The sequence below is a fragment of the Oreochromis niloticus genome, linkage group LG15 (genome assembly GCF_001858045.2).
Source record: "Oreochromis niloticus isolate F11D_XX linkage group LG15, O_niloticus_UMD_NMBU, whole genome shotgun sequence".
In the NCBI taxonomy this organism is placed as follows: Eukaryota; Metazoa; Chordata; class Actinopteri; order Cichliformes; family Cichlidae; genus Oreochromis; species Oreochromis niloticus.
In genome coordinates, this window is record NC_031980.2 from 20,770,327 (window position 1) to 20,842,415 (window position 72,089).

Below are 72,089 nucleotides of genomic sequence, written 5' to 3' on the forward strand. Positions count from 1 at the left end.
GTCTGGACAATTTTATATCATGAGTAATAATTCAAAAATCCATATACATAAAACACACACACGCACACACAGTGACATTTTAGACCTTCTTCAGAATACTGTACATACTGTGGGCACAAGTTTCCATCATGGTGCTGATCCAGAATCCTTCCCTTATTATTTATTACTAGAGCTACAATAATAAAGCAATGAGGGAAAAAAAAAGTAATAAATATGAAATAATGTATTTATGATGATTCCATTTGTTTCACTATCCACTCTGTGCAGGCAGAAAGCTTATTACATTTTTAAACTGTAGAGATACAATAATTTTGCTGCTGTAAAATCAGCATTTTGTCTTATTTAAAATATAAATCTAATATAATCTGTTTCTTAATGTATGTTCTTTAAAATACAGCATGTGTTTTTTTAAATATTATAATTATAATAATCCATAATTATGTGGACATGCATATTAGATCGTTTTTAGTGAAATATAAGCCCTCCAGAAAGGCAGGAAAAGCCCTGTAACTTACTTTAAAACTAAATATGTTCCCTAAAACGGTGACAGAGCTACAGACCCATGACAGCCTTACCCAGTCAGCCAGCAGCTATGACCAGCACTACTTGTGCAGTTAATAAAAGGACAGGTAAAGTTTGTCGCGCTGTTGCACACACAGCACGCTCATTTGTTTCAGTTCGTCAGTTGCCACAAGACAACTTACCAACGTGTACGTGATAAGCTAATACTGCTGTGTGCTGTAGACTACAGTGTGCGCTGTACACCTACTTACTGGTTTTGTCGCATCAGTCTGTGTCTCTGAGTTAATTTGTGTTTCTCCTACAGCTCCAGACCGCAAAAAATGCGCGTGCTCTTTGTGAGCTCGTTCCCGGCTCGTAACCAGGGCGTTCTGCCGTCAAGGGCGATCATTGGTTAATGGTGATCATGTGACAAATGCAAGCCAGATCCTTTTATTTAGCAAAAATGTGATTAATAGTTAAATATTATTGTTGAGGGGCACAGACAGGACTCCGCACACACACACACGTGCCTGCACGGCAGACCCGATGTTGTTTCCATGAACATGCTTTTCAGCATCTCTTTATTGACCACTTTTCACACACGGTTGCTGTACGCATACAGCCGGTGTTCCAGATTAACTGGCATTTAGATCAACTGGCGTTGGTCGAACAGATGTGTGGCAGACGTTTCAGGAGCTGCTACCGACAAACCAGCAAAAAAACCGCCAAATGTGTCATCTGTGACACTTGTGAGGTTATCCCAAACACACTCCGTCAGTATTGATGATGTTGAACAACAAAATGTTTGAAAATGTCGCGAGTTTACCTGGTGATATTCTCATGCGCGACGCGATCGCGAAAACAGCAAACAATTAACACCACGCCGGTGTTGTTCACGGGACAGCAAGAGTAAACGATCGGGAGACTCTTGTCGTCGTTATCGTTCCCCTCCTACGTTTTATTTCTCCGGTTTCAGCGTTTTTGCTTCACAACTAAAGCGTGCAGTTTACTTTGTGTGCACTAACATGGACTCGAATCAACCAGCGCCACCTCTGGCCAAGTGCCACAGCCTACAGCCAGATCAACTTGTGACACACATCTGCACCACGTTTGAATTCGTTTCATGCACAATACATTTGTACCTTTTAATTGTGTCTGTATGTGCGTCATGCAAATAAACCTTTGAAATGAATGAAATGAAATCATGTATCTATTTTTGGACCACATTTGTAAAAAATTCCAAATTATATACACAAAGTCATAGGAATCACCACCCCTGTTGGAAAGCTCACAGTTACATCCTGTCCATCATGTGGACAACATTGAAAATGTTGAACATTGGAAAACTGAGAACATCGGGCAAGTTATAAAGAAATGTGTTTGTAAGAACGAAAAACCTTTCCCAAATTGTTCCTAAAAATAGTTATGGAAAGTCAAACTGTTGTATGCCTGTGTTCTACATGTTTATCTAATGGAAAATAAAGTTGCTATTGTTTTAGTGCAGTTTTTTGACAATTCTGAGTGGATTTACACAGTACGGGTCAAAATGACCCGCAACAAAATCAATGTCATTTTTTTTTCAACATAATACAAGGGTTAATTTCCAAAACGTGCATATGATCTTCAATTTGTAGCAGATCCACTATCACATAGCAGCTGGAGCAGTCTCAAATGAGGTCAGTCCACTACTGCCACCTGTGGCTAAGTGCCATAGCCTACTACTAGATTAACTTGTGACACATCTGCACCTGCTGCTATGATCACATTGAGTAGAGGCTGAGTGGCTGCACTTACACCTGGTGCATTCAAATCCACCTACAAACATGTTGAAAGATGCCATGCCAGCAATGTGGATTGACAACACTAAAAACAATCAGTAAGCAAAGACAACAGGGATCTCTTTTTTTCATGTTTATTTGGCATGCACAACATTTGTAGTCGCCTTCTTTACAGGGGAAGTCCACGAACACTGTATGGTACCAATTTGCACAGAAGATACATTCAATCTGCAGGAAAAATTAGATTGTCAGAGTCATTCATCTGACATCAGGCTGTTGAGTGAAGCAATTAAACATGTTCAAATGTGCAGTAGCGGTTTTAGATACGGGCGACACGGGCGGTTGCCCGGGGCGGCATCGTGGTGGGGGGCGGCATCACGGGCATCGGCAAAAAAAAATAAAAAATTGCTCGTACTCATGCTGCCCCGACATCATGCCAGCGCATATTGGGGATGGCATAGGCACCGATCGGTTTTCTATCGCCCATTTGCTGGGAGTAAGGGCGCCCTCCGTTTGCGAGGTGCGCCTGCTGCTTGCGGCACAGGGAGGAGAGGGCGGGGCGGCGGGGGATTCTCTGGCTGGCTGGAGCAGCATCTAATAACCAACTCGCAAAATAAAACAAAATGAAAACAAACCAACAAACACGAAAACACCGGACATTATGATACAGACTTATAATTTGCACCGATGTTTTTCTATATTTCCCTCGGGATGAATAAAGCATAATCAGTCAATCAATCAATCAGTACACGAAAAGTGAGCGCGAGAGCCCTCGGTGCGCCTGCTCGCTGCTGAAGTCAAAGTAAACTTTATTGTCATCTCCGCTACATACAGTTCAGTATATAGAGAGACGAGACCCCCCCAGTTACAACAGTGCAAGTAAACGAACAATAAATATTTAAGAGTAAGAAAATAAATATACACTTTAGGACTCGGGGTAAAGGGATCAATAACAATTTAAAATGTATATTTTATATTTTGTTGATTTAAAGTCTCACACACAACCCGTTTTTAAAGTTTAAAAAAGAGAAAAGAAGAGGAGGAGTGCAGCGACTTCCACAGTCGCTAGAGGCCGGGGACTGAGCCTATTTGCCTGACGCGCTGTCAACTTTACGCAATAATGCGAGAGGTGGAATTGCTTGCTTGTTTATTAAAGTGCTTGAAAAGTTTACAGAGCAATGTGATCGGCTCGCGATTCAAACTCTTAAAACATCACAGGCTCTAATGCAACAAGAGGAAACTCGTTGTGCTGCGGTCAACAAAAACTACGGCTACCCAGCCCTCCTCTGTCAAAATCAAACCAGTGAATGACAGACTGACAACGCCCTCTTAATGTCACCGCTACCACCCACGTGACTCCTGTTACACATCACCATAGCAACCAAACAAATGAAAACCCAGTGATCATTAAAATTCAATATTTAATTATGGCTCCTACAAGGAGAAACGAGCAAAAGATACAGGTAAGCAGATGTGTCATTGGATAAAGGCAGGTCATGTATCCTAAAACATTAAGAATACTTTCTTAATTATGTGGGTTACAGCTCCTCCAAGAAGAAATGGTAAAAATAGTTACAGTAACAGACTAAACTCCAAACAATATATACAATAATATAATATTAATATAATATTAATTAGTCATTGTCAATTGTTGATTTGTCCTGTTCTCATTGTATGACGAATTATGATGTCTGTTTAGTAGCCGTTTGCATACTATATTTTCTCTGTCTTCATGTGTGTGTGTGTGTGTGGGTGGGGGGGGGTGTTCCCCCCTGGGCGCCAAATAGGCTAGGACCACCACTGCAAATGTGCAGGTACTGCAGATTTCTGTGCAAAAGCCTTATCTGTGAATCAGTCTATGTTTTCATGTGTCCTTTAGGTGCTCCAGTCTCTTTAAAATGCAAAGGCATGCAGGTTACCTGAACTATAAGTTTTCTGTTGGTGCATCAAAGTGACTTTTCACCCAGTAATGTTTAAGTAACCCATTCAAGGTGTTTCCGTCTTAGGTATCGATTTGGTTATCTTACATACTGATCAGTTTCTGCACCTGAGCTTCTCTCACCACAGGCACGGCATACCTGGGAAAGGTCATTGAAAATATATTCCACTGGGGATAGACATGAATGCTGACTGTGCTGACAGAATGTGTTGTGAGAACAGTAGTCAAACATTAATGTGTAATATATTTGTTGAATACATATGTCTTTGCTGTGAAATGATATAAACAAAAGGAGTGCTGATTTCGGAATCTTCAAGTATGATAAGCTCAAAATAAGCAAAACTGCATATCATGCAGTTGAACAGTTTTTTGGAAAGGATGGAAAACAATGACAGTTACAAATGTATTGTGCATGAAACGAATTCAAACGTGGTGATAGAGCCAGCTGCAGATGTGTGTCACAAGTTAATCTAGTAGTAGGCTATGGTACTTGGCCACAGGTGGCAGCAGTGGACTCACCTCCATTGGAGACTGCTCCAGCTGCTATGTGACAGTCAGTAGATGGGTTCCAAATTGAAGATCATATGCAAGTTTTGGAGACTGTTTATTACTAATCACTGTGTAACTGCTGTACATTCACAGTAACTGCCATCTCCTTACAAATGTTTTTTAGTATGACCACACTTATACAGACTGTATATAACAACCAACTCTAAAATGTTCGTTTGCAGAGAAAAGACACAGACAGACGATGCTTACAGGATGTGATGTGACAACACTAATGAAATATTGATGTGTCATATTTGTTCAAGACATTTTTCTTATGGGCAAAAATATTAAAATCATGATGAACAGGGGTGGTGATTCCTATGACTTTGTATATATAATTTGGAATTTTTTACAAATGTGGTCCAAAAATAGATACATGATTTCATTTCATTCATTTCAAAGGTTTATTTGCATGACGCACAAACAGACACAATTGAAAGGTACAAATGTATTGTGCATGAAACGAATTCAAACGTGGTGCAGATGTGTGTCACAAGTTGATCTGGCTGTAGGCTGTGGCACTTGGCCAGAGGTGGCGCTGGTTGATTCGAGTCCATGTTAGTGCACACAAAGTAAACTGCACGCTTTAGTTGTGAAGCAAAAACGCTGAAACCGGAGAAATAAAACGTGCGAGGGGAACGATAACGACGACAAGAGTCTCCCGATCGTTTACTCTTCCTGTCCCGTGAACAACACCGGCGTGGTATTAATTGTTTGCTGTTTTCACGATCGCGTCGCGCATGAGAATATCACCAGGTAAACTCGCGACATTTTCAAACATTTTGTTGTTCAACAGCATCAATACTGACGGAGTGTGTTTGAGATAACCTCACAAGTGTCACAGATGACACATTTGGCGGTTTTTTTGCTGGTTTGTCGGTAGCAGCTCCTGAAACGCAAGTCTGCCACACATCTGTTCGACCAACGCCAGTTGATCTAAACGCCAGTTAATCTGGAACACCGGCTGTAGCTTTGCAGCTCACAGCCCGACACACACCAACACAACAGCATAGATAGCACAGACGTTAAGGCAGCGAGGCGTGATTGCGGGTGCCGCTCAGGTGCGTCCACCTCCCCTGCACGCCCCGCCACACACATTAACCGGATAAAATACATATTTAGGCAGAATTTTGCAAATATCTACTTTCCTTTTTTTTTTTAGCAGCAGCATAGTGCTTTTTTTCCAATTATTCTTTAAAAGTCAGGTCAAGGCTCCAAAAGCCCACAGGCGATATAAGGGTGGTGGCTCACAACAGTTTTTGTTTGCTACATGGATCATTTTAGTTCAGCTGGGTGTCCTTTTGTTATATTTCTTTAAGAGTTCAAAATGTATTAATTACATAAATAAAATGTAATTTTCTCTGTAGCACTCCATGGATTTCATAAGCAACACACATTAGTTGTTCACACAAAGCATAAAGGTAAAACACAATATATACAGTGTTATCTTCATTTTAGATGTCAAAAAGTATTTGCGGCTCCCAGTGTTTTCTTTTGAGTGGAAACCGGGTCCAAATGGCTCTTTGGGTGTTAAAGGTTGCAGACCCCTGGCCTAGATCAATGTAAAAATGAAAAACACATAGTTGGAGCTTGAATGAGAGAGTAGTGCATTACGTCCACTGTGTACTTAACAAATAGCAGATTTAATAACACTCTGACAGGCTGGTGATGAGAACTGGACAGACTGACCACATCCTCATCACAGTCACCCAGTTAAGACTGAACCGTTCCTTAATGGAGACTGAGTGATTACTGATGAGGCACAGGTGTGCACATGATGGACGGGGTTCCTATTGTCAAAAGGTGCCCTTATCACTGTCTCTCCCTCTCTCCCTTGCTTGTTGAGCTGGGAGGAGGAGCCACATTTTGATGCTCCATGTTAAACCATTAACATTATTTGTTACACTTTAGCTGTGATGGCTCTCATTGTGTTTTGTAGTGCTGTCTCTCTCTGACACCTCACACACACCACAGCATTGCAGTGCTGACCACAGTACAAATGTGCTTCTATTATTCTCCCCAGTATAACTTCCTGTTCTTTCATCTCCATATAAAACATTGACTCTACTAGTTTAAGGAGTTCTGTTTGTACTGACTGCTGACATTTGTCTCAGTAACAAACAAATTCATCTCCTCTCACTGTTCCTATCAGATGATTCCAACTTATACTCACATAATATTAAAACGCCTTGAAATTAATGTAATGAATTTGTATTCTATAAACTGACTGATTTAAATCAACTTTCCACATGTTCACAATGACGGAAAAAATAAAGACAGTCACTCTCTCACCAGTGTGTTAACATTTTAGTTTGTGAACATTTAATCAGTCTAAGTAATTTAGCAAATTCCAAAAAAGTTCAAAGGTTTACTCGTGTGTGTCATATAATGTGTATTTTTGAATCCACTGATGAGGAAAAACAAAATGGTGAGGACTTAAAGACAGCTCTGTTAGTCCATCAGTGTGTGAACCATTTGTGTTTCTGATGTTTATGTGGTCAACATTAGAGGCTCACACCTCCAGAGCTTTGCTGCTGCTGTACCCACATTCTCACAGAAATACTTCCCCTTCACTTCTCAGAAAAAAATGACTTCATAGGTACAATGATGGCCAACAGGCCTCAGACTACTAACACATCTTCTCTGTGTCCTTATCCAGCTGCTAGCAGTGGTGTTTGCTGCAGTATCAACATGTTTCATTGTGAGCATCAACACACACATTCTTGTTAAAAGCTCAATTATTCAGTTTATGAATAAAGAGAGAGGGAGGATAAGAACATTTGAAGGCTGTAAACTAAATTAATTCAGAACAAGTGATGGAGAGTAAACCACTGATGAGGAAGTGAGCAGGAAGTTGAAGCTGTGTTCATCTCTGAGACTGTCTCATTTGTGAATGTGAGAGCAGAGAGTAGAGACTGACAGACAGAGAAGTACGATGGCTGCAGTCATGTGGATTCAAATGTCTTCATTCCTGCTGCTGATGCTTCAGATTACAGGTAAGGAAACACAGAACACACACACAATAGTATGTTCTTCCTTTAACTGAGAAAGACATGTTTGCTTTGTAACTTTGAGTTTTCTGGACTCTTGGAAACAAAAGATGAGAAATAAATGATCTAAAATAATCCTTAAACTAACTGTTAATCTAACTGCAGTGTTCATGTTATAGTTTGTCACATTTCACTCTCCTGTCCTCAGCAGAAACAACACCACAGACTTTGTCCTCCTTCAGAGCTGCCAGAGCTGGACATGACATCATTTTGTCTTGTGAAAATGTGATAGATGGTCAACATAACTGCAACTATACTACCTGGATGTTCACTGATTCAAGAAACCCAGCAGCAGTAGAGCTGGTTGTTCATGGACAGATTAATGAAAATGTTACAGCTGAATACACCAGACTGAGTGTTACAGCGAACTGTTCTCTGCTTATAAAGAAGGTCAAAGCTGAAGATGTTGGTGGTTACACCTGCAGACAGTACAAAACAAGAGGAGGACCACAAGAAGGTCCAGACTTTACAGTTTATTTGTCTGTAATTAACAGTGAGTATTTACATCATAAAGTTTTTAGTTCAAACTTGGCGGAAACTGAAATATTACAACAGTATTTATTACAGTGATGACGCCCTGTTGTTTTTCTCTTTCCATATCTCCATCTTCACCAGTGACTGAACATGAGAACAATGATAAAGTCATTGTGAACTGCTCTGTGCTGACACATGGACACTGTAGACACACAGTGGAGTGGTTGTAAACGTAGTTTGCAGGTTTTTTTCTTGAAATAATTTTGTTTTAATTTGTTATTTCATTTCTTTAGGTGAAAACACAAAATCAAAGACTGCAAATTTCGTCTCAACAACAACAACAACAACAACAACAACGAGAACAACAAAATCTTCTCTAGAATCAAGAAAAACCTCACAAGGTAGAGACATCTGAAATAATCTTTATAATTCATACCCTCAAATTCAAGTTGTTGAGTGAGAAAACAGTTGAATTTATGTTCATATCACCTCACAGTGATGAGCAGACTGATTTAACTGATTTCATTATAAAATTTTGCAGAACTCTACATTACAGTTGTTGTAAAAGCAGTTTGCAGGGGGGGGGGTTTCACATCATTTTCTGTTATTTTGTTGTTTCATTTCTTTAGGTGAAGAAAAGACAAACTCAGCAACTGCACAATTCACATCAACAACAACAAAATCTCCTTCAGAATTGGGAAACACCTCAGGTAGTGACATCTGAAATAACCTTTATAATTGAAACCCTTCATATGCTAAAATTCAAGTTGTTGGGTAATTAAACAGTTAAGAATGTGTTCAAATAACCTCACAGGGATGAGTTGACTGGTTTGATTGTTAGATATTGCACCACTCCACATTATCTATTGTTCTGAAGATAGTTTTTTTTTTTAATCATAATATTTTATTTTATTTTGGAATTTCATTTCTTTAGGTGAAGATGTCATATGGCCAAAATCAACAACAAACATCTGATTTTTCCTATATTCTATATATTCATTAATAAAAGAATAGGCTGCAAATTAAACACTAAAGCCTTAACTGTGAGTGTCCAGCGAGAATTCTTGACTGACATTCAAGACTGTCAAGAATGATTGGTTGCACAGAGGTCTGCGGTGCTGTACTGAAAACCTCTTTGTGATTGCTTTGGTCAAGCAGGTTAACACAGTCGGCCATAGTTTCCATAGAAGATGCAGACACGTCTGCAAATGCTTGCTTCTGTTTATCTTCATGAAAACTGTGAGTGACCAAAGAAATCACCAGGATGATTTTGGTGCAGCACTCTCTTTGCAAGTGATCTCACAAAGTTACCGCCAGAATCCACTGAGGCAGGGAAGACAGATTTTTCCCTACAAAAACACATTATCACTCTTTGTACTTTTTGTTTCATGACAAACAATTTGAGATAAATGAAAGCAAAAAACGAAATAAAAACTTTGAAAAAACTAAATGCAAAATAAAATGTATTTTCAGTGCTTTGTAAGCACATTTAACTTATTTATATATTTGATCATCATTATTACCAGCAGGCTTAATATTTTAATCTAATAACAAAAATATCAAAACTTTCATCACATTGGAAACATTTATTCTTTTCACAGAACAAAAAGCTGAAGTCTAAATGGTTTCATTGTTTTCAGGTTTTCTGCTCAGATGCATCATCGTGTCTGTGGGTTTCGCAGCACTCCTAATATCTGCTGTTACAGTCAACATGTGGACAAAAACCAAAGGTGAGAACTTCACAGATGAAACTTGTATACAAGAAAACCTTTGATAAACTTGCAGTTTTAATTATTTCAGCTCTCTTTTGTGACTTTTGTCTTTTCAGGAATAAAAACACAGATGGAAGGAAACACTGTGAGTTTTACTCTGTTATAACTTCACAGAGCAAACAACATGTTAGTGATATGTATTATTTTCAACTGTGGATGTACAAATGAAAGAAGACAGAATAGACAGTTTTAACCATGTTGCAGAAACACTTATAACCTTTATTGTTACTGTTATTGTTTATTGAGAAATGTGGAGAATTTTGAGACTAAATAATAAATGAATAATTAATAATAATAAGATAAACCACCAGAGAGCTCATCAAAAGTAGCATTTCAAATAGAGAATCTAAAGTTTGTAGTTTTGTTTTCCACAGGTGCATAACGATGAAGATGATGGTGCAGTGAACTACGAAAGCACTGCAGACTCTTCTGCTTCTGTCAGACTCCACTGACCAACAACTTCAACATCAACTGATCACAAAAATGAATCATAATATCATTGATATTTTCTGACATTTACTTTTTGATTTTATCTCATATGTAGGAGCAAAATTCTTTTCTTTGTGCACTGAGCTTCAACTAATAAGAAAAATAACTTCAAATAATCATTTGTTCCTTTTTTATAATAATTGTTGTATGAACACAGAGGATTCACAGAACAATCCACTCAGCCAATTAAGCCCTTTTAGCAAACTGCACAAGAGGTGACAAGTCAGACAAACAGATCAGGAGAAAAACAGGTGGCAGTGATGTCTAAATGAAGCTCTGAAGTTCACACAGTCCTCTTTGGTGACATCTGGTGGACAAAAGTATGAAGAGCAGCTTGAATCTACAACTGTCTCATCATGATTGTCCACTCTACAGAGCTCAGTTGACAGCTTTTGTGTGATATCAGGTTACAGCTGTGGTGCTTTGAATGTTTATTTTTAGGGGGTGAAAAAATTATGTTTAATCTAATTGAGTAATAAATAATATTGATGAATTAACTGTCCTGTTTAAATGCTTGTCACTTCTTGACATTTGTAAACACAATAAAGAAAGGAAAAAAAACATTCTTCAAATGAACATACAACACAATCTTATGACAGGTTGGGAATAAAGTTTGTGAGGTCCTACCTCCACGTGTTAAGGAAATAAACCGGTGCACAGGTACATTTATATATAAAATATTATAATGTATGTGTAGTGTATTTTTATGTATGTTTTTGACCTGAGAGGTAGAATAAATTTACTAATAAATGGTTAAAATAAAAAGATAACACACATAAGGTTGTTCTATTTGGTTTTTATTTGGGAATAAACAGAAGTCCTCTTTTCCTCGCAGGCTCCATGTCTCTCATTACGTCGCATAAAATCACCAAGACGTGAAATGGAGTCAAGAGAAAACAAGAAAATGGGAAAGTCAAACAAGGTTTTTTCTTTGTTTTTAAATGAATCTTCTTTTAATTGAAGAGAGAAAAGAATATTTGATTATCATCTTATAATTACAGCAACTTCCAGATCAATGTAAAAATGAAAACACATAGTTGGAGCTTGAATGAGAGAGTAGTGCATTACGTCCACTGTGTACTTAACAAATGGCAGGTTTAATAACACTCTGACAGGCTGGTGATGAGAACTGGACAGACTGACCACGTCCTCATCACAGTCACCCAGTTAAGACTGAACCGTTCCTTAATGGAGACTGAGTGATTACTGATGAGGCACAGGTGTGCACATGACCTACAGTGTTCCTACTATCAAAAGGTGCCCTTATCACTGTCTCTCTCTCTCTCCCTCGCTTGTTCAGCTGGGAGGAGGAGCCACGTTTTGATGCTCCATATTAAACCATTAACATTATCTGTTACACTTTATTTGTGATGCTCTCATTGTGTTTTGTAGTGCTGTCTCTCTCTGACACCTCACACACACCACAGCATTGCAGTGCTGACCACAGTACCAATGTGCTTCTATTATTCTCCCCAGTATAACTTCCTGTTCTTTCATCTCCATATAAAACATTGACTCTACTAGTTTAAGGAGTTCTGTTTGTACTGACTGCTGACATTTGTCTCAATAACAAACAAATTCATCTCCTCTCACTGTTCCTATCAGATGATTCCAACTTATACTCACATAATATTAAAACGCCTTGAAATTAATGTAATGAATTTGTATTCTATAAACTGACTGATTTAAATCAACTTTCCACATGTTCACAATGACGGAAAAAATAAAGACAGTCACTCTCTCACCAGTGTGTTAACATTTTAGTTTGTGAACATTTAATCAGTCTAAGTAATTTAGCAAATTCCAAAAAAGTTCAAAGGTTTACTCGTGTGTGTCATATAATGTGTATTTTTGAATCCACTGATGAGGAAAAACAAAATGGTGAGGACTTAAAGGCAGCTCTGTTAGTCCATCAGTGTGTGAACCATTTGTGTTTCTGATGTTTATGTGGTCAACATTAGAGGCTCACACCTCCAGAGCTTTGCTGCTGCTGTACCCACATTCTCACAGAAATACTTCCCCTTCACTTCTCAGAAAAAAAAAAAGACTTCATAGGTACAATGATGCACAACAGGCCTCAGACTACTAACACATCTTATCTGTGTCCTTATCCAGCTGCTAGCAGTGGTATTTGTTGCAGTATCAACATGTTTCATTGTGAGCATCAACACATAAATCCTTGTCAAAAGCTCAATTATTCAGTTTGTGAATAAAGAGAGAGGGAGGATAAGAACATTTGAAAGCTGTAGATTAAATTAATTCAGAACAAGTGATGGAGAGTAAACCACTGATGAGGAAGTGAGCAGGAAGTTGAAGCTGTGTTCATCTCTGTCTCATTTGTGAATGTGAGAGCAGAGAGTAGAGACTGACAGACAGAGAAGTACGATGACTGCAGTCATGTGGATTCAAATGTCTTCATTCCTGCTGCTGATGCTTCAGATTACAGGTAAGGAAACACAGAACACACACACAATAGTATGTTCTTCCTTTAACTGAGAAAGATGTGTTTTCTTTGTAACTTTGAGTTTTCTGGACTCTTGCAAACAAAAGATGAGAAAGAAATGATCTAAAATAATCCTTAAACTAACTGTTAATCTAACTGCAGTGTTCATGTTATAGTTTGTCACATTTCACTCTCCTGTCCTCAGCAGAAACAACACCACAGACTTTGTCGTTAAGAGCTGCCAGAGCTGGACATGACATCATTTTGTCTTGTGAAAATGTGATAGATGGTCAACATAACTGCAACTATACTACCTGGATATTCACTGATTCAAGAAACGCACCAGCAGTAGAGCTGGTTGTTCATGGACAGATTAAAGAAAATGTTACAGCTGAATACACCAGACTGAGTGTTACAGCGAACTGTTCTCTGCTTATAAAGAAGGTCAAAGCTGAAGATGTTGGTGGTTACACCTGCAGACAGTACAAAACAAGAGGATCACAAGAAGGTCAAGACTTTACAGTTTATCTGTCTGTTATTAACAGTGAGTATTTACATCTTAATGTTTTTAGTTCAAACTTGGAACAAACTGAAATATTCCAACAGTATTTATTACAGTGATGATGCCCTGTTGTTTTTCTCTTTCCATATCTCCATCTTCACCAGTGACTGAACATGAGAACAATGATAAAGTCATTGTGAACTGCTCTGTGCAGACACATGAACACTGTAGACACACAGTGGAGTGGCTGCATGAGGGTGAACAGAAAATATCAGACGTGGAGATAAAACCAGGTTCCTGCTCTGTGACTGTGACATTTAAAAGATCTCACCGTGATCAGAAGTCAACGTTTTATAATTCATTGAAGTGTAAAGTGACAGATTATTACACTAAAGAAGAACAACTGTTTCCCTTCAAACTCAAGTCCTCAGGTGAGAAAACAGGTGAGATTATCTTCAAATCACTTCACAGTGATGAGCAGACTGATGTAACTGATTTGATTATTAATTGTAGCAGCACTCTACATTATCTATTGTTGTAAATGTAGTTTGCAAGTTTTTTTCTTGAAATAATTTTGTTTTAATTTGTTATTTCATTTCTTTAGGTGAAAACACAAAATCAACGACTGCAAATTTCGTCTCAACAACAATGACAACAACAACAATGAGAACAACAAAATCTCCTTCAGAATTGGGAAACACCTCAGGTAGTGACATCTGAAATAACCTTTATAATTGAAACCCTTCATATGCTAAAATTCAAGTTGTTGGGTAATTAAACAGTTAAGAATGTGTTCAAATAACCTCACAGGGATGAGTTGACTGGTTTGATTGTTAGATATTGCACCACTCCACATTATCTATTGTTCTGAAGAGAGTTTGGTGTTTTTTTATCATAATATTTTATTTTATTTTGGAATTTCATTTCTTTAGGTGAAGATGTCATATGGCCAAAATCAACAACAAACATCTGATTTTTCCTATATTCTATATATTCATTAATAAAAGAATAGGCTGCAAATTAAACACTAAAGCCTTAACTGTGAGTGTCCAGCGAGAATTCGTGAATGACATTCAAGACTGTCAAGAATGATTGGTTGCACAGAGGTCTGCGGTGCTGTACTGAAAACCTCCTTGTGATTGCTTTGGTCACGAGCAGGTTTCCAAAGTTGGCCACAGTTTGCATGGAGGATGCAGACATGTCTGAAAATGTTTGCTTCTATTTGTTTTTCATGCAAAATATGATTGTGACCGCTGCAGCATGTGAGTGACCAAAGAAATCACCAGGAGTTTTTGGTGCAGCACTCTCTTTCACTCAGTGACAGCCAACAACCAGTCACTAACTAGTCATCAAATACACATTTTTCTCTAGTAACTAACGAGTGCCACAGGGTTGTTTGCTGGTCTCTAGTCCTTTAAAACTGAGGCCTTGGTATCACTCTCATTCTGTGAACACATATATCTCATTTATATGTCTTTGATGATCATTATTAAAAACAAACTTAATGATTCTAATTTTAGCTAGAATCTCAGACAGCACAAAATCACACTTACTGCTCAGTACAAATTACAAAGCTGACTGTATTTGTCACTTATAAATCATATAATTCTTCTGTTTGTTTGCCTGCAGGCTAATACTAAACTGACACTTCAGTGTGAGTGAGGACAATAATTGTCTTTAACATGTTTTAATCCTCTTTTCAGCTTTGTTATGGCTTATTGTCCTTCCCGTGGGTTCAGCAGGACTCTTAGTAACTGCTGTGATCATCAGATGGAAGAAAGTTAAAGGTGAGGGCATCCACAGATTAAAGTTTATCATGACGTTTGAAAAATGTGAATTAATATAAATATAGGCATTAATGCAAGTTTCTTATTTTTTAGACATTAAAAAAAAAGGCAGTAAACCTGGATTTTAAATGTGAAACTAATCTCAGTGTGTTTTTTTTCCCCTTTTCAGGAAATGAAACACAGCTGGATGGCAACACTGTGCGTTCAAATAGTCAAATAATCAAGTTTTTATTAAGTGATGTCTTTTTATCATCATCATCATTGCTTCAGACTAGACTGAGCTAATAAATAAAATGCCTTTAGAGGTGACTTCAGTTTATAATAGAAACAAAGAATAAACAAAAAAAAGGAATGACTAAATAAAATACAGGATTTACCATCAGAAACAGAACAGCTGACAAAGCTACAAGTGAGCTGAATCAGCTCATCGCTGACACTGTTTAATTATTGATTTATTAATTAGATCTTTACACAGTTACTCTTCTGTTTCTGAGCAGGGACTGAGCTTAAACCCTGCAGAGACTCAGTATGGACCAGGAACCAATCAAACCAGGGTGAGGTCACACACTAATCTCAGTATAAATTTGAACTACATATTTGTTTTATTTTAACAGAAAAGTGATGGTAATGATGATGATGATGAGGAACCAGACCTGAACTGTACTAATCAGGTGTGAAACTATCATTACTGAGCAGATGTTATTTTGTCTTCACTGTGTAGGCTGGAGCTGATGATGGCATTTCCTACGTCTCCATCAGCTTCACCAAGAGGCCCAAGAACAAAGCCCGGGTGAGATTTTTAATATTTGTTGGTGTTAGCAGCAATGTTCCCTCTAATTTTTTATGTGTCTGAGCGAACACACAAACTCCCTGAGTGATCCCGTGGACCACTGTGAGCGACATTAGACGTGTGCACTGTGGTCACACCAGCGTTGAATCCATCCAAGTTACATGGTTTATTAAAATAATAAAATTACAGCATTTACATTTATGTTAGACTACTTTTAATTAACTGCTTTAGCCCACTTACAATGAAAATGTAAAAAAAATCTTGTTCCTGACCTGTGTAGTATGTTAACACTATTTGAAGTAAAAATAACTTGAACTCCAATTTTGAAAACACAACTTTCTTTGTTTTTTTAAAATAAAACTCTGACTTGTATTATGAGTATGAGTCTGTGGTCTGGGAGAGAGTCCTGTAACTCTCTGTCTGCAAAATACAGTATATAATGACCAATGTTGGGCAATTAATTATATAGTTACTTCTTCAAAAAAGTTACTGAGTTTTGCAAACAACAAAGTTTTTTGCAGCTGTTTACCTAAAAATGCAGCCAAAGCGGTTTTTTTAAATAAACATTTCAAACTATTTACAGAACAATCAGCTGTTCTGCATCAAATCTGATGCCACACAAATTATTTGTGCCACTCCAAAAAATAATTTCTGTCCACTATGAGATAAAGGAGAACAACAGCCTGATACCTGCAGGCCTGACAACAGGAGATGTATCACTCCTGTAACACCTGTAACATTCAGCAGCCGCCTCATTGTTCTGACACACACAACAAAACTATTGACTACACTACACACTAACTACACAAGATTTGCGCTAAACGTTGCAAATCTCTCACATCTCAAAACACCATCGTCACTCCGAAAACTTCATCCCGTTTGTTAACAACTAAATGCCATGTTTTGATTGGTCGACATGGTACATTTTTCGACAAATGGGAAAGGGTGGGGTTTTTTGGTTTCATCTTTGCTCACAGGCGGAGAGTGCTTTCGAGCGTTTTCCTTATAAAACGCCGTTTTAACCGTTTCTTCCCGCAGTAAATACAAACAACGATAGTATTCAGGAAGAAAACCAAACATTGCATATATTTTTATCATAACTCTGGTTTTACGTGGCCTATCAACACAATTTAAAAGTCCACACTTTTTCCGTCAATTGTTCCGTCTGTCCTGCTCACATCTCCAATGGTTGTACACGTTGTCATTAAGGTGGCTTCACTCCACATCAGCCACGCCGCTTTGCTAGCTAAAACACCGGTGTCGGCACATATTTACTTTAATTTCAATTCAGGTTAGAATTTTTTGTGTGTGGGCAACGCAGATTTTTTTCTGCGCAGAGACCGTGCCAACAGTGCGCAATTGCGCACGTGCGCAGCTTAGAGGGAACATTGGTTAGCAGTAAGATCCTGTCAGCTTATGTCTTTAATAAAGTTTCGTAATGTTTTCCTATAGTCCCGTGGTTATGATGAAGGTGACACTGTGACCTACAGCACTGTGAAAGCTTTCTCCTCTTCTGCTGGAGTTGATCCCAACCACCTCTATTCCACCATCAATTATGTAAAGAAGTAGGATGTTGCTCATGAAAGGTGATATGTTAGATGCTGTTTCACTTTTTAGATGAGAGAGTGAATGTGAAAAGTCATGGGTTACTTTCATGTCTTACATGTGTTTTGTTTTGAACTAATAACATTAATTGTTCTCTTAAGCGAACACATATAGACCTCTTTTTTCTTCTTTTTCTTTTCTTTTTATAAGTTCACTGTGAAAACCACGAGGGCTACATGTATAATAAGCAAATTTAAAATATTAAAACAAGTGTTTTGTACAGTCACTGATAGAGCTGAGTCCATCTCTAGAGGTTGGAAATGTAAAATCTGACGCTTAAATAAATATTACTTTCTGTTCAATAAATTTGCCTCATGATTTCAACTTTACCGTATACTTTAAAACCTGTTCAATGAAATAGAAAGTAGCAAATGCACAAATCAAATATAAAACATCATGTGACCACAGGTTAAACCTGCTTAGTGAAGATAAAGAGAGAAAGCTTTCTGAAGGTCAACCGTTTTTGTAACAAGAACAACTAAATACTGTTTGACAGTCAAATTGACTTAAAATTTGACCTGACAGTCAAATTAAAAGGTCAAATTCTTCTAGAAATGTTCTTTTTCAGACTCAGACATGTCACCTTGGTTACATACAGTCCATCTCTATACAGATTGGAAATGTAAAATCTGATGCTTAAATAAATATTATTCTCTGTTCATTCAATTTGACTAATGATTTCAAAAGTACTACTAACATTTTTTCCACTGTGAATAAAAAATTTAAAAAGAGAATCCAGATACTTTATTCACTTTAAGAAGAAACCACTTTAGAGCCTGTGTCATTTTGTTATAACTGCACATATTGAAGTGTTCAATGAAAAAAAAAACATGTTGGATTTACTTAATTCAAAAGTGGACATTAGTTAAACACAGATGTTTTGCTTTGGCACCAATTTAAACAATTGAGTTAAAATTAACACTTAACTTTACAAAAGGAGATGTTAAATATGCCAAAGATGCTTACATAAATCCAACAGATGGCCAGTCTCCTTTTTTCATTGTTGGTTATGATAGTAAGAACACTAAAACTAATAAAAACAAAAATGTTTTTAGTCACTTTTCAGTCACATTAACCAGTTGTTGGACATTAAAGGCAGTGGTTAAGTATTGTTTGTCTCGATTCATTAAAAGTCGTGTAAAAAAAAAAAACCTGCTGGTTATCTGAATTTTGAACTGTAATGAACATTTATTCAGTTTGAGAAATTTAGTAAACTCCAGAAAAATGATGAGGGCCTAAAGACACTTCTTCTAGTTTATTGGATGTGTTAACCTATTGTTTTTTTTTTTTAAAGTTTATGTGGTTATCGTGAGAGGCTCAAACCTCCAGAGCTCTGCTGCTGTTGTACCCACATTCTCACCAAAACACTTCCCTGTCGCTTCTCAGAAAAAAGATTAAATTAAACTTCAGAAGTGCAACGAGGAAGCATCAGCCCACAGACCACTAACACATTTTATCTGTGCTCTCATCTAACTGCTAGCTGTGTCGACTGCTGCAGTATCGCAATGTTTGATAGTGAATAAGATACATTCTTGTGGGTAACGAAATGGACTTTTGATCTGATTTCATCTGTGCTCATAAAGCCTTTCTACAAAAGAGCTGCATTAATGGAAGCACTTAACTAAACTTCTTGAATTTTAATTTAAGACAGTTGAGTGCTTTAGCCCTGCAACAGACCGGAGACCTGTCCAGGGTGTACACCACTTCTCACCCTATGATAGCTGGGATACGCTCCAGCTCCCTCCCGAGACCCTGATAAGGATAAGCAGAAGAGGATGGATGGATGGATGGATGGATAATTAAATACTTTATTTGTAAGAGTTTTTGATTTGTTTCGTACATACATTAGGTAGGGGTGGGTGTTTGGATGACACAAAAGGGACAATGTGATGTGACTATGAGGAAGTGACCAGGAAGCTGATGCAGTGGACATGAGAACAAGAGTCCAGACACAACAGAGACAGATGGTTGCTTTCAGTTTAAAAAATGTCTTTGTAACAGATACAGCTTCAGTTTACAGTAAGAACTCATATAACACAAAACAAACAAATAAAGTGGTTTATTATTTGTAATGTTATATGGTTAAAGGTTGGGTAGACAGTTTACCCAGAAACATATCAGGAAAAATACTATACCTATGCCTACTCACCTATTCGCCTATACACCTACAGAAGCTGTATGTAATGCCATGAAGTTCCTCGTACACAGTTTTTTGTTGATGTTGGTCCCAGATAGAGTTTTGAAGCTCTTTTGTCACTAAGTCAGCACAATGTTGGCAATTCACTATACTCACTCTCTGCCCCGGCAGTCAGCAAGCCAGATCTGTATGTAGTCTGCCACTCCACACATCAGTTGCCAGTAAGTGATATTTCCACTTTGCAGTAATAACACTTAAAGCTGATTGTGGAATATTTAGTAGGGAAGAAATTTCGCTAACTGACTTGTTGCAACAGTAACATTGTATTCCAGTACCATGGTGGAACTGAGTGAGGCCTTTAAAGTGATCTATTCTTTCATAAATGTTTGTAAATGCAAGCTGAATGGCTGGACGCTTGATTTTATCCAGATGTGGGAATGCGTCTGAAAACCCCTGACTTCAAAGATTTAGAAGTGTGACCCAATACTTTTGTCTACATCAGTGGTTCTCAAACTTTTCACAATGAGTACCACCTCGTAAAATATATGGCTCTTGAAGTACCACCCTTATGGCCAACATTAAAGTACAGTAGTATAGGCCTATTTAACACCACATACAGTTTACACGAGACAGTTTTATTTCTTACATGAATGTTATTTATTTTAACTGTCATAAACAGGATGTGACAAGTGATAATAATAGCAACTGTACTGCATTAAAACATTCACAGCAGGTGGGATATCCGGTCTTTAAGTGATGACCTGACGAAACATGCCTTCAGGTCCAAACTACTCTGCATTTATTAAAGCTGTTGTGTTTTTAACATGTTTTAGAATACAATAGAATTAGAATTAAACTTTATTGTCATTGCACATGTCACAAGTACAAGGCAATGAAATGCAGTTTGCATCCATCCAGAAAGTGCTTTGGCAATAATATAGATATATTACAAAATATGGATCTATTATAGGTATGTTACAATATACACGGTATGAAGGTATGTTATGAATATGCTATAACTATAAGTATGTACAGGCTGTAGTGAGTATACAAGCTATGTACAGGCTATGGACAGGAAATAAATATCGTTATAACATGAAACTATACAGATTGTAGATATACAAATGTGAGTAATAATAAACAGTTATAAACAGTTGTAAACAGTTGTAGAACTATAATTATCATATTGTACAGAATGATTGTCTATACAGCATTTACAGTAGTGCAGTTTACATCAGTGAAATATGTGGATAATTTTTACAGTAGTTATATGAAGTGCCAAAGGTTGTAGGTAGTCTTTCAGTCTATGTTATTATTGTGTGTATGAGGGTACAGTTGGCCATGTGTTTGTTTTGTCCATTGTGTGTGAGTTCAGGTGGTTGTGGGTGTGTGTATGTTCAGTCCATGAGTCTAATGTGGGTCAGATGTCAGGAGGCAGAGTTCAGGAGTCTGACAGCTGTAGGGAAGAAGCTGTTCTGGTTCTGGTAACTGGTCGTCTTGTAATCGGAAGGTTGCCGGTTCGAGCCCCGGCTCGGACAGTCTCAGTCGTTGTATCCTTGGGCAAGACCCTTCACCCGTTGCCTACTGGTGGTGGTCAGAGGGCCCGGTGGCGCCAGTGCCCGGCAGCCTCGCCTCTGTCAGTGCTACAGTGTAGCTTGCCATCACCAGTGTGATGTGTGAATGGGTGGATGACTGAACGTGTAAAGCGCTTTGGGGTCCTTAGGGACTATGTAAAGCGCTATACAAATACAGGCCATTTACCTGGTGGTCTTAGTCGGGAGGCTCCTGTAGCGCCTCCCAGAGGGCAGGAGGGTGCGTTTTAATGCTTTGTATCTTGTTGTATTTAATCTGAACAAGCCCATAGGAAAAAAAAAAGGGATCACTGTTGGCCTCTCTCGGTTTTTGTCATCACTATTTGTTTTAAAGTTCAGTTTTTAAAACCTTACGATGTAACTACAGCCCAGCCCATCCAGCAGTATATTAATGACTAACCTCTTATTGCGGTTGTTCTCCTGACTGAAGTTTGGTCCATTTACATCATCCTGCCATTACATTTATCCCTAGCCATTGGGAACCCTCACGTTAACTTATCGAGTGGAAAAAAGTTAGCGTTCATCCTCCAGCTTCACTGTGTTTGTATTATGCTAACCATAGCTGTGTAGCTAGCCACCACGCAGTTCATTGGGGTGACTGTAGCTCAGGTGGTAGAGCAGGTCAGCTACTAACCGGAAGGTTGGCGGTTTGATCCCCGGCTCCACCAGTCTGCATGTATCCAAATATCCTTGGCAAGATACTAACCGCATGTTGCTCTCCGATGCATTCATCGGAGTGTGAATAACACTAAACAGTTTAAAATGAGTGTGATTGGGTGAATCAATTAGTTGATCCTGAGCTTTGAGTGCTCAGATAAAGTAGAAAAGCGCTATATAATACCAGACCATTTACATCATTATATACCAGTTAGCCCAAACGCCACTGCTGTTTAGTTTTCTGTCTTCATTTATGTCGGAAGTGATAGCAGAGCTGTATGTTTTAATTTTTGCTGTGGCGGTTAAGCTGCAAGATTTTTGGTTTCACAACCCTCCTGCATGATTCATGTACATCGAAGCTCAGTTTGCTCTTCGTGGCTTTGCTGTCTGCCACCTTTGCAGTTTTAAGGCCCAGGGAAACGAGCCCACCAGCTCTATGTATCGCCCGTGACCGCTGGCAATAAGGAAAGGCTGCTCTTCATAGAAGACTCGCGCCTGGGGAGACGTTTTCTGGTAGACCCCAGGCTCCCAGGAGAGCCTCAGGAACTCTCGTGTCGTCTTTGCATACCTCCACAATGGTATATTATTTAATGTTAAAAAAAATTGGAGATTTCCCGCGTACCACCAGAGAGAGCCCAAGTATCACTAGTGGTACAAGTACCACAGTTTGGGGATTAATCACTGGTCTACATCATCTATATAGAACACCTGGTGGTGCTACTTGGTAATGCATTAACTGCCATGTAATTTATGAATAGTTTTTCACCTTGTCTGCTTTGTTTTTGATAGTTACTCATGTCCTACATATAGCTATGAAAACACAAGTCATAATGTTACTTAATATACAGAGAGCTGTTATCCATATTTATAAGTAAACTAATGTCTCATTTACATTTCTTATAATGTCTGGCAGGTTTTGAGTTTTGTGAATATTTTTGGTTATGCTTTGTATACTGCTTTGGGAAGTGCATCAAATTTTCAGATGTTCAGGTGCTTGATGATGTAGACCAAAGATCTCCATATTTGTAGGCTGAAAAAAGGCTAAAAACAGTTTATAACACTGCATTTTGTATAAAACAAAGTGGCTGTGACATCTCTTAGATTTATAACAGACTGATCATTATAAAAATCCAGAAAATAATAATTTTGTAGGTCACATTTAAAATCATTTGGTTTCTCAGTCAGGAGCTCCTGCAATGTTCTTGGACAAATCTTTCACAGATTTCATTTAAATTTTTAAAATAATCATTGTTTCACTGTGTAGCAAGGTTCCAACACACACAGGGTTTGATGTGCTTGAAACTGAGTTTATTTTGCTTGTTCAGCAGCTTTTGGGTTACAGCACTGGTGACACAGGGAACAGCTCCTCTTGCAGCTCCTTCACTGACATTTGATCTCCTCTGCGTCTCCGCCGTCACTATATACAGGGGAAGAGAGAAAGTCATCAGTCACAGCACATAAACCTGTCTCCTCTGCCATCTCGATGCCGCCTGAGAGCTCACTGTATGCCCCTCCACTGCAGCAGGCCGGAGACCACAACCCTGCCATACACTGGTTAAACAGTTTAAACTCAGATGTGGCTGATTCAGTTTCTTTGCAGTTAGATTTTATGAGCTTTAGACCTACAATAACATCAGTGGACTACATAAAGTAAGTTGGAGCAGTGACCAAAAAACTTTTAGAGGTTTACTTGTGTGTGTCATATAATGTGTATTTTTGAATCCACTGATGAGGAAAAACAAAATAGTGAGGACCTAAAGTTCTATTAGACATCAGTGTGTGAACCATTTGTATTTCTAAAGTGTTTTTGTGGTCAACATTAGAGTCTCACACCTCCAGAGCTTTGCTGCTGTACCCACATTCTCACAGAAATACTTCCCCGTCCCTTCTCAGAGAAAAAAAATGACTTCATAAGTACAATGATGGACAACAGGCCTCAGACTGCTAACACATTTTATCTGTGTCCTTATCCAGTGGTGTTTGTAGCTGCCCACTTGGAATTACCACTCATAACGCAGAAAGCTTCGACTGATGCCACTTTATTCTCTCCTCTTTAAACCACCATGAAAACTATAAAGATGCACAAACAAATGCCATTATAACATTTAAGTAGAAAGTGCAGAAATGTTCACATTTTACTATATAGAAAATTATTTTGATTAACTCAAATAGTGACATTGACATAAATCAATAGCTTTGAAACTATTTATGTTACAGCATTTAATAAAATGAATTAACGACAACCTTTCTGTCTCTTAAATACATAAACAATCATTTGCAATCATTAAACCAACCTCTTTCTGCTTCCAGGGGTGCTAATCATGCTGAACCTGCTAGCAACCTCCTCCATGCGCATCTCTTAGCCAGTCTTTCCACGCCACAAACAAATAACATGCATATACAAAAAAAAAAACAAATTCAACCACATTGTGTAAACTTTCCAAAGTTATAGCATGTGACAGCTAAATAAAATACATAGTTTTGCATGAGTATTTTCAAAAAATAAAGGTTTTTACTTACTCTGAAGCAACGTATTTGTGTCGTTTCACTGAGAACAGAACAGAAAGTCTGACACAATAAAAGAGGAAGTGCTAAGGTACTCTTCAAAATAAAAGCGCAAAGTAAAGTAGCTTTGCTGGCATTTACAGTGTTTGCTGCAGTATCAACATGTTTCATTGTGGGCAACAACACACAAATTCTTGTTCACAAAGTCTCTTCACGTTTTTATGTGCTGACAAACATGAACAGTGCTTTCTTTGAATGAACCATACATTTCACTAACAGTTAATCACACATTAAACTTCCTCTTTTATTCAAGACAAAGGTTTTCTCTGCAGTTGTCTTCCTTATAAAGACTGCATGTTAAATATATCAAACATAAAAATCAAAATGTTAAAAAGCTCACTTATTCAGTTTGTGAATAAAGAGAGAGGGAGGATAAGAAAATTTGAAAGCTGTAGATTAAATTAATTCAGAACAAGTGATGGAGAGTAAACCACTGATGAGGAAGTGGGCAGGAAGTTGAAGCTGTGTTCATCTCTGTCTCATTTGTGAATGTGAGAGCAGAGAGTAGAGACTGACAGACAGAGAAGTACGATGGCTGCAGTCATGTGGATTCAAATGTCTTCATTCCTGCTGCTGATGCTTCAGATTACAGGTAAGGAAACACAGAACACACACACAATAGTATGTTCTTCCTTTAACTGAGAGAGACGGGTTTGCTTTGTTACTTTAAGTTTTCTGGAGTCTTGTAAACAGAAGATGAGAAAGAAATGATCTAAAATAATCCTTAAACTAACTGTTAATCTAACTGCAGTGTTCATGTTATAGTTTGTCACATTTCACTCTCCTGTCCTCAGCAGAAACAACACCACAGACTTTGTCCTCCTTCAGAGCTGCCAGAGCTGGACATGACATCATTTTGTCTTGTGAAAATGTGATAGATGATCAACATAACTGCAACTATACTACCTGGATATTCACTGATTCAAGAAACGCACCAGCAGTAGAGCTGGTTGTTCATGGACAGATTAAAGAAAATGTTACAGCTGAATACACCAGACTGAGTGTTACAGCGAACTGTTCTCTGCTTATAAAGAAGGTCAAAGCTGAAGATGTTGGTGGTTACACCTGCAGACAGTACAAAACAAGAGGAGGACAACAAGAAGGTCCAGACTTTATGATTGATCTGTCTGTTATTAACAGTGAGTATTTACATCATAATGTTTTTAGTTCAAACTTGGAACAAACTGAAATATTCCAACAGTATTTATTACAGTGATGATGCCCTGTTGTTTTTCTCTTTCCATATCTCCATCTTCACCAGTGACTGAACATGAGAACAATGATAAAGTCATTGTGAACTGCTCTGTGCTGACACATGAACACTGTAGACACACAGTGGAGTGGCTGCATGAGGGTGAAAAGAATCGATCAGACGTGGAGATCAAACCAGGTTCCTGCTCTGTGACTGTGACATTTAAAAGATCTCACCGTGATCAGAAGTCACAGTTTTATAAATCATTGAAGTGTAAAGTGACAGATAAACACACTAAAGAAGAACAACTGTTTCCCTTCAAACTCAAATCCTCAGGTGAGAAAACAGGTGAGATTATCTTCAAATCGCTTCACAGTGATGAGCAGACTGATTTAACTGACTTGATTTTTAAATATTGCAGCACTCTACATTATCTATTGTTGTAAAAGTAGTTTGCACTTTTTTGTTTTTTGACATTGTGTTCTTTTATTTTGTTATTTCATTTCTTTCATGAAGAAATAACAAAATCACCAACTGCAAAATTCACATCAACAACAACAAAATCTCCTAAAGAATTGAGAAACACCTCCATTAGTGACATCTGAAATAACCTTTATAATTCATACTCTCAAATTCAAATCCACATTTAATAAAACAATTAAGAATATGTTCAAATCACCTCACAGTGAAGACTTGACTGGTTTGATTGTTACATATTGCACCACTCCACATTTTCTATTCTTTAAAAAAAATAGCTTGGTGTTTATTTTTTTCTTACAATCATTATTTATTTGATTTTATGATTTCATTTCTTTAGTTCAAGATGTCACAAAGACAAAAGCAGCATCAAATGTCTGAATGTCAGACTGACACTTGGGTGGAGAAATTCAGTGACAGTTGTGATTATAAAACTTAAATTCTGAATGTCAGGTGGACTCTGGGCTTTAGTTAGACCTCTTTCATACAGACCTACAGACTGTGAGCGCTGACAGGAAGTGGTCACTACGGGAAAATGTGTGTTCACAACTTCAAGGTGTAACTGGTTGCTAAGAGGTCTATGGTGCTGTACTGAAAACCTCTTTGTGATTGCTTTGGTCACTAGCAGGTTAACACAGTTGGCCATAGTTTCCATAGAAGATGCACACACGTCTGCAAATGCTTGCTTCTGTTTATCTTCATGAAAACTGTGAGTGACCAAAGAAATCACCAGGACGATTTTGGTGCAGCACTCTCTTTGCAAGTGATCTCACAAAGTTACAGCCAGCAGCCACTGAGGCAGGGGAGACAGATTTGTCCCTACAAAAACAGATTATCACTCTAATTCTGTGAATCTTGATCAACATCACTTTTTCAACATCTTTATATTTTTGTTTCATGACAAACAATTTGAGATAAATGAAACCAAAAAACTAAATAAAAACTTTGAAAAAACAAAATACAAAATAAAATGTATTTTTCAGTGCTTTGTAAGCACATTTAACTTAGTTATATATTTGATCATCATTATTAACAGCAGGCTTAATATTTTAGTCTAATAACAAAAATATCAAAACTTTCTTCACATTGAAAACATTTATTCTTTTCACAGAACAAAAAGCTGAAGTCTAAATGGTTTCATTGTTTTCAGGTTTTCTGTTCAGATGCATCATCGTGTCTGTGGGTTTAGCAGCACTCCTAATATCTGCTGTTACAGTCAACATGTGGACAAAAACCAAAGGTGAGAACTTCACAGATTAAACTTTTATACAGAAAAACCTTTGATAAACTTGCAGTTTTATTATTTCAGCTCTCTTTTGTGACTTTTGTCATTTCAGGAATAAAAACACAGATGGAAGGAAACACTGTGAGTTTTACTCTGTTATAACTTCACAGAGCAAACAACAAGTTAGTGATATGTATTATTTTCAACTATGGATGTACGAATGAAAGAAGACAGAATACACAGTTTTAACCATGTTGCAGAAACACTTATAACCTTTATTGTTACTGTTATTGTTTTATAGAGAAATGTGGAGAATTTTGAGACTAAATAATAAATAAATAATTAATAATAAGATAAACCATCGGAGAGCTCATCAAAAGTAGCATTTCAAAGAGTGAGTCTAAAGTGTGTAGTATTGTTTCCACAGGTGCATAACGATGAAGATGATGGCACAGTAAACTATGAAAACACTGCAGACTCTTCCGCATCTGTCAGACTCCACTGATCAACAACTTCAACATCAACTGATCACAAAAATGAATCATAATATCATTGATATTTTCTGACATTTACTTTTTGATTTTATCTCATATATAGGAGCAAAATTCTTTTCTTTGTGCACTTAGCTTCAACTAATAAGAAAAATAACTTCAAATAATCATTTGTTCCTTTTTTATGATAATTGTTGTATGTACACAGAGGATTCACAGAACAATCCACTCAGCCAATTAAGCCATTTAAGCAAACTGCACAAGTGGGGACAAGTCAGACAAACAGATCAGGAGACAAAGAGGTGGCAGTGATGTCTAAATGAAGCTCTGAAGTTCACACAGTCCTCTTTGGTGACATCTGGTGGACAAAAGTATGAAGAGCAGCTTGAATCTACAACTGTTTCATCATGATTGTCCACTCTACAGAGCTCAGTTGACAGCTTTTGTGTGATATCAGGTTACAGCTGTGGTGCTTTGAATGTTTATTTTTAGGGGGTGAAAAAATTATGTTTAATCTATTTGAGTAATAAATAATATTGATGAATAAACTGTCCTGTTTAAACATATACAGGGTGTGGTCTCTCTTTGCTTGTTACTTCTTGACATTTGTAAACACAATAAAGAAACATGAGAAAAAACATTCTTCAAATTAATATACAACACAATCTTATAACAGGTTGGGAATAAAGTTTGTGAGGTCCTACCTCCACGTGTTAAGGAAATAAACCGGTGCACAGGTACATTTATATATAAAATATTATAATGTATGTGTAGTGTATTTTTATGTATATTTTTGACCTGAGAGGTAGAATAAATTTACTAATAAATGGTTAAAATAAAAAGATAACACACATAAGGTTGTTCTATTTGGATTTTATTTGGGAATAAACAGAAGTCCTCTTTTCCTCGCAGGCTCCATGTCTCTCATTACGTCGCATAAAATCACCAAGACATGTGAAATGTAGTCAAGAGAAAACAAGAAAATGGGAAAGTTGAACTACAGATTTTCTTTGTTTTTAAATGAATCTTCTTTTAATTGAAGAGAGAAAAGAATATTTGGTCATCATCTTATTATTAGAGTAACATCCAGATCAATGTAAAAATGAAAACCACATAGTTGGAGCTTGAATGAGAGAGTAGTGCATTACATCCACTGTGTACTTAACAAATGGCAGGTTTAATAACACTCTGACAGGCTGGTGATGAGAACTGGACAGACTGACCACGTCCTCATCACAGTCACCCAGTTAAGACTGAACCGTTCCTTAATGGAGACTGAGTGATTACTGATGAGGCACAGGTGTGCACTTGACCTACGTGGTTCCTACTATCAAAAGGTGCCCTTATCACTGTCTCTCTCTCTCTCTCTCGCTTGTTGAGCTGGGAGGAGGAGCCACATTTTGATGCTCCATATTAAACCATTAACATTATCTGTTATACTTTATCTGTGATGACTATCATTGTGTTTTGTAGTGCTGTCTCTCTCTGACACCTCACACACACCACAGCATTGCAGTGCTGACCACAGTACCAGTGTGCTTCTATTATTCTCCCCAGTATAACTTCCTGTTCTTTCATCTCCATATAAAACATTGACTCTACTAGTTTAAGCAGCTCTGTTTGTACTGACTGCTGACATTTGTCTAAGTAACAAATCAGTTCATCTCCTCTCACTGTTCCTATCAGATGATTCCAACTTATACTCACACAATATTTAAACACCTTGAAATTAATCTAATGAATTTGTATTCTATAAACTGATTGATTTAAATCAACTTTCCTCATGTTCACAATGACGGAAAAAATAAAGACAGTCACTCTCTCATCAGTGTGTTAACATTTTAGTTTGTGAACATTTAATCAGTCTAAGTAATTTAGCAAATTCCAAAAAAGTTCAAAGGTTTACTCGTGTGTGTCATATAATGTGTATTTCTGAGTCCACTGATGAGGAAAAGTCAAATGGTACGGACCTAAAGACAGCTCTGTTGGATCATCAGTGTGTGAACCATTTGTGTTTCTGATGTTTATGTGGTCAACATTAGAGGCTCACACCTCCAGAGCTTTGCTGCTGTTGTACCCACATTCTCACAGAAATACTTCCCCTTCACTTCTCAGAAAAAAAAGACTTCATAGTTACAATGATGCACAACAGGCCTCAGACTACTAACACATCTTATCTGTGTCCTTATCCAGCTGCTAGCAGTGGTGTTTGCTGCAGTATCAACATGTTTCATTGTGAGCATCAACACACATTCTTGTTAAAAGCTCAATTATTCAGTTTATGAATAAAGAGAGAGGGAGGATAAGAACATTTGAAGGCTGTAAACTAAATAAATTCAGAACAAGTGATGGAGAGTAAACCACTGATGAGGAAGTGAGCAGGAAGTTGAAGCTGTGTTCATCTCTGAGACTGTTTCATTTGTGAATGTGAGAGCAGAGAGTAGAGACTGACAGACAGAGAAGTACGATGGCTGCAGTCATGTGGATTCAAATGTCTTCATTCCTGCTGCTGATGCTTCAGATTACAGGTAAGGAAACACAGAACACACACACAATAGTATGTTCTTCCTTTAACTGAGAGAGACGGGTTTGCTTTGTTACTTTAAGTTTTCTGGAGTCTTGTAAACAGAAGATGAGAAAGAAATGATCTAAAAAAGTCCTTAATCTAACTGTTAATCTAACTGCAGTGTTCATGTTATAGTTTGTCACATTTCACTCTCCTGTCCTCAGCAGAAACAACACCACAGACTTTGTCCTCCTTCAGAGCTGCCAGAGCTGGACATGACATCATTTTGTCTTGTGAAAATGTGATAGATGGTCAACATAACTGTGACTATACTACCTGGAATTTCATTGATTCAAGAAACACAGCATCAGTAGAGCTGGTTGCTCATGGACAGATTAATGAAAATGTTAAAGCTGAATACACCAGACTGAGTGTTACAGCGAACTGTTCTCTGCTTATAAAGAAGGTCAAAGCTGAAGATGTTGGTGGTTACACCTGCAGACAGTACAAAACAAGAGGAGGACCACAAGAAGGCCCAGACTTTACAGTTTATCTGTCTGTTATTAACAGTGAGTATTTACATCATAATGTTTTTAGTTCAAACTTGGAACAAACTGAAATATTCCAACAGTATTTATTACAGTGATGATGCCCTGTTGTTTTTCTCTTTCCATATCTCCATCTTCACCAGTGACTGAACATGAGAACAATGATAAAGTCATTGTGAACTGCTCTGTGCTGACACATGGACACTGTAGACACACAGTGGAGTGGCTGCATGAGGGTGAAAAGAATAAATCAGACGTGGAGAATAAACCAGGTTCCTGCTCTGTGACTGTGACATTTAAAAGATCTCACCGTGATCAGAAGTCAAAGTTTTATAATTCATTGAAGTGTAAAGTGACAAATAATTACACTAAAGAAGAACAACTGTTTCCCTTCAAACTCAAGTCCTCACGTGAGAAAACAGGTGAGATTATCTTCAAATCGCTTCACAGTGATGAGCAGACTGATTTAACTGATTTAATTATTAATTATTGCAGCACTCTACATTATCTATTGTTGTAAACGTAGTTTGCAGGTTTTTTTCTTGAAGTAATTTTGTTTTATGTTGTTATTTAATTTCTTTAGGTGAAAACACAAAATCAAAGACTGCAAAATTCACCTCAACAACAACAACAACAACATTAACAACAACAACAATAATGAGATCAACAAAATCTTCTCTAGAATCAAAAAAAACCTCACAAGGTAGAGACATCTGAAATTTGCTTTATAATTCAGACCCTTTAAATTCAAGTTGTCGGGTAATAAACTGTTAAGAATATGTTCAAATCCCCTCACAGTGATGCTTTGACTGGTTTGATTGTTACATATTGCACCACTCCACATTATCTATTCTTTTAAAAAAATAACTTGTTGTTTATTTTTTCTTACAATCATTTTTTATTTGATTTTGTAATTTCATTTCTTCGACAAAATCAGCATCAAATATCTGAATGTCAGACTGACACTTGGGTGGAGAAATTTAGTAACAGTTGTGACTATAAAACTTAAAGTCTGAATGTCAGGTGGACTCTGGGCTTTAGTTAGACCTCTTTCACACAGGCCTACAGACTGTGAGCGCTGACAGGAAGTGGTCACTACGGGAAAATGTGTGTTCACAGCTTCAAGGTGTAACTGGTTGCTAAGAGGTACGGTGCTGTACTAAAAACCTCTTTGTGATTGCTTTGGTCACTAGCAGGTTAACACAGTCAGCCATAGTTTCCATGTAAGATGCAGACATGTCTGCAAATGCTTGCTTCTGTTTGTCTTTCATGCAAACTGTGAGTGATAAAAGAAATCACCAGGAGGTTTTTGCTGCAGCACTCTCTTTCTGACTGTTTTCACTCAACAACAGTCAACAACCAGTCATTGAATACACATCTTACCCCAGTAACTATGGAGTGCCACAGGGTTGTTGGCCAGTCTCTAGCCTTTAATACTGAGACCTTAGTGTCACTCTCATTCTCATTTATATGCCTTTCACCATCATTAGTAAAAACAAACTTAATCATTCAGTTTGAAAACTGAAGATAAATTCACAATAGGTGAAAAATCACATTTAAAGGTCATCAGTACAGTAACTTACAAAGCTGATTGTATTTGTCACTTATATGTCATATAATTCTTCTGTTTGTTTGCCTACAGGCAAATACTAGACTAACACTTCACCATGAGTGGGCACAATAATTGTCTTTAACGTGTTTTAATTCTCTTCTCAGGTTTGTTATTATTGTTTATTATCCTTCCCGTTGGTTTATCAGCACTCTTAATAACTGCTGTGATCATCAGATGGAAGAAACATAAAGGTAAAAGCATCCCCAGATTATAGTTTAACATAATGTAACTAATGGTAAGCATGTGAAAATGGTGAATTAATGTGAATATAGGCAACAAAAAGATTTCTTATTTTGTAAATTGGGATCATTAGAAAACAGGCAATAAAATGGATTTTAAATGTGAAACTAATCTCAGTGTGTTTTTTTCCTTTTCAGGAAAAGAAAGGCAGCTGGCTGGCAACACTGTGAGTTCAAATAGTCAAATAATCAAGTTTTTATTCAGTGAAGTCTTTCGCTGTCTTTTAGTTCCATTGTTTCATATGAGATTGAGCTAATAAACTTTTAGAGGTGACTTCTTGACTCTAAATGACTAAATAAAATACAGGATTTACCATCAGAAACAGAACAGCTGACAAAGCTGCAAGTGAGCTGAATCAGCTCCTCGCTGACACTGTTTAATTATCTAATTATCATTTAGATCTTTACACAGTTACTCTTCTGTTTTGAGCAGGGAGTGAGCTTAAACCCTGCAGAGACTCAGTCTGGACCAGGAACCAATCAAACCAGGGTGAGGTCACACACTAATCTCAGTATAAATTTCCACTAAATATTTGTTTTATTTTAACAGAAAAGTGATGTTTATGATGATGATGAGGAACCAGAACTGAACTGTATTAAACCAAACTGACATTACTGAGCAGATGTTATTTTGTCTTCACTGTGTAGGCTGGAGCTGATGATGGTGTTTCCTACGTCTCCATCAGCTTCACCAAGAGGACCAAGAATAAAACCCGGGTGAGATTTTTAATATTTGTCGGGATGATAAGATCCTCATGTCTTGTCTTGTTTTGTAATGTTTTTTGTTTTGTAATGTTTTCCTATAGTCCCGTAGTCATGATGAAGGTGACACTGTGACCTATAGCACTGTGAAAGCTTTCTCCTCTTCTGCTGGAGATGATCCCAACCACCTCTATTCCACCATCAATTATGTAAAGAAGTAGGATGTTGCTCATGAAAGGTGATATGTTAGATGCTGTTTCACTTTTTAGAGGAGAGAATGAATGTGAAAAGTCATAGGTTATTTTTATTTTATTTTTTTTGTCTTACGTATGTGTTGTTTTGAACTAATAACATAATATTGTTATGGTAAATAGACTTATATAGTGCTTTTCTACTCTACCTGAGCACTCAAAGCGCTTTATACAACACATTCATTCACCCAAGCAGTTAAGTGCTCCCTATCTAACATTAATACTCATTCATACTTCGATGGAAGCATCGGAGAGCAACATGGGGTTAGTATCTTGCCCAAGGATATTTGGCGTGCAGACTGGAGCAGACTGGGATCAAACCACGACCCTTCTGGTTAGTAGCTGACCTGCTCTAACACCTGAGCTACAGACACCAAACTCAAAAACATTTATGTTTCAAAAACAGACATGTTACCTCAGATATATATTTCTGTTTTGACTTAAACTGTTTCTGTCAGAGGTGTATGTGTTGACGTTTTATTGCAAGAAACCTTTTCTGTTTGCTGCTGCTCATAAAAGTTTAGCTGATAGCGTCCTATCACAGTACATGACATCTTTCCTGTCTAAGGCACAGCTTCAAATGCATCTGTCCTGAACAGTGCCACTGTAAATAAATGCTTTAAATAAAGGATCCAGATACTTTTTTCACTTTAAGAAGAAATCACTTTACAGCCTGTGTCATTTTGTTATAACTGCACATATTGAAGTGATCAATGAAAAAAAGATAATGTTGGATTTACTTAACTCAATATTGGACATTGGTTAAACACATTTGTTTTGCTTTGGCAACAACTTAAACAATCAACTTAAAATGGGGTGTTAAATATGCCAAAGATGCTTACATAAATCCAACAGATGGCCAGTCTCCTTTTTTCATTGTTGGTTATAATAAGAAGAACACTAAAACTAATAGAAACGAAAACATTTTTAATTATTTTTCAGTCACATTAACCAGTTGCAGGACATTAAAGGCAGTGGTTAAGTATTTTTTAGCCTGATTCACTAAAAGCTGTATGAAGAAAAACTGCTGCTAATCTGAATTTTGAACTGTAGTCAACATTTGTTCAGTCTTAGCAATTTAGCAAACTCCAGAAAAATGATGAGGACTATTGACTTCTTATAGACTATTGGGTGTGTTAACCATTTGTGTTTCTGACGTTTATGTGGTCATCATGAGAGGCTCAACCCTCCAGAGTTCTGCTGCTGTTGTACCCACATTCTCACCAAAACACTTCCCCTTCACTTCTCAGAAAAAGATAAAATTACACTTCAGAAGTGCAATGAGGAAGCATCAGCCCACAGACCGTTAACACATCTTATTTGTGCTCTCATCTAGCTGCTAGCAGTGGTGACTGCAGCAGTATTGCAATGTTTGATAGTGAATAAGATAAATTCTTGAGCGTAATGAGACTGACTTTTGATCTATTTTCATCTGTGCTCACAAAACCTTTCTACAAAAGAGCTACAATAATGCACGCACTTAACTAAACTTCTTACATTTTAATTTAAGACAGTTAAGTGTTTTAGCCCTGCAACAGACTGGGGACCTGTCCAGGGTGTACCTCGTTTCTCACCTGATGACAGCTGGGACAGGCTCCAGCTCCTCCCTGAGACACTGATAATGATAAGCAGAAGAGAATAAATAGATAGATGGATAGTTAAGTGCACTATTTTTAAGATTTTTACAACTTCCTCTTACACAGTTTTGTGTTGATGTTAGTCAAAGAGAGAGTTTTTGAATTCTTACTAAGAGTTACTAAGACAGCACAATATTTGCAATTCACTTTACTTACCATGAGGGTCTTCAGGAAGTACAACCTGGACTCAAACCTGCTGCTGACCTTCTGCCTGTCGTCCATTGAGAGCCTCCTGAGATACTGTATCACAGTATGGTACGGCAACTGCACCATGGCAGACAGGGAGAACTCCAGAGAGTAGTTAAGGCAGCACAGAAGATCATTGGCTGCCCCCTTCCCTCTCTGATGGACCTTTATACCTCACACTGCCTCAGCAGAGCAACAAACATCATCAAGGACAGCTCCCACCCTGGTTCTGACCTGTTCAACCTGCTGCCCTCAGAGAGGCACTACGGGTGCCACTACATTCAGGCCTGTGAGACTTATTCAGAGACTCAGACACTGAGCCATGGCTCTGTGCAAAGACAGTTTGCATATAGTTTATGTATAGTTTAGTTTTATGTAATATTCGATACTGAACTGCAAATTAAATCTTTTTCAAAGGAGAATGTTTTATTCAATGTTTTCATAGAAGCCTTATTTTTTTTGCATTTCCCTATACTAAGGAGAACACACATGAGTTTTAGTTTGATAGTTTGAAACCTTTTCTCCTCCACAATGGAAAATGGACGAAATTAAAATGTTTGCTAAAGAGGAGCAAATAATTTAGGGCAAAATCTACTGATAGCTAAAGTAAAACAATCCTGTTGCAAGATTGAACTTAATTTTCACCAAACTTATTTGTGGTGAACATATAAAAATCTAAAATAAACCAAAAATCATCCATTAGATGTGGATATCAACATATATTCAGTGTTTACCCTCCACTGAAAGGTGCAGGTCTGTGTTCTTTTATATTCTGAAATGTCCTCAAAGTATAGAAGTTAAAAGGAGCTCTTTGAAGGAAATTTGTCCCGGCTATTTAGTGCAAAGCTAACTGAAACTCACCATATTAATATAATAGTAAAATGATATTAATACAAGAAAATATGAGCCTTATTTCAGCTTCTATTAATAATCGCTGCACTTCAATCGAAGTCATTAGCCTTCTCTGGGCCCAAACTCAGCTGCAGATCCATAAGTCACACGTGTACTGTAGCATCACTGAGAGTTAAAAACTGTCTAAATTCTTTCATCTGTAATAAAATGATCAGTGTGTAACAATTAGGTTTAACAGCCAGGCATCCATGAAAACAGACATTTATCGGAGTTAGAAGTTAGCAGGAAGTTAGCTCACTAGTTTCCATCTAAACATAATCTACCATATTCTGACTGAGGGATTTCTGAAAAAATTAAAACATACAGCTCTGCTATCACTTCTGGCATAGATGAAGACAGGAAAGTAAACAGCAGTGACTTTTGTAGGGTTACTGAAGTTGGACTAGCTGATATATAATGATGTGCTAGTGATCGCTATAAACCTTTTTCCACTTGATAAAAGTTAACATGAGGATTCCCGATGGTTAGGAACAAGTGCAGTCGCATGGCAGGATGCTGTAAACGAACCAAACATCAGTCAGGAGAACAACTGAGATAATCCATCCACAATACGAGGTTAGTCATTAATATAGTGCGGCATGGGCTGGGCTGTAGTTACATCGTACGGTTTTAAAAACTGATATTTAAAATAATTAGCGGTAATAAAAACCGAGAGAGGCCGACAGTGATCACTGACTGTTTTAGGGATTTGTTGAGATTAAATAGAAAACTCTTAAAAGTGTATCTGGTGACACAGAAACAGCAGCATTGCAAAACTTTATTTACTCTGTGGGACAATTTCCTCCACTGTTGCCACTTCTGATTTCCTACGAATGGCATTCTGGGATAACTGTCTGACCCAGGTCCACACCTTGCACTGCTTGTAACCAATCAGATGTTAGGGTCTCATAGTGTGTGGTTAACTCACTGTGTATGTACTATGTAGAAAAAACATCTCAAAACAACAACAACAGGCGTGCTGTGTTTAAAATGATGGGAAGTCTAAAGACAGTCCAGAGAAACTCATCAGTGTGTTAACCATTTGTGGTTCTGGTGTTTATCTGGTCATCATTACAGGCTCAAACCTCCAGAGCTCTGCTGCTGTTGTACCAACACTCTCAACAAAAACACTTCCCCTTCAGTTCTCAGAAATAAATGACTTCATTGGTGCAATGAGGAGCCAAAAGGTCTCAGACCACTAATACATCTTATCTGTGTTTTTATCTAGCTGCTCAAAGTGGTGACTGCTGCAGTATCACTATGCTTCATTGTGGACATAAAGACTCAAATTCCATCACAAACTAATTTGTGCTGCGAGAAAACATGATCAAGAACACTTTCTGCTTTCTCAGAATAAACTACATTTATAGAAGACTGGTGTTCACACATTTAACTTCCTCTGTTCTCCTCTACTGGAGTCCTCCCTGTGACGTACTGAAATAACAAAAAGCTTGCAAATTGCATCAAACAAATGTAGAACCTGGAAAAGTTTTTTCATATTTTTGATGTTTAAAAGAGACAGGCAAGTTAGAGATCTTCCATACTAAGATTCATTCAGCAAGTGTGTTGTTGATGTCACTATGAGGAAGTGAGCAGGAAGTCAGTGCTGTATTCATCTTTGTTACTGCCTCATTTGTGGACATGAGAGGAAGAGTAGAGACTGAGAGAGACAGAGAAGCATGATGGCTGAATTCAGATGGATTCAAATGCTTCTGTTCCTGATACTGATGCTTTAGTTTAAAGGTAAGAACACACAACACATTATAAATGAATAACATGATGTTACATCATTAGTCCTCTAACTGAGGCAGCCATGTTTTGTTTGCAACTTTCTGTTGAACCTTTGAATCCAGAGATGAACTGATTCTCACACTAACTATGAACATAACAGTCATATCCATGTTACAGTTTATTTTCCAAATGTATTTCTCTTTTCCACAGCAGCAGTAACTGGACAACACGGCCCCACATTCCTGATCAGAGTTGGTGATGAAGTCACTTTGCCTTGTCAAAATGTGACAGTTGGTCAGCCTGACTGTAACAGTACTGGCTGGTTCTTCAAACGTTTTAATGTTGCTGAGTCAGTCACTCTGATTCATCTCGGTTTGATTGAAGAAAAACATAAAAATAAATCAGACAGACTGAGTGTTACAGCAAACTGTTCTCTGGTCATAAAGAACATCACAGTTCATGATGCTGGTCAGTACACCTGCAGACGCGACACATCACAAGACCAACGACACTGTGGAAAATTCTGTTCTTCTCTGTCCGTCATCAACAGTGAGTATTTACATCATCCTTTCAGATCAAAATGTCCTGTTAGAGAAACAAACTAAAATGTTACAATAAGTATGACCACAGTGATGAAGTTAATTATCTTTAATGCTTGCTTTTCTCTCTCAAAATGTCTCCATCTGTACGACTGAAGTGACTGAACATGAGAACAATGGTAAAGTCATGTTGTCCTGCTCTGTGTTGGAGTATGATCCATGTTCACACACAGTGCAGTGGATCTATGAGGGTGAAGAGAAATCCTCAGACATGCAGATATCACCACGAGGCTGCACTGTCACTGTGACATTTACAACATCTCACCTTAATCAGAAGTTTTTTGAGTTATTAAAGTGTAAAGTGACAAATCAGAACAGCAAGAAAGTGCAGCTGTTTCCTTTCAGCCGTCAGTCCTCAGGTGGGACAACAGGTGAGAATATTAACCTTAATAACACAAAATAACACAAAATAGAAATATCACACCTGTTTTTGTCATGACTGTTGTAAAGGTAACAAAGTTTGTCCTAAGTGAACACACTCTTCTTTTTGTGTATTTGTTCAGATGGGGATAAATCATCAGATGGCAAAATATTTCTTTCTGTCTCTCTTTGTCTTATCATTCATTTTTTACCTTGCTCAGTCAGTCTCAGTGTGTCTCAGTCTCTTGTTACAAATTGTTGCTTTCTGCTCATCATAACCAGTGACCACATTGAACATTATCATTTGATTTTACAGATTTATTATATCCATCTGTTATTGTTCCTGTATGTTTAGTGACACTCTTAATTTTTGTAGCATTCATCATATCGAAGAAAAGTAAAGGTGTGAACATTTTCATATTAAACTGATTATTAACTGTTTAATAAATGAAAAGAAATGCTCAGACATGCAGATATTACCTTCAGGCTGCACTGCCACTGTGACATTTACAACATCTCACCTTAATCAGTTTTTTGAGTTATCAATGTGTAATGTGATGAATAAGTACAGTTAGAAAGTGCAGCTGTTTCCTTTCAGTCCTCAGGTGTGACAAATAGTGAGCATATTAACCTTAATAACACACAGTGACACAGAGCAGCAATATCATTATTATTTTAAAGGTAACAAAGCTTTTCCTAAAAGAACACTTCTTTAAAAAAATCTGTATTTGTTCTGATGGAGCTGCACCAAGAGATGAAGGTAACGGCAGAATATGTTTTTCTGTCTTAATATTTATTTTCCATGAATGACACAGCTCTGTTTTTTTCATTTGTTGTAAAAGTAAAACATGTTTGTTCTAAAGTTTTATCTTAAGTGTTTATTTTTGTGAGAGCAATTCCAGAGTTTGTAATGATATTTAAATATTGTAAATGGACATGTACACAGAAAAACATATACTCACCACAACCTATAACACCGTCTGTATTTATATGTGAAATCTTTGTTTTTTCTCCACAAAACAAAAATCTGAAGCAAAACCTGAAGATTCAGATTTTCCATTGTTGTTGAGATGCATCATTGTGTCTGTGGGATTAGCAGCACTCTTAATATCTGCTGTTACAGTCAACATGTGGGCAAAAACTAAAGGTGAGAACATTCACAGATTAAATTTTTATACCAGAGATGTGTTGATGAAGCTGAAAGTTTACTCTCTTTTATTTTTAGCAAACAAACCACAAAAGGAAAAAAGGACTGTGAGTATAAACACTGAATATTCAGATAATTTATCATGATTGTAATTTTTATGTTTTTGGATTTGAAATCTTCTTTAATTGTAATTTATTGGATGTAACATAAAGATCATTTTAAATAATTTTCAGAAGTTTAATTTTAAACAACATTTAAATCTAATTAGAGTTTTAGTTTAGAAGTGATTTGTGTTTTGTGTCAGGCTGGGTTTCAATAATCAATTTTCCAATTAAAATCGATTTTAGCTTGAATAACGTGATATCAATTCATTCAAATCCTGAATCGATTTTTAAATATAAATCTATTTTGCCAGAAACGCCAGAATCTCAGCTTAAAACTTTCATTTCAACAACCACCAAACAGCAAAAACAGTAAATGATTCCACACACAGACGTAAACACAAAGTGCGGACCTGAAACATCAGAATCTGTGAGCTGTCGGCTTTCTCACCTGATGCGAGGTACACGGACACGTCGTTGGCTGAAAGCCGACAGCTCACAGATTCCGATGCTACAGGTTTCATTACTCTCCGACCAAAATTCACTGAATCAGCAGCAAAAGAAGATCCAAACTACGCTTCTAATTCCCACCACAGTAAAATCACACTTCCTACACAGCTCTGTCTCTCTCTCAGTGTACTTTAAGAAGTTTCCCATCTCAAATATCTGTTTTCTGCTTTATTCTCTTGCTTATTACACACCAGCCTACCATTGTGTACAGTGCTGACGGCCACTGTTTTTTTTTTTTGTTTTTTTTTGTTGGTTTTGTTTTCAAAAATGACCTCTGCCAAGAAAGCCACACATCTGAAGAAATTTAAACTTTTTAAAATTCAGCCAAATTGCAAAATGCTTAGTTGTGTCTCTAATGAAACCTCTGTAACTTTGCTCTGCTTCACTTCAGCAGCATCAGGTAATGTTCGTATGTTGATTCATGGTTTTCTTCAGTTTTTGTTCTACTGCAGAATATTTTTAAGGTTATCTGCTATAAAAACCCAGGCAAGGAAACTCTTCTTCATGTTTTTCTGTTTTATCCTCAGTTACTTGGACACAAAGGCATTTGCTGTGATGCTTACACCTCTGATAAAGTCTCACAAGTGTCAGCTTTCTTTTTATAGATATAAAAATATGGATATGTGCTGATAAGTGCTCAGAATTATAATATGTTTGACTGTCTGAGGCAAAATTTCCCTGATTCAAATCGAATTGAATAGAAGAAATCAGAGACGATACCCAGCCCTAGTTTTGTGTGTTCTCTTGTATCTAGTCGAGTCTTCATCTCCACATTAAATAGTTACTTGTTTAGACACTTCATGTTTATTTTGTTAATCTCGTGCTTCAGTTTAAATTTTACTTCCTGTCTGTGATTGTGTCTGTTTATCTGTATCTCATCTCCACTTCCACAAGTTTTCCCTGTGTGTATTTATCTCCTCTTTGTTCCTTTTCAAATATTCTGTTGTGTTCTACCATGTGTTCTCAGCAAGTAAGTTCTTTGTTTCTTTTCACTGGTTTTTTGTATTCTTTGACTGCTGTCAACCACGTGCAAACATGTCATGTTAAATCCTGCCTGCTTGTTTTGTAGAGTCTGCTTTTGGGTCCCTACAGCTGATAAATGCAGTTATTTGTTCCTATGAACTGTGAACATACACACAGGAGAAGACTAAAGAGAAGAATACACTGTGCTCGCTGTTAGAGTGAAATTACATGTTATCTCAGAAGAGAATTTTTGGGGCGGTGGTTTTCTAAAGAAAAAATAATCTGTGTACGGAGACGATGCAGACACAAACCTGAAAACTCCAAACAGTCCAAACATATGAATATCAGTTATATGAGACAATCTAAAGTGTGTTGTGTTGTTTTCCACAGGTGCAGAATGATGAAGATGAAGGTACAGTGACCTATGAAAACTCTGGAGACCCTTCAGCTTCTGTCAGACTCCACTGATCATCAACAGCAACTCAGCAAAGAAACAAGTCGACTTCTGTTGAAGATCACCTCATCACATTTTATATGTGAAGAACACAGACTCACAAGATTATTTTAATATTTTCACTGTCCTTACACTCCACTTTTCATCCAATAAGATGAGGATTTTATCAGACAGTTTTTCCTGCCATGGTCACATAAACCTCCCGTGTCAAGCTACATACCATCTCCCTCCCTCGGCGTTTACTCTTTTTGTCTCTCTATATTTTGTGTTTGTGAGAGAGAGACTGATCAGCTGGTACATCTGTCTCAAATACCTAATCACAGCCATTTAAACACAGTTTCATCCATTCAGTCGTCGCTAGATTGTTGTGTTAGGTGTGTCTGTAGCATCACTCAGTCTCCATAGAAGAACTTTGACTTATTTGCGATTCCTGTTTTCTCCACAGACTAATCTTACATTGCCTTAATTTTCCTCCTCCAGATCAAACATTCAGTTCTGGAATAACTGCCTGTTCTTCCTCCACCGCTCACCAAACCCAGCAGCAGGACCCATTCACCCTCACCTGCATTTTCAAAGTCTTTCAAACTCTCAACCTGATTCCAGTGTTACAGCCTGCTTTAAAGTACACTTCATCTGTTTAACAATAATAATAATCAAAAAGGAAATGTAGTTTCTAACCTGCATTTAAATCTGAATGAAACAGTTTGATCTCACCTTCATCTAACATGAACATACAGGGAGTGCAGAATTATTAGGCAAGTTGTATTTTTGAGGAATAATTTTATTATTGAACAACAACCATGTTCTCAATGAACCCAAAAAACTCATTAATATCAAAGCTGAATGTTTTTGGAAGTAGTTTTTAGTTTGTTTTTAGTTTTAGCTATTTTAGGGGGATATCTGTGTGTGCAGGTGACTATTACTGTGCATAATTATTAGGCAACTTAACAAAAAACAAATATATACCCATTTCAATTATTTATTTTTACCAGTGAAACCAATATAACATCTCCACATTCACAAATATACATTTCTGACATTCAAAAACAAAACAAAAACAAATCAGTGACCAATATAGCCACCTTTCTTTGCAAGGACACTCAAAAGCCTGCCATCCATGGATTCTGTCAGTGTTTCGATCTGTTCACCATCAACATTGCGTGCAGCAGCAACCACAGCCTCCCAGACACTGTTCAGAGAGGTGTACTGTTTTCCCTCCTTGTAAATCTCACATTTGATGATGGACCACAGGTTCTCAATGGGGTTCAGATCAGGTGAACAAGGAGGCCATGTCATTAGTTTTTCTTCTTTTATACCCTTTCTTGCCAGCCACGCTGTGGAGTACTTGGACGCGTGTGATGGAGCATTGTCCTGCATGAAAATCATGTTTTTCTTGAAGGATGCAGACTTCTTCCTGTACCACTGCTTGAAGAAGGTGTCTTCCAGAAACTGGCAGTAGGACTGGGAGTTGAGCTTGACTCCATCCTCAACCCGAAAAGGCCCCACAAGCTCATCTTTGATGATACCAGCCCAAACCAGTACTCCACCTCCACCTTGCTGGCGTCTGAGTCGGACTGGAGCTCTCTGCCCTTTACCAATCCAGCCACGGGCCCATCCATCTGGCCCATCAAGACTCACTCTCATTTCATCAGTCCATAAAACCTTAGAAAAATCAGTCTTGAGATATTTCCTGGCCCAGTCTTGACGTTTCAGCTTGTGTGTCTTGTTCAGTGGTGGTCGTCTTTCAGCCTTTCTTACCTTGGCCATGTCTCTGAGTATTGCACACCTTGTGCTTTTGGGCACTCCAGTGATGTTGCAGCTCTGAAATATGGCCAAACTGATGGCAAGTGGCATCTTGGCAGCTGCACGCTTGACTTTTCTCAGTTCATGGGCAGTTATTTTGCGCCTTGGTTTTTCCACACGCTTCTTGCGACCCTGTTGACTATTTTGAATGAAACGCTTGATTGTTCGATGATCACGCTTCAGAAGCTTTGCAATTTTAAGACTGCTGCATCCCTCTGCAAGATATCTCACTATTTTTGACTTTTCTGAGCCTGTCAAGTCCTTCTTTTGACCCATGTTGCCAAAGGAAAGGGAGTTGCCTAATAATTATGCACACCTGATATAGGGTGTTGATGTCATTAGACCACACCCCTTCTCATTACAGAGATGCACATCACCTAATATGCTTAATTGGTAGTAGGCTTTCGAGCCTATACAGCTTGGAGTAAGACAACATGCATGAAGAGGATGAAGTGGAAAAAAATACTCATTTGCCTAATAATTCTGCACTCCCTGTAGTTGTAGTTGCAGCATTTACCTGTCAGAGTCTGAATGACTGATAGTTCTTAAATCATCCGTCACTCAGCGTTATGTGATCTGTAACAACTTGTTTTTGTAATAACTCATAACTGAAAGTATTTATGAAGCATTTTCTATTGTGTGTGTACATCTGTGTGTGGACAGCTCACATTGTGACAGCAATGCTGATGACAAGAGTTTAACTTCACTGTGTGCTTCATTGGCCTTTTACCCTCATTATTATGTTTTACAATAAAAGTATCACATGAAATACTTAACTGCCTGTTCCATTTAAATATATTTACATTTTTATGAGCACACTGGTAGGATGCTCAGCTATAAAAGGCACATTACTGTGAAAAAGTTTTAAAAGGTCGAAAACATTGGACCAATTTGGCAGTAGGTCGGAAAAAACTGCACATTATTACTATAATTTTACTGATTAATCAACAGACTGTTCAGCAGATCTCTCTTAAAAACATAATACATGTATTGAAAACAGTCACTTCTCATCCAAGAAATAAAGAGAATCATAGATCAATGTGCTTTATTCAATAATAATTTTTATTCTACTAGAACTCCAAAAAACTAAAGCAGACAGCTGCTGTTTACTGTTGAATAAATATTAAAAACAGATATTTTGATCATTTCTGTAGCAGATGTGACATCAGTCTTCAGGGTCTCCACAAACAGCACCAACATGCTGGTCCAGATGTTTCTGCTCTCGCTGAAAAAGCTCTCACTATCCTCCCTGTATTAAAACATTTTAATGTGAATTTCAATTGAGAATAAGCTGTTATAAACTAGTAGAACATGTGAACTTCAGGAAATAAAGATGATTCAGATCAAAATAAACTGACGGTGCTGCATTAAAAGACATCATGCTATACACTTTACTATCCAGTTAACTGAAGTTCAACTATCATCTCAGCTAAACTGATTTGGTGGGAAACAAAAGCCCCTTTCTGTTAGTACCTACTCGGGTCAGCTTAACACAGTTTTCAGGATTTTCCATTAGGTCATAGTACCTGCTCCAGGTACTTTTTTAGTACCTGCTCTGCCGAGGTTCCAAAGCAATCAGAGCAGCCGTGTTGAATTGTGTTGAGCCGATCTGAGTAGGTACTAATGGAAATGGGGCTAAAGAAAACACTGAAATAAACCAAACATCACCTGTTAGATATCACCTACATGAATTATAACCTGTGTTTACTCTCCACTGAGAAGTGTGGGTCAGTGGAAGTTTGAAATGGTAAATGGCCTGTATTTTTATAGCGCTTTATTAGTCCCTACGGACCCCAAAGCGCTTTACACATCCAGTCATCCACCCATTCACACACTGGTGATGGCAAGCTACATTGTAGCCCTGGAGCTCACTGACAGAGGCAAGGCTGCCAGACACTGGCGCCACCAGGCCCTCTGACCACCACCAGTAGTGGGCAACAGGTGAAGTGTCTTGCCCAAGGACACAACGACCGAGCCTGTCCAAGCCGGGGCTCAAACCGGCAACCTTCCGATTACAAGGCGAACTCCCAACTCTTGAGCCATGATCACCCTGAAAACCATGTTTCTGATTAACTAGTGTTGGACTGACTGATGATGGTGAAACAGATTTATCAGAAGAATTGTTTTTCATGAGCTGCTGCCAACAAATGTTTTTCTTCCCACATACTGTTATCTGATTTGAGGACTGTCTGTCCAACAACTAAAGCATAAACTCTTTATATCATCTGAATTCAGATGGAGTGGAAGCTGGTCTGTTTGTGCTATGCTGTGGCAGTGACAGCCCACTCACATTAACCTGTGAAACATCCACACCTCGATTAATTATGACCAGATTTTAGCAAAAAGAATTTCCTGTTTCATGTTCAGTACATCAGACACGACCTATGCAGCTGCTTTTATATCATCATGTATGTTTTTGGGTTTATCTACTGAAATTAGGGTAATTTTAATAGTAAAAAGTTGCAAAGTGAACTGAACCTGGTCACCTTCACATAATAGTCAAATAATAACAATAATAATAATAATAATACATGGGTGCAAAAACTTTTTCAACTTCCACTAATCATTGTAATGAATGCACTCTAACTGTACTTGAAACTGATCTGATTTTGTGTCTACATCCAAAAAGAAATATGAGCATCGTGCTGTAAACTATTAAAAAAAATATATGATTTTGCCAAAATCTGAATAGAAAGTTTAGATGTTTGTGTTGATTGATTTCATAGATCATTTAGTAAATAAAAGCAGAATGCAGAATACAAAGATCATGTCTGATGTATTGAACATGAAACAGGAAGTTTTCAGCTCAGAATGAATCCAGCTTCAAATGTGTCACAGGTTAATCTGGTTGTAGTGAATGGCCCTTTGCCATAGGTGGCGCCAATGAACTGTATTCCACCCCAGAGCAGATAAACTGCGTACTTTAGTTGTGAGGATTGTTGTGTTTAAAGCATCCTAAGAAATGTTTTTGTGCACAAAGTATTCTCAGTGTTTACTTTAGTAGCAGCTCCTGAAAAGTTGAGTCCACGGCACATCTGTCTCACCCTCACCGGTTCATCTGGAACACCGGGAGCAGGCTGCTCTCGGCGGACATCATGAGGTCAGCTGACCGCAGCAGAGGAGAGGCAGGCAGCTGTTACACTAACAGGACCTACATCTCCGAAAACATTGGAGATTTTTTTCCGACAGGCTCTATGTTGGCAAATCAACCGGATATTTAAAGATCACACCGCTTCACTCTGCACCTAACAACTCTTCACAGTATATTTAGTGACACAGAAACAGCAGTAATACAAAGGTTTACTATGAGGGAAGGTCCACGCCCTAAAGCGCATGTAACCAATCAGATGTTAGGGTCTGTTCACTAGCTAAATTATTTCATGATTCAAGCACAGGAGCAATAAAATAATACATTAAACAGGACACTAGTTGAATATATTGTTAAATAAATAAATTACTGACAGAGTTATTCATTTCATTGTGTATTTATTTTATTTTAATCCTGATGAGGCTCTGTTTGTTTGTGATGAGCTCTGATAAATATCTAAAACATATAAATGCATCCCGCAATTAATGTAACTGTTGTGTTTTAACAAACCATACGGAGGCATTATTAAGGAACAGAGCTTCATGTAAACATTACTCATAGTTTGGTATTAAGTTACTATAGTTTCACAAAAACAAAAACCACTTGCAGGCAAACATCTCGAAACAACAATAACATTCGAATGTTATTGTTGTTTCAAGATGTTATCGTGCTGTGTTTAAAATGGTGGGAAGTCTAAAGACAGTCCAGAGAAACTCATCAGTGTGTTAACCATTTGTGGTTCTGGTGTTTATCTGGTCATCATTACAGGCTCAAACCTCCAGAGCTCTGCTGCTGTTGTACCAACACTCTCAACAAAAAAACTTCCCCTTCACTTCTCAGAAATAAATGACTTCATAGGTGCAATGAGGAGCCAAAAGGTCTCAGACCACTAATACATCTTATCTGTGTTTTTATCTAGCTGCTCAAAGTGGTGACTGCTGCAGTATCACTATGCTTCATTGTGGACATAAAGACTCAAATTCCATCACAAACTAATTTGTGCTGCGAGAAAACATGACCAAGAACACTTTCTGCTTTCTCAGAATAAACTACATTTATAGAAGAGTGGTGTTCACACATTTAACTTCCTCTATTCTCCTCTACTGGAGTCCTCCCTGTGACGTACTGAAATAACAAAAAGCTTGAAAACTGCATCAAACAAATGAAGAACCTGGAAACGTTTTTTCATATTTTTGATATTTAAAAGAGACAGGCAAGTTAGAGATCTTCCATATTAAGATTCATTCAGCAAGTGTGTTGTTGATGTCACTATGAGGAAGTGAGCAGGAAGTCAGTGGTGTATTCATCTTTGTTACTGCCTCATTTGTGAACGTGAGAACAAGAGTACAGACTGAGAGAGACAGAGAAGCATGATGGCTGAGTTCAGATGGATTCAAATGCTTCTGTTCCTGATACTGATGCTTCAGTTTAAAGGTAAGAACACACAACACATTATAAATGAATAACATGATGTTACATCATTCATCCTCTAACTGAGGCAGCCATGTTTTGTTTGCAACTTTCTGTTGAACCTTTGAAACCAGAGGTGAACTGATTCTCACACTAACTATGAACATAACAGTCATATCCATGTTACAGTTTATTTTCCAAATGTATTTCTCTTTTCCACAGCAGCAGTAACTGGACAACGCGGCCCCACATTCCTGGTCAGAGTTGGTGATGAAGTCACTTTGCCTTGTCAAAATGTGACAGTTGGTCAGCCTGAGTGTGGCAGAACTGACTGGTTCTTCAAACGTTTGAATGTTGCTGAGTCAGTCAGGCTGATTCATCTCGGTTTGATTGAAGAAAAACACAAAAATAAATCAGACAGACTGAGTGTTACAGCAAACTGTTCTCTGGTCATAAAGAACATCTCAGTTCATGATGCTGGTCAGTACACCTGCAGACGCGACACATCACAAGACCAACGACAATTTACAGATTCCTGTTCTTCTCTGTCTGTCATCAACAGTGAGTATTTACATCATCCTTTCAGATCAAAATGTCCTGTTAAAAAAACAAACTAAAATGTTACAATAAGTATGACCACAGTGATGAAGTTAATTATCTTTATTGTTTGTTTTTCTCTCTCAAAATGTCTCCATCTGTACGACTGAAGTGACTGAACATGAGAACAGTGGTACAGTCATCTTGTCCTGCTCTGTGTTGGAGTATGATTTATGTACACACACAGTGCAGTGGATCTATGAGGGTGAAGAGAAATCCTCAGACATGCCGATATCACCACGAGGCTGCACTGTCACTGTGACATTTACAACATCTCACCTTAATAAGACCTTTTTTGAGTTATTAAAGTGTAAAGTGACAAATCAGAACAGCAAGAAAGTGCAGCTGTTTCCTTTCAGCCGTCAGTCCTCAGGTGGGACAACAGGTGAGAATATTAACCTTAATAACACACAATAACACAAAATAGAAATATCACACCTGTTTTTGTCATGACTGTTGTAAAGGTAACAAAGTTTGTCCTACGTGAACACACTCTTCTTTTAAATTTGTGTCTTTGTTCAGATGGGGATAAATCATCAGATAGCAAAATATTTCTTTCTGTCTCTCTTTGTGTTATCATTCATTTTTTACCTTGCTCAGTCAGTCTCAGTGTGTTTCAGTCTCTTTTTACAAATTATTGCTTTCAGCTCATCATAACCAGTGACCACATTGAACATTATCATTTGGTTTTACAGATTTATTATATCCATCTGTTATTGTTCCTGTATGTTTAGTGACACTCTTAATTTTTGTAGCATTCATCATATCGAAGAAAAGTAAAGGTGTGAACATTTTCATATTAAACTGATTATTAACTGTTTAATAAATGAAAAGAAATGCTCAGACATGCAGACATTACCTTCAGGCTGCATTGCCACTGTGACATTTACAACATCTCACCTTAAACAGTTTTTTGAGTTATCAAAGTGTAATGTGATGAATAAGTACAGTTAGAAAGTGCAGCTGTTTCCTTTCAGTCCTCAGGTGTGAAAAATAGTGAGCATATTAACCTTAATAACACACAGTGACACAGAGCGGCAATATCATTATTATTTTAAAGGTAACAAAGCTTTTCCTAAAAGAACACTTCTTTAAAAAAATCTGTATTTGTTCTGATGGAGCTGCACCAAGAGATGAAGGTAACGGCAGAATATGTTTTTCTGTCTTAATATTTATTTTCCATGAATGACACAGCTCTGTTTTTTTCATTTGTTGTAAAAGTAAAACATGATTGTTCTAAATTTTTACCTTGTGTTTATTTTTGTGAGAGCAATTCCACAGTTTGTAATGATATTTAAATATTGTAAATGGAAATGTACACAGAAAACATATACTCACCACAACCTATAACACCGTCTGTATTTGTAATATGTGAAATCTTTTTTTTTCTCCACAAAACAAAAATCTGAAGCAAAACCTGAAGATTCAGATTTTCCATCATTGTTGAGATGCATCATTGTGTCTGTGGGATTAGCAGCACTCTTAATATCTGCTGTTACAGTCAACATGTGGGCAAAAACTAAAGGTGAGAACATTCACAGATTAAATTTTTATACCAGAGATGTGTTGATGAAGCTGAAAGTTTACTCTCTTTTATTTTTAGCAAACAAACCACAAAAGGAAAAAAACACTGTGAGTATAAACACTGAATATTCAGATAATTTATCATGATTGTAATTTTTATGTTTTTGGATTTGAAATCTTCTTTGATTGTAATTTAGTGGATGTAACATAAAGATCATTTTAAATAATTTTCAGAAGTTTAATTTTAAACAACATTTAAATCTAATTAGAGTTTTAGTTTAGAAGTGATTTGTGTTTTGTGTCAGGCTGGGTTTCAATAATCAATTTTCCAATTAAAATCGATTTTAGCTTGAATAACGTGATATCAATTCATTCAAATCCTGAATCGATTTTTAAATATAAATCTATTTTGCCAGAAACGCCAGAATCTCAGCTTAAAACTTTCATTTCAACAACCACCAAACAGCAAAAACAGTAAATGATTCCACACACAGACGTAAACACAAAGTGCGGACCTGAAACATCAGAATCAGTGAGCTGTCGGCTTTCTCACCTGATGTGAGGTACACGGACACGTCGTTGGCTGAAATCCGACAGCTCACAGATTCTGATGCTACAGGTTTCATTACTCACCGACCAAAATTCACTGAATCAGCAGCAAAAGAAGATCCAAACTATGCTTCTAATTCCCACCACAGTAAAATCACACTTCCTACACAGCTCTGTCTCTCTCTCAGTGTACTTTAAGAACAGTTTCCCATCTCAAATATCTGTTTTCTGCTTTATTCTCTTGCTTATTACACACCAGCCTACCATTGTGTACAGTGCTGACGGCCACTGTTTTTTTTGTTTTTTTGGGGGTTTTTTTGGTTTTGTTTTCAAAAATGACCTCTGACAAGAAAGCCACACATCTGAAGAAATTTAAACTTTTTAAAATTCTTCAAAATTGCAAAATTCTTAGTTGTGTCTCTAATGAAACCTCTGTAACTTTGCTCTGCTTCACTTCAGCAGCATCAGGTAATGTTCGTCTGTTGATTCATGGTTTTCTTCAGTTTTTGTTCTACTGCAGAATATTTTTAAGGTTATCTGCTATAAAAAGCCAGGCAAGGAAACTCTTCTTCATGTTTTTCTGTTTTATCCTCAGTTACTTGGACACAAAGGCATTTGCTGTGATGCTTACACCTCTGATTAAGTCTTACAAGTGTCAGCTTTCTTTTTATAGATATAAAAATAGAAGAAATCAGAGACGATACCCAGCCCTAGTTTTGTGTGTTCTCTTGTATCTAGTCGAGTCTTCATCTCCACATTAAATAGTTACTTGTTTAGACACTTCATGTTATTTGTTAATCTCGTGCTTCAGTTTAAATTTTACTTCCTGTCTGTGATTGTGTCTGTTTATCTGTATCTCATCTCCACTTCCACAAGTTTTCCCTGTGTGTATTTATCTCCTCTTTGTTCCTTTTCAAATATTCTGTTGTGTTCTACCATGTGTTCTCAGCAAGTAAGTTTTTTGTTTCTCTTCACTGGATTTTTGTATTCTTGGACTGCTGTCAACCACGTGCAAACATGTCATGTTAAATCCTGCCTGCTTGTTTTGTAGAGTCTGCTTTTGGGTCCCTACAGCTGATAAATGCAGTTATTTGTTCCTATGAACTGTGAACATACACACAGGAGAAGACTAAAGAGAAGAATACACTGTGCTCGCTGTTAGAGTGAAATTACATGTTATCTCAGAAGAGAATTTTTGGGGGGGTGGTTTTCTAAAGAAAAAATAATCTGTGTACGGAGACGATGCAGACACAAACCTGAAAACTCCAAACAGTCCAAACATATGAATATCAGTTATATGAGACAATCTAAAGTGTGTTGTGTTGTTTTCCACAGGTGTAGAATGATGAAGATGAAGGTACAGTGACCTATGAAAACTCTGGAGACCCTTCAGCTTCTGTCAGACTCCACTGATCATCAACATCAACTCAGCAAAGAAACAAGTCGACTTCTGTTGAAGATCATCTCATCACATTTTATATGTGAAGAACACAGACTCACAAGATTATTTTAATATTTTCACTGTCCTTACACTCCACTTTTCATCCAATAAGATGAGGATTTTATCAGACAGTTTTTCCTGCCATGGTCACATAAACCTCCCGTGTCGAGCTACATACCATCTCCCTCCCTCGGCGTTTACACTTTTTGTCTCTCTATATTTTGTGTTTGTGAGAGAGAGACTGATCAGCTGGTACATCTGTCTCAAATACCTAATCACAGCCATTTAAACACAGTTTCATCCATTCAGTCGTCTCTAGATTGTTGTGTTAGGTGTGTCTGTAGTATCACTCAGTCTCCATAGAAGAACTTTGACTTATTTGCGATTCCTGTTTTCTCCACAGACTAATCTTACATTGCCTTAATTTTCCTCCTCCAGATCAAATACTCAGTTCTGGAATAACTGCCTGTTCTTCCTCCACCGCTCACCAAACCCAGCAGCAGGACCCATTCACCCTCACCTGCATTTTCAAAGTCTTTGTTATAAAACTCTCAACCTGATTCTAGTGTTAAAGCCTGCTTTAAAGTCCATTTCTTCTGTTTAACAATAATAATAATCAAAAAGGAAATGTAGTTTCTAACCTGCATTTAAATCTGAATGAAACAGTTTGATCTCACCTTCATCTAACATGAACATAGTTGTAGTTGCAGCATTTACCTGTCAGAGTCTGAATGACTGATAGTTCTTAAATCATCCGTCACTCAGTGTTATGTGATCTGTAACAACTTGTTTTTGTAATAACTCATGAAAATATAACTGAAAGTATTTATGAAGCATTTTATATTGTGTGTGTACATCTGTGTGTGGACAGCTCACATTGTGACACCAATGCAACTGATGACAAGAGTTTAACTTCACTGTGTGCTTTATTGGCCTTTTACCCTCATTATTATGTTTTACAATAAAAGTATCACATGAAATACTTAACTGCCTGTTTCATTTAAATATATTTACATTTTTATGAGGACATTGGTAGGATGCTCAACTATAAAAGGCACATTACTGTGAAAAAGTTTTAAAACCTCAAAAACATTGGACCAATTTAGCAGTAGGTGGAAAAAAACTGCACATTATTACTATAATTTTACTGATTAATCAACAGCCTGTTCAGCAGATCTCTCTTAAAAACATAATACATGTATTGAAAACAGTCACTTCTCATCCAAGAAATAAAGAGAATCATAGATCAATGTGCTTTATTCAATAATAATTTTTATTCTACTAGAACTCCAAAAAATTATAAGCAGACAGCTGCTGTTTACTGTTGAATAAATATTAAAAACAGATAATTTGATCATTTCTGGAGCAGACGTGACATCAGTCTTCAGGGTCTCCACAAACAGCACCAACATGCTGGTCCAGATGTTTCTGCTCTCGCTGAAAAAGCTCTCACTATCCTCCCTGTATCAAAACATTTTAATGTGAATTTCAATTGAGAATAAGCTGTTATAAACTAGTAGAACATGTGAACTTCAGGAAATAAAGATGATTCAGATCAAAATAAACTGACGGTGCTGCATTAAGAGACATCATGCTATACACTTTACTATCCAGTTAACTGAAGTTCAACTATCATCTCAGCTAAACTGATTTGGTGGGAAACAAAAGCCCCTTTCTGTTAGTACCTACTCGGGTCAGCTTAACACAGTTTTCAGGATTTTCCATTAGGTCATAGTACCTGCTCCAGGTACTTTTTTAGTACCTGCTCTGCCGAGGTTCCAAAGCAATCAGAGCAGCCGTGTTGAATTGTGTTGAGCCGATCTGAGTAGGTACTTATGGAAATGGGGCTAAAGAAAACACTGAAATAAACCAAACATCACCTGTTAGATATCACCTACATGAATTATAACCTGTGTTTACTCTCCACTGAGAAGTGTGGGTCAGTGGAAGTTTGAAATGGTAAATGGCCTGTATTTGTATAGCGCTTTATTAGTCCCTACGGACCCCAAAGCGCTTTACACATCCAGTCATCCACCCATTCACACACTGGTGATGGCAAGCTACATTGTAGCCCTGGAGCTCACTGACAGAGGCAAGGCTGCCAGACACTGGCGCCACCAGGCCCTCTGACCACCACCAGTAGTGGGCAACAGGTGAAGTGTCTTGCCCAAGGACACAACAACCGAGCCTGTCCAAGCCGGGGCTCAAACCAGCAACCTTCCGATTACAAGGCGAACTCCCAACTCTTGAGCCACGATCGCCCTGAAAACCATGTTTCTGATTAACTAGTGTTGGACTGACTGATGATGGTGAAACAGATTTATCAGAAGAATTGTTTTTCATGAGCCGCTCCTGACAGATGTTTTTCTTCCCACATACTGTTATCTGATTTGAGGACTGTCTGTCCAACAACTAAAGCATAAACTCTTTATATCATCTGAATTCAGATGGAGTGGAAGCTGGTCTGTTTGTGGTATGCTGTGGCAGTGACAGTCCACTCACATTAACCTGTGAAACATCCACACCTCGATTAATTATGACCAGATTTTAGCAAAAAGAATTTCCTGTTTCATGTTCAGTACATCAGACACGACCTATGCAGCTGCTTTTATATCATCATGTATGTTTTTGGGTTTATCTACTGAAATTAGGGTAATTTTAGTAGTAAAAAGTTGCAAAGTGAACTGAACCTGGTCACCTTCACATAATAGTCAAATAATAACAATAATAATAATAATAATACATGGGTGCAAAAACTTTTTCAACTTCCATTAATCATTGTAATGAATGCACTCTAACTGTACTTGAAACTGATCTGATTTTGTGCCTACATCCAAAAAGAAATATGAGCATCGTGCTGTAAACTATTAAAAAAATATATAATTTTGCCAAAATCTGAATAGAAAGTTTAGATGTTTGTGTTGATTGATTTCATAGATCATTTATATTGAAGCAGTAAATAAAAGCAGAATGCAGAATACAAAGATCATGTCTGATGTATTGAACATGAAACAGGAAGTTTTCAGCTCAGAATGAATCCAGCTTCAAATGTGTCACAGGTTAATCTGGTTGTAGTGAATGGCCCTTTGCCATAGGTGGCGCCAATGAACTGTATTCCACCCCAGAGCAGATAAACTGCGTACTTTAGTTGTGAGGATTGTTGTGTTTAAAGCATCCTAAGAAATGTTTTTGTGCACAAAGTATTCTCGGTGTTTACTTTAGTAGCAGCTCCTGAAAAGTTGAGTCCACGGCACATCTGTCTCACCCTCACCGGTTCATCTGGAACACCAGGAGCAGGCTGCTCTCCGCGGACATCATGAGGTCAGCTGACCGCAGCAGAGGAGAGGCAGGCAGCTGTTACACTAACAGGACCTACATCTCCGAAAACATTGGAGATTTTTTTCCGACAGGCTCTATGTTGGCAAATCAACCGAATATTTAAAGATCACACCGCTTCACTCTGCACCTAACAACTCTTCACAGTATATTTAGTGACACAGAAACAGCAGTAATACAAAGGTTTACTATGAGGGAAGGTCCACGCCCTAAAGCGCATGTAACCAATCAGATGTTAGGGTCTGTTCACTAGCTATCCTGATGAGGCTCTGTTTGTTTGTGATGAGCTCTGATAAATATCTAAAACATATAAATGCATCCCGCAATTAATGTAACTGTTGTGTTTTAACAAACCATACGGAGGCATTATTAAGGAACAGAGCTTCATGTAAACATTACTCATAGTTTGGTATTAAGTTACTATAGTTTCACAAAAACAAAAACCACTTGCAGGCAAACATCTCGAAACAACAATAACATTCGAATGTTATTGTTGTTTCAAGATGTTATCGTGCTGTGTTTAAAATGGTGGGAAGTCTAAAGACAGTCCAGTGAGAAACTCATCAGTGTGTTAACCTTTTGTGGTTCTGGTGTTTATCTGGTCATCATTACAGGCTCAAACCTCCAGAGCTCTGCTGCTGTTGTACCAACACTCTCAACAAAAAAACTTCCCCTTCACTTCTCAGAAATAAATGACGTCATTGGTGCAATGAGGAGCCAAAAGGTCTCAGACCACTAATACATCTTATCTGTGTTTTTATCTAGCTGCTCAAAGTGGTGACTGCTGCAGTATCACTATGCTTCATTGTTGACATAAAGACTCAAATTCCATCACAAACTAATTTGTGCTGCGAGAAAACATGATCAAGAACACTTTCTGCTTTCTCAGAATAAACTAAAATTATAGAAGAGTGGTGTTCACACATTTAACTTCCTCTATTCTCCTCTACTGGAGTCCTCCCTGTGACGTACTGAAATAACAAAAAGCTTGCAAATTGCATCAAAGAAATGCAGAACGTGGAAACGTTTTTTCATATTTTGGATGTGTAAAAGAGACAGGCAAGTTAGAGATCTTCCATAATAAGCACCAAATTCATTCAGCAAGTGTGTTGTTGATGTCACTATGAGGAAGTGAGCAGGAAGTCAGTGCTGTATTCATCTTTGTTACTGCCTCATTTGTGAACGTGAGAGCAAGACTACAGACTGAGAGAGACAGAGAAGCACGATGGCTGAATTCAGATGGATTCAAATGCTTTTGTTCCTGATACTGATGCTTCAGTTTAAAGGTAAGAACACACAACACATTATAAATGAATAACCTGATGTTACATCATTCATCCTCTAACTGAGGCAGCCATGTTTTGTTTGCAACTTTCTGTTGAACCTTTGAAACCAGAGGTGAACTGATTCTCACACTAACTATGAACATAACAGTCATATCCATGTTACAGTTTATTTTCCAAATGTATTTCTCTTTTCCACAGCAGCAGTAACTGAACAACACGGCCCCACATTCCTGATCAGAGTTGGTGATGAAGTCACTTTGCCTTGTCAAAATGTGACAGCTGGTCAGCCTGACTGTAACAGTACTGGCTGGTTCTTCAAACATTTTAATGTTGCTGAGTTATCCAGGCGGATTCCTCTTGGTTTGATTGAAGAAAAACAGAAAAATAAATCAGACAGACTGAGTGTTACAGCAAACTGTTCTCTGGTCATAAAGAACATCACAGTTCATGATGCTGGTCAGTACATCTGCAGACGCGACACATCACAAGACCAACGACTCTGTGGACAATCCTGTTCTTCTCTGTCTGTCATCAACAGTGAGTATTTACATCATCCTTTCAGATCAAAATGTCCTGTTAGAGAAACAAACTAAAATGTTACAATAAGTATGACCACAGTGATGAAGTTAATTATCTTTATTGCTTGTTTTTCTCTCTCAAAATGTCTCCATCTGTACGACTGAAGTGACTGAACATGTGAACAATGGTAAAGTCATCTTGTCCTGCTCTGTGTTGGAGTATGATCCATGTTCACACACAGTGCAGTGGATCTATGAGGGTGAAGAGAAATCCTCAGACATGCAGATATCACCACGAGGCTGCACTGCCACTGTGACATTTACAACATCTCACCTTAATCAGAAGTTTTTTGAGTTATTAAAGTGTAATGTGACAAATCAGAACAGCAAGAAAGTGCAGCTGTTTCCTTTCAGCCGTCAGTCCTCAGGTGGGACAACAGGTGAGAATATTAACCTTAATAACACACAATAACACAAAATAGAAATATCACACCTGTTTTTGTCATGACTGTTGTAAAGGTAGCAAAGTTTGTCCTAAGTGAACACACTCTTCTTTTAAATGTGTGTATTTGTTCAGATGGGGATAAATCAACGGATGAAGGTAATGGCCAAATATTTCTTTCTGTCTCTCTTTGTGTTATCATTCATTTTTTACCTTGCTCAGTCAGTCTCAGTGTTTCAGTCTCTTGTTACAAATTGTTGCTTTCAGCTCATCATAACTGTACTAGTGACCACTATCATATGTTTTTTACAGGTTCATTATTGCCGTATATTATTGCTCTTGTATGTTTAGTGGCACTCTTAATTGTTGTAGCATTCATCACATGGAAGAAAGGTAAAGGTGCGAACATTTCCAGATTAAACATATAAACAACAACTGTTTAATAGAGTTTACATTTCAGTGTGAAAATTAAATTTCTTTTTAGGGAAAAAAACACAAATAGAAGACAATGCTGTGAGTTTAAACACTGAAGTAAGTAAAGATGTCAGTGGATTTACTGTAAAAAATATAGGCATAAAACATAATATAAACATAAAATTATAAACATAAAAACAAAGTAAATAAACAAACAAAGTAAAATAAACAAAGTAAAACATCACAAACAGCTGCCTATCAGTATGTTAAATCCTCCCTAATAAAGCTAATTCTAATATGTTTTACCAGTGGATTGATATTTATCTAAAACCTACGTATGCAATGGAATATAATATGTATTATATGTTACTTACCTGTGTTTGTGCAGAGATTAGGTTTAAACCCAGCTGAGATTCAGTCTGATCCAGGAAAGAGTCAGGAGATGGTGAGATCAAACAGTATCAGGAGTTATATAGTTACTCTCAGAGTAACTATGATCTTTGTTCAATATATGATGATAATGATTTAATATAATTATTTAAAGGTGTCATTCTGTTGTGTCCACTGTGTAGGATGATCCTGAGGATGGAGTTAACTATGCTTCCATCAGCTACACTAAGAAGGCCAACAGTAAGGCCAGTGCTCAGGTAAGTGTTTATGAGAGTGACATTATTTACAGCATGATGAGGTTTTGTGTTGGGTAAAATTTGTTGTGTCATTTTTCCTTCTAGGTCCACAATGATGAAGGTGACACTGTGACATACAGCACTGTGAAAGCTCCCTCAGCTTCTCTTGAAGTCTCCACTGATCCCAACAACCTGTATTCCACCATCACCAAATAAGATATAAGTTTTAATACTGTTATTTGGATCTTAGATTTAGAGTTATATCGTCTACTTCAACATTACATGGGTATACTGAAGGGTTTATAGAATAACTTTATTTTATTTTACTGTCTACTTTGTTTATTTGTTGTTTATGGTTTTAGAAAATAAATGAATAAATAGATAAATTGGATTACACATGTGCTGTTTCCTGTGCTTTACTGGAATTTAAAACTGCTGCAGGGCTGCTAATTTACTTTCTTGTAACTAATAGAGAAACAAAAGCAGAAGCTTATTTAAAAAAAAAGCTCATGTTAGTTAAAAGACTACAGGCCTCCAGGCAAAGTCAGCTCAAAACTCTATGCCTTTACTGACTTTCTGTGTAAACTGAGCTCTTCATAGCATTATCATGAACATTACCAGACCTCAGTAGCATGTTTGCCTTTTGACTGTTTCTGCCAAAGTTCTGCATGTTGAAGTTTTATTTTTAAAAAAGAGGAAATTACCAGACATCTGTTGCTATTTCCACATTCACACTGAGCTGCTACCAAGAAATGACACCTCCCTCAGTAACACCCACACTTATCACATGTCATTATTTCATAAGGCAGTGGGTAAGCTTTTTTATTAATACTATATTGAATACTAAACTTTTCAAATATAAGAAATCTTAACAATTATACAACCTAAAAAGTCACTGAAGTCAGCTGCACTGGGTAACTGTGTAGTTGTTTATCTATTTCTGCGTGCTTTTATTTTGTTTTTAACCACAAAAACACTTCCTGTTTTAGTGACAGAAACACTAAACATCAGTAAGAGAGATCAGCCTGCTTCATTTTATAGACAAGAAAATGTGTCCTTGATACTGGCAGAGAGAGCAGTATAGTGAAAATAAGACAACACAATGTGTGTCATTGTGGCAATTTCTGTTCCTGACTGTAGGAGGAACCGAATACTCGTCACCCACTTGATTAGGTGGTGTAAATGTCTAGTCAGTCAATCAAGTGGCAGCACAGTCAAACCGAACATCAGAATGGGCAAGAAAGGAAATTTAAGTGAACATAACCGCTCTACCACCTGAGCCACAGTTCACCGTGCTCGAATTGTCTCCAGATCTTAATCCAAAGGGGAGATTTACATCATAGAAGTGCAGCTGACAAATCTGCAGCAACTGTGTGATGCAGTCATGTCAATATTGACCAAAATCTCTGAGTGTCCACGGGTCAAGACACTGTTATCTGTATTATCCATCTATCCATTCTCTTCCACCTATCCTTCTCAGGGTTGCGAGGAGGCAGGACCTTATCCCAGCTACCAAAGGGTGAGAGGCAGGGTACACCCTGGATATGCTGCCAGTCTGTCACAGGGCTAGCACAGAGGAATAAGTAACCATTCACACTCAGATTCACACCCACATTCACACCTATGGGCAATCTAGAGTAACCAATTAACCTAATCCCACTAACTGCATGTCTTTAGACTGTGGAACAAGGTTATCCTATTACAAGAGTTGTTTCATTTAGTGTCACTTGTTTGTGACAAGTAGCGAAAGTATGAATAAGTTTGGGATGCAAAATAATTTTGAATTAAAATTTTAAGTAAGTTTGAATGACTGAAGTGACTTTTCTTTGTGGCCTGAACTTTTCCTCACTGAAAACTCAGCTCTCTAGCTCAGCCTGCTGAAATAGTAGAGCCTAGAGTTTCCTTCAACATCAAAGTTGATGGCTCCCACTTGAGTTGGATTTTGATCAAGCAATGTACCAACATGGTGTCCAAGACTGCTGAAAACTATAGTCAGCTATAAGGGCTGCACCTTCCACCACATCATGCACCAGTTCACAAGTGTCACCAACCACAACTGAACCTGAGGAAAGTCCATCTACTGTTAAACACATTACTTTTTCAGTTTGGGTAAGTTGGAATTTACCACATAAAAAAATTAAAATAAAATCTGTTTTTCATTTTGAGATTGAGTTCCCTGTTATGTATTGATGTATAAACAGAAACTCTGATATTATGAATAATTAAACAAATATCTGTACTTTGGTGGAGAGCTCTTTCAGTCAATTTGACTGTTTTTGCTTAATGTGTAACGGTAACTTTTGACGTCCACTGCAGAGATCAGGGGCAACAAGTAGTAACTATTAACTATTGAAATGTTCCTGCAACTTTCCAAACGCAGCTATTTTAGTTTTAAAACTGTGGAGGACATGTCATTGTAATGCAGCACAACAGTATTACATTTATTCTTAAGAAAAACTACATATGCAAAGCTGAGCTTAAACAATATAAATTTCTGTACTGCTACTCTATATCTTACCACAGAGTGGCAGCAGACAGTCTTCAGAGATAGTGGAAAGAAATCAAAATAAAATAAAGTTTCTTCAGCTGTATTTTGTGGATAATATACTTTCCAGTAAACAAGCAGGATAGTTCCAGCATTATTCATGTATCCTTCTCATTTTACTGCAATGATAAAAGTACTGACTGTACTGTGTTTGTTTTCTTGGATAGCAAGATTTCCAGTTTGTGGATTTTTAAGTTTACAATTCAGATGATGAAACTGAAATAATTAAACAAAGTGAGAAAATTAGCATTTTTCATATCTGATATGTAAAACACAACATACTGTAGAAATATCTTAACAACAGATGTGTGAACTGGACAACATTAGAAGAGACTATTTGTCTTTATAAATCCTTCATGACTGGGATCATTGTTAACCATAACTTGTGAAAAGAAGTCACAGTTTGCTTTATGTAACTGAAAACTTGGTGCGGTGCAAATCTTGAATCTGATGCGAGACCATCATTTTTACAGTTTGAGAAAGTTACACACACACTGTCTCACATACACACATAGGGATTCAGTCACAGTAATTAGTGTGTGTGTTGAGCATGAAGACATTGTAGCTGTGGGGGTCATTAATGCAGTTAAGGACAAAAGGCTGTCAAATAAAGTGATTCTGCTTCACTGACGCGTCTCTACAGGAAACATTCCAGACATGAAGAGTTCTGTCTGTACCACAAGACTAACAGAAGATGAAATGAAGTAAAAGAAATATAAGAATGGGCAGTGGCAGTTTTGATATGGGCGACATGGGCAGTTGCCCAGGGCAGCATCGTGATAGGGGCGGCATCATGGCATCGACAAAAAAAAGTTCCTAGCACCCACGCTGCCCGACATCATGCCAGTGCATTTTAGGAATTGAACAGGCACCGAATGGTTTTCTATTGACCATTTGCGGGGAGTAAGGGCGCCCTTCATTAACGAGGTGCGCCTGCAGCCTGGTGCATGGGGAGGAGAGGGGCGGGACGGCGGGGGATTTTCTGGCTGGTTGGAGTGGTACCTAATAAGCAAATAAAAAACTAAATAAATAAATAAAAACAAACAGGGCTTTCAATAGTAACGCCGTCATCATGATTAACACAATTTAAAAAAAAATTAATGCAATTAATCCATCTGGAGCACAAAATGACTCAAAATCCCTGAAATGTCAACGCATTTTGGGCAGTTTGTCCAAAGTTTGTCCATTCTGCGCTCCAGATGGGTTGATTGCGTTAAAAAATTTTATCACGTTAATCGTGATGATGTCGTTAAGGCATTAACGTTGAAAGCCCTACAACAAACACAAAAACTGAAGACATTGTCATATAGATTTATAATTTGCACCGATGTGTTTTCTAAATTTTATCACACACATATAAGCTAAAAGTGAGCACGAGGGCCCTTGGAGCATCACATCACCTGTCGAAAGGGGAGGGGGCGTGCGGCTTCCAAATAAAGCACATTTCATTCATAATATTGTCAATCCAAGTCCATTATGTATTAATTATTTTTCCTGGGTTGTGTGAAATCCCAGAAAAAAAACTCTATACAACCCAAATCTGTGCACTAAGATGTAGGTCTATTAGTCTATGTTGTGGGGTTGGGTGTTGATACTGGAGTGCAAAATTACTGATGGAAGATGGACAAGAAAAGGTCAAAGCCATCAGGTCCTCGGTTTAGAAAAAAAGAGAAAAGAAGAGGAGAAATGAGCAAAAAGATACAGGTAAGCAGATGTGTCTTTGGATAATGGCAGGTATTATGTATCCTGAAACAAGATAACATTTATTAGTAGGGATTGGGAAAACTTCTGTTTACCTTTGTTAGCCACTTGGCTATGATAGTAAACAGCAGACAGACAGTAGAGACTGATGTGGCTTATTGAATCTTTTGGACTGTTTTCAGCACAATATTAGCCATTAATTGGAAGAGTTGTATTGTTGATTTGTCTGCTATTCTCAGTGTGTGACGATTTATAATGACTGTTTGCTAGTGACTTGCATACTCTCTCTCTCTCTCACTATATAAAATATTTATTTGGTTAAACAGTTTTCACAATAAAATATTTTAATGTACAATCCTTAATATGTTTGATGTGTGTGAGTGTGTGTCCGGGGGTTGGGGGGAAGTGTTCGCCGAGGACACCAAACAGGCTCGGACCGCCCCTGAGTATGGGTTAACTCATGAACCTCATAGACAAGTAGCTCGTTCTCTAAAACCTCTGAACACTGTATTAATCTCAGTTTTTAAAACACAGATTGCAAGCTATAGTCATTAATTTTGCCTTATTTTTGATGAAATATAATTGCAAAATTATTCTTTACTCCATTACTTTTAAATGTAAAATTCCTTAGGTTGACATATGGCAATGATTCCTATCCCCAAACCCACTGGCATCCCTGAATGAGAGTAATTACATCATCAAGCATATAAATGGACACATTTAGCTTTCTTTTTTTCTTACTCTTGTCAAGAATATGACCCAATTCAAGTATCCAATCACAACCCAGTGAAAATCTCCTGAGCCAATAGGATGCCTGGTGACACCCACCTGCATGCATAATAATAAGAAGCTATAAAATAACATAAGGGGGGTAAACCTGCAGAAGCTGCAGCTTGCTCAGTGTGCTTTGGAGATAACTTTGCCTCTCTGCAAACCTTCACCATGGTCGACACCTTCTGTGCCACTTGGAAACTGATTGAAAGTGAGAATTTTGATGAGTATATGAAAGGACTTGGTAAGTAACAAACTTTCTTTTTTCTTTCTTTTTAAATTCACAAATGCAATATTCTTTTGCACAAAAAAGTTTTGTGATCAAAAAGAGATGAAGGAGCTTCTTGTAACCCAGATATATTATCACCCCTGTCCTTTACTTAGGTGTTGGCTTTGCCACCAGGCAGGTTGGTAATGTGACTAAGCCAACTGTAATCATCAGCCAGGAGGGAGACAAGGTGGTGATCCGCACCCAGAGCACCTTCAAGAACACAGAGATCTCCTTCAAGCTGGGAGAGGAGTTTGATGAAACCACTGCTGATGACAGAAACTGCAAAGTAAGTTGACAATGAATGAATAACAGAAAGATTTACAGCCTTTGATTGTGGTCTGGTTATACATAAAAATATATATATATGTCAAAGTACAAGAAAGCAAAATCCAAAGTTTATGTTCACTATGGTGATTAAAGGCAAAATCAATCATTTTACACTCGTGTAACTGGTTGGGTTCAAGTTTTAACTGGACTTTTAATTAGATATTTCTTCAAATCATTTATAAATTGTCCCCATTGTTGCACAAAGTATAATTTTCTATAGTATTTTCTCCAAATGTTTAAAGGAAATTAGAGATAAAAACTGATTATAGGTACAAAACTACTTTTGTCAGATTGTGTTTTTTGTTTCAGTTCATGAGTCAGTGGCTACAGCTGACATTGTGGCATCTCTGGAAACAGGCCAACACTTGGCTGCATTTTCATGTGTTATTTCTCCACTTCTCATGTGAAATCCATTCCCTTCTTTTCTTCTTTTCAGTCCACAGTGACTCTGGAGGGGGACAAGCTGGTCCACGTCCAGAAGTGGGACGGCAAAGAGACCAAGTTTGTCAGAGAAATCAAGGACGACAAGCTGGTCATGGTAAGACAACTGTATATATATATATATATATATATATATATATATACATATGTGTGTGTGTGTGTGTGTGTGTGTGTGAACATTTGCAGTATATAGACTTTCTATACTTTTTGGGTGCACTTTTGGAGACAGACTAAGAACATGTTTTTTAATAATGCAATTCCTTGAATTAAATGACTGTCAGTTGCTTTCTGAGCCTAATAAGCTTTGTAACAACATAAAATTGATTTTGATGATTTTATGCAGCAGATGAGGTGATAATCCCAACCAAGACTGATTTACAATTGGTCTGGAAAATTCTTACAACAATTATATGATGACTTGCTGATTAAGCAGATGAGGATTCTTTTATATATATATTTAATTAAGTAAACTTGAGAACCATGCTGTCTGTCCTCTCTCCTGTGCAGAATCTGACCTTCGAAGACATCCACGCAGTGCGTACCTATGAGAAGGCATGAGTGCTCTGAGTGACAGCCTCCCAAAACTGGCCAAGAAGTGATGGGTTTATAAATATTGTTGACTGTATGCTTCTCTTTGCACTTCATTCTCCTCCATATGTAAAAGCAAGCTGCAAGCTGCACCAATTTTTTAAGTTTTTTTATATGAATACATTTCTGTCATGATGGATGGATCATCTTTGCAACCCTGTGTGGAAATACAAAATAAAAAAAGGGAAAAAAAAAGAATTTAATATTTGCCTCTTGCCTCTTACCCAATTTCCTTCGGGGTCAACCTTCAGGATCAATAAAGTTTTATTGAATTGAATTGATGTAATGATATGGTGTTAAAGTGAACAGCTGAACAGAATCTGAGAGACAGGCAAAGCGAAAGTCAACATAATGTACACAAGATAATAGACTATCGAATTAAAACAGGAAGTGACTAACAAAGAAACCATGACTAAGACATACAAACTTGACAAAACAAACAGGGAGACCGGACACGACAACTAGAAATATAGATAACCAAACCTCAGAGGCACTAGAAATACTAAACTCTAGACTAAATAATATGGAACTTGAACATACTTATTCCTTAAATTCAAAACCATGAATCATTAGTCCACAGCAAAAACTCAAAACACTGGATCGAAGACCCAGGGCCATGATAACATTAATCTCTCAGACAACTTCGATCCATGCTTTAGATGTGAGCACATATTTGATTCACTTAGCTGTCATGGTTTTAACTACCAAGTATTTTTAGGTATTCAAGAGCAGTCAGTCTTTCCAGCAATTGTTCTTCTCCTCCTACTCTGAATCAGTGAATCAAGGTAATCAGTGTTCACTGAACTACTTTAAAAGAAAGAAATAGTCTTTGTTTAATCTGTTCACAGGAACATCTCTATGTAGAGCAAAATAAAGAGAGAGAGAGAGAGAGAGATAATTCTAGTGGTAGAAGCATTTCTATGAAAGAAATCAATATTTCTATCATAATGTATTAGATCTTAATTCGGTTTACGACTGTGATTAAATCCCACCTGGTGCACCATTCAGGTATTCAGGAAATAACTTCTGAACACAAACTGTACATTCAGCAGTGAACACAGACACAGTTAGAGATTATTCATAGACACATCCCTGGTGGGAGTTGATAGAGACAAAAAAAGTATGCAAAACAGATATCACTTAGGGGAAATTTGAAGACGTGCTGTGTGGTTATTTTGGAATAACTGACCTTTAAATCCAAAAAAGCGATATCCTGTAACTCACAATGCTGGGAGCAAATTATACAAGTATAACTAAATTTTATTTATTTATATTAATTATGTGAGGTTAATGTTTACTCACTTACACAGAATGAGTGAATTGATTGAATGATTTAAAGTTGCTACAGGTAAGAAAAAAAAGAAAAAGCTTGATAGTACAGATTATACTTTATAGATGAAAGGCATCACTGCGAACATGCAGAGACAAGTGGGGGGTTTAATTATTCTAACAAAACAGCTGTTTGATGACCTTCCATATTATATGTTTGTACATGGCTGTAACATCAAAGAAGACTTGAATCAGACTCAGACCAATTTGTCTTGCCCATTTTTTCTGTGACTGTTGTTGATTGAGTGGAATACTGGTGTCTGCATACAATGTGCAGATGGACCCTAAAATTTAGGAGTCATATGTATGCTTTAGACAACCCTTTGTGCTGGGGACAGTGGGTCCTGGCTTTGGGTAAGGTGATGTTCCAAGGTGTTGTCATTGTGGACCCCAAACCTACTTTTCCGCACCCTGTAGTTGAGTGTGGAGAATAAGGGTTGTCACCGGGCCAGTTGTTGGCTTTTTTCTTCTACGGGTAGTCCTCTACCTCCTGGTCTTATTCATTCTAGTACTGGTGCAGCAGTTTGTGATTCAATACTTTTTATTTGTACTTGCGCTCCATCCGTTTATTATATACTCTCTCCTATTTTATACCCCCCCACACCCCCAACACCACCTCTTTATTTTATCTTTCTTTTTCTTGTCTGCTGCCTATAAGCTTTGACATTCTTATGTTACACATGTAGTGTATTAATAGAAAGCATAATAATGGAAATCATGAAATTAACAAATAATCGAAAAAGAAAATCGATACGTGATTAATACTAGTAGAATCTAACTTGTTAAATAAGGCCAAAGCAGCAATATCACATCATAAAATAAGAAAAGTGCATCGGAAAATCTAATTAAATGTACTGTTCTCTAGATCCAGGTTACACGAACCATAAAAAAGAATTAGTCTACATCCTGCAGAGGTTAGACAGGCTATTATAGATAATACTTTAGCTATTATTGTAAGGTCAGTTTTATGACTTTTTTATGAGTTTTTGTATAGTTAGCCTAAATGTTTAATATTTTATACGCTTTTCATCTTTGTAGTAAATGTACTTACATATCTTTACAAGCACAAATCCTGCAGGAACTCGACTTTCATTTTCACAAGTTCCTTCCCCTGCGTCTCAAAACACGGAAGTCACGTGACTCGCTTTGCTTCCTGTTTACTTCGGGATAGGGGCAGTAATATCACTGACAGCTAGCTTGAAGTGTATATAAGCTATGTGTTTCCCGGTGCCGTCGGTTTTAACGCTGTGAACATGTTGGAGCGTTTGTGTTTTCTGCTGCTGTGTTACAGCGCGGCTCCGCTTACAGCGGCACCGACTGGAAGACGTTACCTGGCGAGCACAGGTGAGCGAGAGCACCGAAACCTCCACCGTTAGCGGCTTTGCACTATTTATATCTTGTGTTACTTCCCAGGGACTCAAAAACTTATATCACCTGAACTGTGCAACGCACAGCTTTCTTTTTCTGATAGAATTCATGCAACAAAATAGAAAACATGAACTATAAAGGTGGGAATTTTCTTACCTTTCATTTAGACACAAGACATAGTAGGTTTGAATTTAGGGTGAACATTTGCAGTTAAAGTTATATATTATATATATTTGGTGAAAACTTTACAATTGAAGACTGCTATTAAGTTAATATACAGTATATATAAGTACCTATGACCTCAGATACATTGAGCTTACAAATCAAAATAAAATAGACACTGACAGGAAAAGAAATGTTAGTCAGTAATTCTAATATTGGATATTCTTATTATATTTTTCTCATTTAAATCAAGTGGTTTAAATTATTTTTTGCGTTTTACATTTACATTTTCATTAAAAAATAAATAAATAAAATTACTTTAAAAATCAAACTGATTTTTTAATTTGGTTCCATTCTTATTTCTATTTTTGTCATTCACCATCACTTCATCTGTCCAGGGAGGTTTTGGCACATCACAGACCTCCACCTGGACCCCTCCTACCACCTGACCCCAGACCCCAAGAAGGTTTGTTACTCCTCCAAAGGAGTCCCTGCCACCAATCCCGGCCTGTATGGAGACTTCCTGTGCGACTCACCTTTCCGCCTTATTGAGTCCGCCTTCACTAACATGGCATCGCTCACACAGCCAGAGGACTTCATCATTTGGACCGGGTTGGTACTCTGATGAGGGAGAGAGCCTTTATTTTAGCTTTAAAAGGCTTTGCTGTGTTGCCTTCATGCAAATTGTGGGTTAACACATTCATGTTTTTCCACATTTGTGATTTACAGATTATAGAAACCATAGAAGTGGTTTTGGATTGGTTTCACATCCTCATCCTACAGTGCAGTAGTAGTCATGTACTTCTCTGTGAAAGTACAGTGGCTTGCAAAAGTATTCTGCCCCCTTGAACTTTTTCCACATTTTGTCACATTACAGCCACAAACATGAATCAGTTTTATTGGAATTCCACGTGAAAGACCAATACAAAGTGGTGTACACGTGAGAAGTGGAACGAAAATACTACATGATTCCAAACATTTTTTACAAATAAATAACTGCAAAGTGGGGTGTGCGTAATTATTCAGCCCCCTGAGTCAATACTTTGTAGAACCACCTTTTGCTGCACTTACAGCTGCCAGTCTTTTAGGGTATGTCTCTACCAGCTTTGCACATCTAGAGACTGAAATCCTTGCCCATTCTTCTTTGCAAAACAGCTCCAGCTCAGTCAGATTAGATGGACAGCGTTTGTGAACAGCAGTTTTCAGATCTTGCCACAGATTCTCGATTGGATTTAGATCTGGACTTTGACTGGGCCATTCTAACACATGGATATGTTTTGTTTTAAACCATTCCATTGTTGCCCTGGCTTTATGTTTAGGGTCGTTGTCCTGCTGGAAGGTGAACCTCCGCCCCAGTCTCAAGTCTTTTGCAGACTCCAAGAGGTTTTCTTCCAAGATGGCCCTGTATTTGGCTCCATCCATCTTCCCATCAACTCTGACCAGCTTCCCTGTCCCTGCTGAAGAGAAGCGCCCCCAGAGCATGATGCTGCCACCACCATATTTGACAGTGGGGATGGTGTGTTCAGAGTGATGTGCAGTGTTAGTTTTCTGCCACACATAGCATTTTGGCCAATAAGTTCCATTTTGGTCTCATCTGACCAGAGTACCTTCTTCCACATGTTTGCTGTGTCCCCCACATGGCTTGTGGCAAACTGCAAACGGGACTTCTTATGGTTTTCTTTTAACAATGGCTTTCTTCTTGCCACTCTTCCATAAAGGCCAACTTTGTGCAGTGCACGACTAATAGTTGTCCTATGGACAGATTCCCCCACCTGAGCTGTAGATCTCTGCAGCTCGTCCAGAGTCACCATGGGCCTCTTGGCTGCATTTCTGATCAGCGCTCTCCTTGTTCGGCCTGTGAGTTTAGGTGGACGGCCTTGTCTTGGTAGGTTTACAGTTGTGCCATACTCCTTCCATTTCTGAATGATCGCTTGAACAGTGCTCCGTGGGATGTTCAAGGCTTGGGAAATATTTTTGTAGCCTAAACCTGCTTTAAATTTCTCAATAACTTTATCCCTGACCTGTCTGGTGTGTTCTTTGGACTTCATGGTGTTGTTGCTCCTAATATTCTCTTAGACAACCTCTGAGGCCGTCACAGAGCAGCTGTATTTGTACTGACATTAGATTACACACAGGTGCACTCTATTTAGTCATTAGCACTCATCAGGCAATGTCTATGGGCAACTGACTGCACTCAGACCAAAGGGGGCTGAATAATTACGCACACCCCACTTTGCAGTTATTTATTTGTAATAAATGTTTGGAATCATGTATGATTTTCGTTCCACTTCTCACGTGTACACCACTTTGTATTGGTTTTTCATGTGGAATTCCAATAAAATTGATTCATGTTTGTGGCTGTAATGTGACAAAATGTGGGAAAGTTCACATACTGAATACTTTTGCAAGCCACTGTATGTGATCTGTACTTTTTGGGCGAAAAGATTGAGGATGTTTGTTAGAAGAAATGTTTTACTGTTATATTTATCATAGTAAAAACAAAGACATTTGAGGTAGATCACAATTTTATATGACCCATATTATCTTTCTCAGATGTTGTACCAGCTTGTGTATATAGTGCCATTACCAATTCAAGATTTCTGTTCATCCCATATCTTGATTCATTTTCGAATACCCGCAAAACCAAAGACATTTTTTTAGCTTCAGTACTCTCTTTATGGAAACTCAGACTCTTCTCAGTGAAAAATATATTTGATTATATTTATATAGAAATCTTTCTATAATTGTATAATGTGAATTTTAGAGCGTTACTGCAGTCTGTTTATTCATCAAAATCAACCAGTGTATCAACATTGATATATTCAGTTTGCAGCGTGCGCACACATACTGAGTTTCATGTAATTATACATTTAAAACATTCAGTTTGTGAAAAAACTTGTTTAAAGCCACAGCTTCGGAAACCCCGACAAAAAGCGGTGGTGTCATGTTAGAACTACATGTTCTTAACAATAAGTTAGTCCTCACCTCTTATATAGTTAGTAGCTTGAGGTTACAGGAAGCATTTCCAGTTTAACCACTAGTTCCATATTGTTCCAGTCAGCACAGTCGATTATCAGTCCTGTTCCTCAATCCTGAGATG

At 37.6% G+C, this 72,089-nt stretch overlaps 4 protein-coding genes and 2 long non-coding RNA genes across 11 annotated transcripts in view; 5 read left to right on the plus strand and 1 right to left on the minus strand.

Annotated features, from left to right (window-relative positions):
• The first annotated feature begins 6,303 nt into the window (after nucleotides 1–6,303).
• On the plus strand, nucleotides 6,304–10,665 carry LOC112842370 (uncharacterized). 2 transcript variants are annotated; one of them, XR_003214112.1, is made up of 7 exons: nucleotides 6,304–7,763; nucleotides 7,969–8,310; nucleotides 8,433–8,692; nucleotides 8,921–9,001; nucleotides 9,932–10,021; nucleotides 10,120–10,148; nucleotides 10,438–10,665. It is a non-coding gene; the product is annotated as an uncharacterized LOC112842370 (long non-coding RNA). The 2 variants fall into 2 exon arrangements; XR_003214111.1 differs by having other exon boundaries at nucleotides 6,307–7,763; nucleotides 7,966–8,310.
• A 12,497-nt stretch (nucleotides 10,666–23,162) lies between these two features.
• On the minus strand, nucleotides 23,163–24,650 carry LOC112842359 (uncharacterized). The gene is made up of 2 exons (XR_003214096.1): nucleotides 24,586–24,650; nucleotides 23,163–24,433 (listed from the first exon to the last, which is right to left on the minus strand). It is a non-coding gene; the product is annotated as an uncharacterized LOC112842359 (long non-coding RNA).
• A 5,802-nt stretch (nucleotides 24,651–30,452) lies between these two features.
• On the plus strand, nucleotides 30,453–31,615 carry LOC112842452 (uncharacterized). The gene is made up of 4 exons (XM_025899062.1): nucleotides 30,453–30,543; nucleotides 30,746–31,090; nucleotides 31,213–31,491; nucleotides 31,596–31,615. The coding sequence occupies exons 1-4, from the start codon at nucleotides 30,483–30,485 to the stop codon at nucleotides 31,613–31,615; spliced, it is 705 nt and encodes a 234-aa protein (XP_025754847.1). The 5' UTR covers nucleotides 30,453–30,482.
• Nucleotides 31,616–48,658: 17,043 nt separating this feature from the next.
• On the plus strand, nucleotides 48,659–59,877 carry LOC102077198 (uncharacterized). Of its 5 annotated transcripts, none has more exons than XM_019345901.2 (9): nucleotides 48,659–48,777; nucleotides 48,976–49,314; nucleotides 58,172–58,444; nucleotides 58,582–58,605; nucleotides 58,759–58,845; nucleotides 58,931–58,977; nucleotides 59,249–59,305; nucleotides 59,433–59,507; nucleotides 59,592–59,877. In XM_019345901.2, the coding sequence occupies exons 1-9, from the start codon at nucleotides 48,714–48,716 to the stop codon at nucleotides 59,700–59,702; spliced, it is 1,077 nt and encodes a 358-aa protein (XP_019201446.1). In that variant the 5' UTR covers nucleotides 48,659–48,713; the 3' UTR covers nucleotides 59,703–59,877. The 5 variants fall into 5 exon arrangements, with proteins under 5 accessions (XP_019201446.1, XP_019201447.1, XP_025754486.1 ...); XM_019345902.2 differs by having other exon boundaries at nucleotides 58,759–58,839; XM_025898701.1 differs by having other exon boundaries at nucleotides 48,668–48,777; nucleotides 48,979–49,314.
• A 4,709-nt stretch (nucleotides 59,878–64,586) lies between these two features.
• On the plus strand, nucleotides 64,587–66,333 carry LOC100704475 (fatty acid-binding protein, brain). The gene is made up of 4 exons (XM_003458335.5): nucleotides 64,587–64,747; nucleotides 64,888–65,060; nucleotides 65,538–65,639; nucleotides 66,050–66,333. The coding sequence occupies exons 1-4, from the start codon at nucleotides 64,675–64,677 to the stop codon at nucleotides 66,098–66,100; spliced, it is 399 nt and encodes a 132-aa protein (XP_003458383.1). The 5' UTR covers nucleotides 64,587–64,674; the 3' UTR covers nucleotides 66,101–66,333.
• A 2,038-nt stretch (nucleotides 66,334–68,371) lies between these two features.
• Nucleotides 68,372–72,089, plus strand: part of smpdl3a (sphingomyelin phosphodiesterase acid like 3A) — a 10,633-nt gene continuing 6,915 nt past the window's right edge. Inside the window, exons 1-2 of the mRNA XM_003458341.5 lie at nucleotides 68,372–68,803; nucleotides 69,388–69,601. Of these exons, the coding sequence (XP_003458389.1) occupies nucleotides 68,713–68,803; nucleotides 69,388–69,601 (305 nt within the window). The 5' untranslated portion in view covers nucleotides 68,372–68,712. The remainder of the gene's footprint in view (nucleotides 68,804–69,387; nucleotides 69,602–72,089) is intronic.

Excerpts from the sequence above, each read along its gene's own strand:
- LOC102077198 (XM_019345901.2), top strand. The coding sequence starts at position 48,714 with ATGATGGCTGAGTTCAGATGGATTCAAATGCTTCTGTTCCTGATACTG. Across the intron at positions 58,606-58,758 it reads GGATAAATCAACGGATGAAG|GTTCATTATTGCCGTATATT; the intron begins GTAATGGCCAAA and ends TGTTTTTTACAG. Across the intron at positions 59,508-59,591 it reads ACAGTAAGGCCAGTGCTCAG|GTCCACAATGATGAAGGTGA; the intron begins GTAAGTGTTTAT and ends TTTTCCTTCTAG.
- LOC100704475 (XM_003458335.5), top strand. The coding sequence starts at position 64,675 with ATGGTCGACACCTTCTGTGCCACTTGGAAACTGATTGAAAGTGAGAAT. Across the intron at positions 64,748-64,887 it reads TGAGTATATGAAAGGACTTG|GTGTTGGCTTTGCCACCAGG; the intron begins GTAAGTAACAAA and ends TCCTTTACTTAG. Across the intron at positions 65,061-65,537 it reads CTGATGACAGAAACTGCAAA|TCCACAGTGACTCTGGAGGG; the intron begins GTAAGTTGACAA and ends TCTTCTTTTCAG.
- LOC112842452 (XM_025899062.1), top strand. The coding sequence starts at position 30,483 with ATGGCTGCAGTCATGTGGATTCAAATGTCTTCATTCCTGCTGCTGATG. Across the intron at positions 31,091-31,212 it reads TTATCTGTCTGTTATTAACA|TGACTGAACATGAGAACAAT; the intron begins GTGAGTATTTAC and ends CATCTTCACCAG. Across the intron at positions 31,492-31,595 it reads GTCCTCACGTGAGAAAACAG|TTTGCAGGTTTTTTTCTTGA; the intron begins GTGAGATTATCT and ends TTGTAAACGTAG.